Source organism: Bidens hawaiensis, unplaced genomic scaffold (genome assembly GCF_021521415.1).
Source record: "Bidens hawaiensis isolate Kalapana, Puna unplaced genomic scaffold, B.hawaiensis_p1.1 tig00013244_1, whole genome shotgun sequence".
Lineage (NCBI taxonomy): Eukaryota > Viridiplantae > Streptophyta > Magnoliopsida > Asterales > Asteraceae > Bidens > Bidens hawaiensis.
The window spans coordinates 66,611-138,699 of NW_027492118.1; the positions used below are offsets into that span (position 1 = coordinate 66,611).

Sequence of the window (72,089 nt, forward strand, 5' to 3'; positions counted from 1 at the left end):
ACTTTAATGTATGTTCCATCTAATGCTCCTAAGCAACCCTGAGTTAAAAGAAAACATTACTTACTAATTTATGTTAGCAAAAAATATCTTTAATAAAAAATGTGTTTGACTAACCTTAAACCATTTCCATCTTTCATCAGTTTCATTATCTGGCACTGGCACGGGTGACTTGTAGAGTTCTTTGTGTAATCGACATATAGCATTTAAGACTGACTTGAAATACCGACTTACAGTTTCCCCGGACCGATGAAATCTGTTGACTAGTATCATATTCTTTGCATTATGAGCAAGGGTATGTAAAAACATAGCAACTTGCTCATCGACTAGCATGTTTTTACTATTCTTTAGTCCCCCTCTAGTTTCTAGCATATCACAAAGTGTTGTAAATGCATGTATATTCATTCTTATGTTAACAACACTCGTAACATCACTTTCATAAACCATCCTCACCATGTTTTCACGCCTATTATGGTAACTCATTAAATATTTTGTACGTAAAGTCATTGACTCAATCGACCGACGCAAATGATAAGTACACAACATCCACCAATGAATCGTAACATAAATGACATAAAATGCACCTATGGCAACTATTCTTTGTCTGGAAGGTGATCTTGCCATCTACACATAAAAATATAAGAAAAACAAATAACTCCAAAATATAATCCAAATATTAGCAACAAAGTGATCATGAAAGCAAGAAAAATGATTACAGGCTACTTTATTCACTGACTTGCTGAATGTTTTTTTGTTTTCAAAAGGTCACCCCTTTTAATAGAGGAGTATTAAATACTTGCATATTTTGTAGGGACAATATATGTGAATGCTCATGTGACATTATTATGTTAGATTTCATGCTATAATAATAATAATAATAATAATAATAATAATAATAATAATAATAATAATAATAATAATAATGCACAAGTCACTAAACTTATTTTTTCAGGAATGGACTACAACACAGAAGAAACTCATGGCAAGATGGTACTTATGGTACAACTTGTCCAATCCCACATGGCAAGAATTTCACATACATGCTTCAAGCCAAGGATCAGATTGGTAGCTTCTTTTACTTCCCTTCACTTGGCATGCAGAAGGCGGCTGGAGGCTACGGTGGCATTAAAATCTACAGCCGCCCACGCATTCCAGTCCCGTTTCCTTTCCCTGCTGGAGATCACACGGTTCTTGCCGGGGATTGGTACAAAAAAGGCCACCAGGTTGGTTAGCTAGTTTAATTAGCTTTGCATAATATTTGAAATTGAATTAGTTTGACTGATTAATTAATGTGTTTGGTGTTTGTAGAGATTAAGACACATATTGGACATGGGCAAGAGCATTTCTAATCCTGATGGACTTATCATCAACGGGCGTGGCTGGAACGGTTACACCTTTGATGTCGAACAAGGGAAAACATACCGGTTCAGAATATCAAACGTCGGGTTGCAGACATCTATCAACTTTAGGATTCAATGACATAAAATGAAACTTGTGGAAGTGGAAGGATCACACACGGTCCAGAACACCTACGATTCGCTTGATCTCCACGTTGGACAGTCGGCTTCCGTGTTGGTCACTGCCAACCAGCAAGTCAAAGATTACTACGTTGTCGTGTCTTCACGCTTCACCCGTCATGTGCTCACAACCACCGCTGTTCTCCACTACAAGAACTCTAGAATTGGGGTCTCGGGCCCTCCCCCTGGTGGCCCCACCACACAGATTGCCTGGTCCCTGATGCAGGCTCGAACATTGAGATGGAACCTTACTGCAAGCGGGCCTAGACCGAACCCGCAAGGCTCGTATCATTACACTAAAACAGAGATGATGTGTTTTTATAGGTGTACCCGAAGGCATGGACAGCAATCTATATCGCGCTGGACAACGTGGGGATGTGGAACATACGGTCAGAGAATTGAATTGTTGGAATCAGTTTGCTTTGTGTCTGTTAAATCTAAACTTCATTTAGCTAAGAATATTGAAGCAGTTGCTAATTTAATCAACAACATAAACCTAATTCATGTTCTACCACTTAATAATTATTGATTTGTACAAAGCTAATAGAATAAGATGTATAATGAAAACAAAGTGTTGGATTAAAGGAGAACTCACAGGTTAGGTTTGGTGATGATTAAATGATTGATAGAAGCTGATTCCAGGTACGGCGGCGATGCTGATGGATGTCAGGTGACTGCCGTTGTGTTCCTGAGTTCTATACACGGAGAGAAAAGAAAGAGTTTGAAAGGAAAAGGAGGAAAATGGGAGAAATGAAACCCTAGAAATCCAATTCTCCGCGTTTTTTAGAGAAACAAAATCAGAGAAATGGAAATGGTTTATTTCCATTTCTCACCTCTTTCTTTCATAAACAAACAAAAGAATTCTTTCCAATTCCATTTCTCACCCCTCAATTCCCTCTACCAAACACCCCCTTAAACCTTTCGCCAATGAGTCATGCATTGCATTGTCTTATTTATATAATAACAATTGTGGGAGGTTTGTACTTTGGTGGTTTGTACAACTTGAAGCAAGATATGTACATCATATCCTTGGTTTGTTATTGGACCAACCATCCCACTTTCTTTTTCTGTTTTTTGTAATTTTGACATCTGTACGTAAATGCTACCTGTCAGTTTTCTATGTTAATGATGCAACTCTTCAGGCTTTGTAACCACTCCCTCTCCGATGAAAGAAAACCTATTTGCTCCGCCGTCTCAGAAGCAACATTGACTTCTCTCTCTTTGTTTCTTCCACCGATAGATCATTGTCATATCCTATTGTTGTCGGGTTCGATTTCGGAAAACGACTCCACCTTCATGGAGTGGTGGTGTATGATTATCACTTATCTGAGCCTATTTGTTAGTAACCTTTGATTGTTGTTGGGTTTCCTTTGGTTTGATTTACTCACCACAGTTAGAACAGGTCAGTTATAATTTGTATTTGTCAGATCATTTTATAGTTCCATAATGTTAAATTTGAAAAATCTATTTCAGTAATTGAATGTTCCACGCACTTGCTTCACGTGGAGACTGCATATCTATAGTTAAAAGTTCATCAAATTTATTGGATGCATTAGAATCGGGCACATGTGATCAAGTATATGATGTGACTGTTTGGGGAGCATCTTTTTTCAACACCTAAAATGCCCCCAGGATCAAAACATGGCAAGTCCTATCCACATAGGGATGAGCTTGGGATGTTACTGGTCCTGAAACTCTCGATCCCGAAATTTGAAAATACTTAGTACCGGTTCATGCAAAATTCGGGAAAGACCGATACCGTAAAAAAACAAAAAACTTGGTATAGATTCGATACCAAATCGGTACCCATACCCGTACCGAACACGCTAATCCCTATATCCACATTTGTAATGTAGTAATTATAGTTTTTAAAATCATATTGCTAATTTGATCATCACTGTTTAAGATGCTTCAGTTTATCAACAATCTTTAATTGCTTTTGATATTTATAATCTCTGTAAAATGTGACAGATGTGGTATTATGTAAGTTTGGGCATTTTTTACTTAAAAGGTATTATTTTGTTCCATGACATTCTTTTGATATTGATATGGTTTAATGCTTATGGTGGTAATGGGTAGTTGTTATGTTTAAATCAGGTTATCGATTCAAGTAGGGTGCGATCATATTAATGCAATCCTTCAAATGTACTATTTTTATTCCACAATTTGTCTTCCTTCCAGATGGTTATAGTCTTTCGTATGTTTTAATAATAAATTAATAATAATAAAACCATTCTTAAACTATGACTCTTTCAAATATATTTTGCTCCTTTAGAAGAAGCAAATATCATACCATGCTATAATTTTTTTGTCTACCTTACATTTGCAATAGATGCAGTTGGGTCTAGATTATGAGTTACGATTTATGATGTTTCTAATTGTCACACCCCGACTAGGTAGTTGCGAAAGCGTAAAACGGGAATGTAACAGATAATACTGGTATCAATAACATTGTTTATAAAGAAATTCACAAATTAATTTACATCATATTACATGGGTTAGTACTATGTTTACAAACTAGATGATAATCACATAACCGGTTTACGAGCTTCTTATTCAATATTATATATCTGCGTCTATTCACAGCTATTCAACTTCATTCCTAACACCAAGAACGTAAGCAAATCATTCCACCTTTGCTTTACCTGAAAAGCATGTTAAAACGGGTCAACTACGTCTAGTTGGTGAGTTTCAAGTTTCACGAGTATCAACGAAATCAGTATACGAGTTCGTAAAGTTTACAGTGTGTATGATGTATTATACTAAGCCACAAGTGAAACCGAAACGAGCTAAAACACATGGCCACCCCTGCCCATGCACTCCCGTTGGCATTTAACAGCCACTTTGCCCCAAGTATGTACTATGTCTAACACCACATAGCAGTATGTAATAAGTTTAAATGACAATGTGCAACTGGGTTAACATGTTCCGGCATACCCCACCGGCTCTGTCAGTTGGGTTTTTCAAACCGATAGTACTATCCACACGTCACCGGCACGAAGTTAATCACTTGTGTTTGTGGGGATTTGTCAAGTGTTAGTACTTAGATAATTCACACCATCACACGTTTTCAAGTATATAAGTATATGTAAACATGCTTTCAACCCCAAAAGTTCATCAAACAGTTTAGAAAGTGGGGTCGTGAAACTCACATTATTGTAGTTCGAGCAGGTAATATACGTCAATAAGTATTATGCCTCGATTATAGCTTGTATCCTATAATCGGTATCGTACTATTAATACTAGTACAGTGTTTAAACCAAATCGGGTTGTATAACTAGTTTGGTTATAGCTGTTATGCCCAAAACATGACCATAGTATTAGATTGTGACGTTGTATACTGTGAAATACTTAAAATCAGATTTGGCTCAGTTTCACCGTTTTCCGAGCCTAGTCAAGTTGATCGTTTACGCGTTTCGGGAATAGGTAAGATCATAAAAACTTAAGTAAACATATTGATTGATAAAATGATTTAATTTATAAAAGAATTTTAAGGTTTCGGTATCTGGATTGATCGCATGGTTCGTTTCCGTTTTCACACGGGTTTGATTATACAAGACGCGTACAATCCACCCGAATTGTCCGGAATTCTCGTAAAAAGTTCGTTTTTATCAATTTCATCCAAAAATACAATATTTGACCACTTTTGATATTTTGACGTACCAGTCAGTCCGTTAAACATCAAACTGCCGGTTTCATTAAAACAATAATAATTTAAATCTTTGATTAATCATAACTAAATATGTACTTATATATAAATTATGTAAATTTTAGTAAAAATACATTAAAATATGGAGAATTTTATAAAAATATTTTCAGAAATTTTATGATTAATTATTTATTTATAAAAATTCATTTAATAGGTTATAATCGTGTAAAAAATGGCACGTTTATATCAAACGACCTCTGAAAAATCCGATAATTTTTACGAATGGCCTAAATGTTATTACATAGCCCCTGAAAAATCTCCAGAACCTAAATCTTTTGACAAAATGCCTTTTTGTGCGTTTTTCGGCTGTTAAAATTTGGTTAAATCATAATTGCACAAACCATACTTAGGCATTTCCAATGATCCCCAAACTTTACCAGTGATCTTAAATTACATATTAATCTCCAAAACCAAATTTCATAATTTTTCAATATGTTTAACTATTTTTCCCAAATAAACGCTCATAAACGGAAATAAATTCACCAAATATTCTCCGTTCATCGAAAAATTACAAAATTTGAACAGGGACTCATTTTATGATCCCTAATGTCCCTGAAAATTTTCACAAGCTAAAAACAAGCACGTCACAACCTAATACTAAACAGCCCTTAAACGAGTGTTACGGGTTTACCTTGTCGGTTTTCGATGAGTTTTGCTAGCTTAAACGACTTTCCGGGTCTCGGGTTGTAAACTCAGTGTATCTACATATCATATAACATCAAACCAAGCATAAATCATCCATGTAACAGCCTTGATAATTAGGGTTTCGATTGTGGGTTCAAACCGAACTTTCAAACCGTAAAAACGTTGTATTCATGTTCTAATCCGCGTTTTTGATCAAAAAAGTATATGTTCCTGGTTTGTAAACATGTTTAACATCAAAACATGATTTTACTTGATTTTTATGCTTTTTGGATGGTTAAACATGTTTAAAACTAATCAAGGATTGATTTTTCATGGTTAAACTATGTTAATCGTGGTTAAAATCAATGTAAAAATCAATATTTACCTTAGGGTTTGGGCTGGAGGATGAAGAAGAACAGCAAGGGTAAGTATTTTCTGGAAAAGTTGGTCCAAAATATCTCTAAATTTTTTTATTATATAGAAATACTAGAAGGGGGTGGGCTGCCCCCTTTGCGGCCGCCAATGTATAAGGCCCATTGTGCCTCCATTTTGGCCCAATGGTGCCTCGGTATTCGTGCCATACGTAAAATTCGGTCCAAATTTTAATTCGGGTTTGGTTTTTCGCAAGAAAACTAGTTCGAGTGCGAAAACCAGCGCGAAAACGAGTGTTTTTCAGCTTCTTTTTGTAAAATAAGAAAAGCGTACTGACTCGTTGTAAAATTCCAAAATATTTTCACGGATTGCTTAGAACATGTCATATAAGTGTTTTATAAATCTTTTTCGTCTTAACGGATGCTACAATGCTCGTTTTGATATTAACGATTGCGTTTAAGCTTATAGCGTATCGATAAACGAAACCCTTTTTCGTTTAAAGAGTTTTAAACGTACTGGGGCCTAAATATCAATATGTTAGCCTCTATAATATATCTATAACTCGTATATGACCCCTCAGTATGTATACGGGTCATAATTAGTATCGGTCGGTTACTCGTTTAAGCACTACGAATTAACCGATTTATCGTTTACTTGGTACATAGTGAATATAATATACCTCGTTTTGTCACGAATGTCACACTAATGAAGTTTGGAGATGATTTTACAGATAAAAAAGTTGTTGTAAAATCGAGTTTGAGCTTTTTATCTATTTTTTCATGGCTGATAGATGGTTGTGTATTCTAAAAAGTTGAAGCGTGGATTAACTTTTGATTCTATCAATTTCAAATAGTTCAACTTAATAACCTAAAAATTTAAACACGGACTGGAGACAATGATAAGACAAGGGAAACAAACGACCGAACACTTCCAACTGAAAACCAAACTGTTTATTTTGATGTTTAGATGAAGGGTATGTTTGGCAAAACTAGCTGGTAGTTGTAGCTGAAAGCTGCTAGCTGGTGGCTGGAAGCTGTTAGCTGGTGACTGAAAACTGTAGCTTTTTAGATATATTTAGATGTTTGGCAGAGTAGCTGAAGCTTTTAATAAAATGTATAAAATTACTAAAATGGGCATGACTATAAATAAAAATAGTAAATGCATTTATTTTGGAAGGTTATTTAAGTAATTAACATACTAAAAGCTTGTAGCTATTTCTAAACGCTACTAGTAGAAGCTTTAAGCTTCAAGCTTTTTCTCATGACCTAAAAGCTTCAAGCTCCTTGAACCAAACAAGGCTTTTAATCGAGTAGGAGCTTTTTCTTAAAAGCTTGAAGCTTGTAGCTCCTAAAAGCTCCTAAAAGCTTCATGCCAAACATACCCGAAAAGGTTCATTCATGGCTCTTTGTAAATCACTGAGTAGGACTAAAAAATCCAATCATGCTACCCGTCTCAGGACTAAACAATATGCAAGTTATTGTTTTAGTCCTATCCTTTGTAAAAAATCCAATGACCTCCATAAAATTACTAAAACATTGACCTCTATAAATAAAATTATGCTTCGTGAGCTGTTAGTGTCCCTATCTTTTGGTTCAGAGGAATATTTTCGACACACTTTACACTAATGTAACAGCTAACAAACGATACAGGCACACATCGTAACATCCACCCCGCTGCAACGCAGCGGGTGTGAATTCTAGTTTTCTATAAAATCCCTACACGCCAAATGCTAACATTTTTATTTTAACAACTTGGTCTAGTGAATGTTCAATTTAGTGATTCTCTCTTTATATTTTATATTAGGAAATATTTTTTAGTATAGTAATCAAGTTTTAAAAATGTTTTAATTAGGTTACTTATGAAAATAACCCGGGTTTTAAAACCCGACAAATTTTGACATAACTAATAAAACTTTTCTACAATTAATAATTAATAATCATCAATATTTATCATTTAATAAAAATCAAAAATCTATATTTACAGTTTAAATTTAATGTTTTGTCATATATATTGAGTAAGATTGAGTTTTATTTAACATAAAATAGTGATGTGATAGCGACCAAACCTAAATTTATACTTAATACTTTCAAAATTATCATTAATTATTAATTCTTATAATTATTATAAGTATATTAAATGAATAGTTTGTGAGATTATAGAAAGAGAATCACATTTTTAAGAAAGAAAATTATGCTCAAAATAATGTTTGAATCTTAAATGACCGCAATACATCAAAATATTTGTATTATTAACAACGAGAACAAATCTAAATGTCAAACAAATAGCAACCTACTTGCCTATTGATCACATCATTAATTCAAAGTGACACATTAGAATAACTATAAAGTGTATCAGTTACTTCATGTTCATGGGTTGACGGATTAAATCCGACATAATTATGGAAATTTTATCAGAAAGCACAAACCTGAATGAGTTACACAAATTAACATGAGCATGACCCATTTTACACAAATTTATTTCTCTGATTTATTTTTGCATATTAATAGACATTATAATTTTACAACAAAAAAAAACAAAATAAATGACTATAACAATCATGTTTAAATGACAAAACCTTATGCACAATTTTGTTGTATGTTTTAAGCTTCATTGCATATTAAGGGTGGAGGGAGTGGTCACCTAAATGTAGTGAAATTACCATTGACACTGATCAATCCTGCATTGCCACATTATTTTAGCCTCAACTACTCTGAACTACCCTAAGACCAAGTTTATCAGCAACCTCCCAGGAGATCATTATACTGTTTGGTGGGCCATATCAATTAAAAGAAAAGAAAAAATAAGTTTTATTCCTCAACCTATGTTGTTTTAGCAATCTTGGGTTCAGTGGCGAATCCAGAAAATTTTCTCACAGAGGTCGAGAATTTTTATAGTCGGTACTAATACAACTGTCGGGTCGAATCGGGTCGATTTGGGTCATATATATAAAAAAAGGATTACCAAACAAAATATTAGATAACAAATATATTAAAGTTGTTCTCTACGAGTTTTCATTTTTTGAAATCTAACCATTATACCATCTACTTTAACAATGATAAGCAAGTATTTCTCAATATAACAAATATAGTCGGTACTAATACAACTGTCGGGGACGGGGGACACCCCTCACTAACATATGAGTCCGCCCCTGCTTGGGTTGCAACCTATTGTGTGCCACATATCACTAACTAATTAGCCCATATATTATATTTTGTTTTCATTTAACAATTAATTTCACATATAAACTAGTTTTTCTTAAATAACTATTAATATTTAACTTTTATAAAAGATAAAGAAAACGCAATCTTGTTTATTATTTTTTTTTGTGAATGCTCCGATATAAGTTTTATTAAAAACAGAGTTTCGATAAAAAAACGTATTTTTTAAGTATGATTGCGTTACAATATTATTAGTTCGTAAACTTATTCTCTTAAAAGTTATTTTTTTAATATATTTTGAAAACTATAAACCATAATTATGTAGTTAAAAAGTAAGTTTGAGTTGGGTTGTGAATGAAAATGAAAATTTGGATTAGTTTTAATAAATATTTTTATTAGTTTTAATAAATTTATAGAATAAATTAAAATCTAAATAACATATATGTATTAAAATAATTGGTTTGGGTTGGGTTGTATAAGAGTAAGAGAGAGAAAATAATTTTTTATTAAAAAGTTGGGTTGAGTGGGTTGTGAATAAAGTTAGTGTAATGCACACATACTACACTAAAGAATTTTATTTTTAAATTTAAAATAACTCAAAAATTATAATTTAAAATTCAAAAATAGATAAAAATGGATACATTATAGCTTTCAAAATACATAATAATTTAACAACATTTTATTAAATAAAACATAGATAAAAATACGATTCCGAATTCCATCCGTTTTTTACTTTTGTTATGAGTTCAAATGTGTTGCTATCGGGAGCGTTAATTTGTCCGACCATATGTCGCTATTTCGAACACGCTTGGTGTTGTGTACGATCGTTTGATCCACCCCCTCCCCCCGAAACAAAATAGTTTCAAACTCGTGGCCAAAAACTCAACGTTTGTTGCTCCACGGGGTCGATGTCTTCGAAAACGCAGACCCAAGTCTTAGCTAACGCTACTTCTTCTTCTTCACAGCTCCGTATTTGTGACGCGATTCGTTGGGGATTTGGTTGCTCCATGTAGAGGTGCACAAATGGGGTTTTTCTAATACCCGGGTTGATGTGTTGTAAAACACACTTGCTTTCCGCATCATTTTATCATGTTTTAATTGCTTTTTAGTTTAATTATTAAGTTTTATGGTTTGTTTATGCTTGATTTTACAAAATTGAATATTTACTTGTAGGTTATGAAAGTTGGTGGAAAAAGAATGAAATTTGAAGACTATAGGGGTTTATTTGATCAAGTTTGGATACTACAAGTCAAGGCCCGACCCAAGCCCACAAGTTAGAAGTCTATCTTGCATATCATATCAAGAAAAATAAAAAAAATAAGAACCCTAACAGCCCTAAAATCCCGAATTCAGCAGCCCCAATTCTGCCCATATTTACGATCGGCAACAAGGGAGAAGAAAGAAGAAAAGCTTGTGGCGGCTAGGGTTTGGTGGTTGTGACGGCTGGAGAGGAAGAAGAACACCAAGGAGAGTCTTGTGCAGCTGCTAGGCATCATCTAAACTCATAATCTCAGCCATAAATCATAAGTATTCATTCATAAACTTTATCTCTTGTTCAAGAACCCTAACTAGTTAAACTTGATCTTTTTGTTGGATTGTTTTGCAAGTAATTTGAAGTTTGACTTGTGTTTGATTGTTTTTGATCATTGAATGAGGTTTATCATGTTTATATTGATGTTTATGATGTTTACTTTGAATGTATGCTGCTATTCAAACTTAATGTTAGGCTAAACTAGTTAGTTCTACCTAGGTTAGATGATTATTGTTAGGTTTTAGTAAGTAGTTTGGATTGTTGATGATCATGGCTTAAATTGTTAATGTAAAGTTCGGTTTAACATTGAATTAGGTTGTGTTTAGTGACTGTGAATTTGTTAATTACACTTATAAACCTCTTGCTTTAATTAATTGAATGAGTTTTGATTGATTGTTGCTTGTTAGGACTCTTTACTTAGTGTTTAGGGTTTGTTTGCGGGGTGATCAACCGTAGGGTTTAAGTGAGTGTATTAATTGAATATAATCAGCGAGTAGACACCTTCCTTGAAACCGAGAGGTGATAGGAAGTAGGGCCGTCTCATAGCTTTTACTTGTTAGGATTAGGATCGCGCGAGAGCGGGTTCGATCCTTGTCGGGTTTGGGTTTGTGAGCGATTAGTTGACCTAGTTTAAGTTGAAATAGATTGTTCCTCTATCCTTGGTTGCGTAGTACTCGTCTCCATTAGGGTAGTGTGTCGATGAGACCGAGAGGAGAGTCGGCATTAGAGCACGTTAACAATTCGTCACCCGGTTTGTTCTTAAAATCAACTAAGTGTAGGTTAGGGTTTGTTAGTGAGACCGAGAGGTAATCTAGCTTCCTGAGTGAACCTTAGTTGTGTCATTCCTTAGGAGCCGGTGCCGTGAGATTCTACAATCCAATAGCTTACTATACCTTCAATAGGATTCTTACCTAGGTAGACGTTTTTCCCGTTGATAAGTCGTATTTACACAGTTTCGTTTAGTCTTCTTAAATTAAGTCTATTAAGTTAATTAAATTAAGTTAGGTTAAATATTTGATAATATAAAAATCATTTAAAATATATTATTCTTAGGTGAGTCTTATTTAGGGTTAAGTATTAGATACGTTTTCACGTGTCCTTGTGTTCGACACTCGGACTTCCTTAGTACTATACTATTAGTGATCAGTACACTTGCCGGTTTTGTGTGGCTTCTTTAGAAATTTCGTTTAATAAATTTAAAGATTAGTTGTGAGAGCATCATTAAACACACATCACGGGTTCGGGTATGAACCGGTTTCGGGTATGATCGGGTATTGAGAGAAATCGAGTAGGGTTCGGGTAGGGTATTGAGGAGAAAAACTCAACCCTATATACCCGGGTAGGGTATGATCGGGTTCGGGTATTGGAACCGGGTATTAATACCCGGTTTTGAATTTGTAATTTTTTATGCATTTTTTAATTTGTTTAAAATTTAAATTTGCTTTGTAATTTATAAAAATAATTAAGCTATATTACAAAAACCATATTTCCACTTAATTACAATTTATTTAATTAGTAATATGCATTTTATAAAAACTTAAACATAAAAGTTGTGAAGTAAACATAAAAATATACTATAAAAACTCATGTGTTATTTCGGGTATTAGAAAATTGGTATCGGGTATAACCGGGTATCGGGTATAGGATATGACCGGGTCCGGGTATTTACGGGTATAAATCGGGTACGGTTTTGGTTACGGGTATTGACCTCAAAATGCATACCCTATCCATACCCTGCGGGTAGGGTCGGTTCCGGTTTCGGGTATAGAATACCCGGGTATAAAAATACCGGTTCCGGGTACGGGTTTTTTATGCACCTCTAGCTCCATGTAAAAATTGTTTGAATTTGATGAGAATGAGAAAATTGTTGTATAATATTGTTTGATGTGTTTAGTTATTTATAAAGGAGAACAAAGAAAAAAATCTAGCTCAACGACTAGATTTTAATGGTCAAAACAAATTAAGGCTCGGGGACTACTCCCCTAGCAAAGTCACCGTTCGGGGAAAAAGGAGGGGTGGCGACGGTGACCGGTGAACCACTCCCTCCACCCTGACATTTACGCTGTGTTCCCGAGTTGAGTTAAGGATGTTTCCTTTCCTTTCTTTTCATTTTCACTTCCTTTTCATCTTTACTTTCTTTTCCATTCCATCTAATTCTTTCCAATTTGTAAAGAAAAGAAACTCACTCATTTTACTCTTTATTTCCCTTATCTTTCTTTTATTTCCTTTAATGAAACTCAGGAACACACATTTTATCGTTTCTTTCCCTTTCCTTCGTTTAATGAAACTCGAGAACATAACACTTCACTTCTGTCTCTCAATTTCCTTTTTGTTTATTCTTTTAATAATTTTTAATAAAACTCAGGAACACAACTTTAAACACATCCTGTTGAACACATTATAAAACACAAAAATCTAGGTCACTCCACCTCCAACCCCCACTCGCCATCCCACCCACGCGCCTCAAACAACCTCCAAAACCCCATCGCGTACACCATACTTACACCTTACGTCGCGTGACAACCACTCTACCCTTGTACTCTATACAGACGCAAACACAAAACACAAACTCCGATTACTTCACGTTTCCGATTACTTCTACGACTTCAACGGCGTCGTTTTGGTTATGTTATTATTATTATTGTTATAAATTATAAATACCTAATACATATTAATAATAATAATAATAATAAGTTAGATCGACAGTTATCAGTTTGTTACAATTCTGTTTGATTGATTGTTATTATTCTGGTGACGTGAGTAACAAGTTATCAACGAGATGAAGGTGAACGTGAAGACGTTGAAGGGTACGCACTTCGAAATCGAAGTGAAGCTTGAGGATACGGTGCGTTTTGTTGTTGATTTAGTTCAATTTTGATCTGAATTTGACGTTACGAAGCTTTGATTTGATTTCGCTAGGGTTTTGAGTTTGATTAGTTGAATTTTGATTGTACTGAATTTGAATCTGTTTGTGATTAGTTAGGATTTAGGGTTTTGTGATGGATTTGACGTTGCGTAGCTTAATTTAGGGTTATGTGATGAATTTGATCTTAATTTGACGTTACGAAGCTTAATTTTGTGTTTTTGTATAGTTAGGGTTTGAAATCGAAGTGAAAGTTGAAAATACGGTGCGTTTTGTGCTCGATTAGTTGAATTTTGATTGTGTATGATTTGATTTTGTGTGTGATTAGGTAGAATTTTGTTAGAAGTTAGGGTTTTGTGCTGAGTTGGATCTGAATTTGATGTTACGATGCTTTATTTTGTGTTTTCGCTAGTATTAGAGCTGTTAGGGTTTGAAATCGAAGTGAAACTCGAGGATACAATGCGTTTTAGTTGAATTTTGGTTGTATTGAGTCTGATTTTGTGTGATTAGTTTGAGTTTAGGGTTTTGTGCTGAGTTTGATCTGAATTTGACATTACGAATCTTAAATCTGTGTTTTCGCTAGTATTAGAGTTGTTAGGGTTTGAAATCGAAGTGAAGCTCGAAGATACGGTGCGTTTTGTTATCGATTATGTGTGTGATTAGTTAGAATTTTGTTCGAATTAGGGTTTTCTGCTGAATTTGACGTTACGAAGCTTAATTGTGATTTTGTTAGGGTTTGAGTTTGATTATTCAGTTTTGATTGTGTTGAATCTGATTCTGTGTGTGATTAGTTTGAAATTTGGTTAACATTTAGGGTTTTGTGCTGTGTTTGATCTGAATTTGATGTTACAATGCTTAATTTTGTGTTTTCGCTTCGAGATTGTAGTATTGGCGTTGTTAGGGTTTTGTGTTGTGTTTGATCTGAATTTGACGTTACGAAGTTGAGTTATGCTTTTGGTAGGGTTTGAGATTGAAATTTGAGATCGTATGGTGTTGTTATTGCTGTTATTAGTCTCAGTGGCTGTTTGTTGAATTGGAACGTGAAAGCTGTGATTACTTGCGTAATTGTATGTTAGTTAGCTGTTTGGAATTGAATGAACACGACATGGGGAATTAGGTTAAATAGTGCGATTAAAGTGTTAGTTATGTTTTTGTGTGTTGAATCTGATTCTGTGTGTAATTGGTTAGAATTTAGGGTTTTGTGTTGTGTTTGATTCGAATTACCAAGCTTAATTTTGTGTTTAGGGTTTTGTGTGTTGAATCGTTATTTAGGAAGTTTGTTTTTGCATTTTTCGTTGCTGTATTAGCGTTGTTAGGGTTTAAGTTTGTAATTCGAGATCATATCATGGTGTTATCAGTCTCAATTGGAAGGTGAAAGCTGTGATTGCTTGCACAATTTAATCTGATTGTGTATGTGATTGGTTAGAATTTAGGATTTTGTGCTGTGTTGATCTGAGTTCATTCCTACGAAGTTTGATTTTGTGTTTTTTCGCTTCGAGATCATAGTATTAGCGTCATTAGGGTTTGAGTTTGAAATTTAAGATCGTACATTCGTACTGTGTTGTTATTGCTGTTTTTGGTGCAACTGCTGTTTGTTCGTAGAGGTTGGATGTGAAACTGTTGATTGCTTGCACAATTATATGTTTGTTGTTCGGACTTGAATGAACATGATTTGTGGAATTAATTAAACTGAAACTCTAATTCTTCAGAGAAATAGCACTTTAGATTAGGAAAATCGCTATTACTGTGAATTCATGTTTAATGTGATTGAATCTTTATGTTTGATATGAATTCATATTTGATGTGATTTAATGTGATTGAATCTTTATATTTGATGTGATTTAAGCTTTGTGTTTGATACGAATTCTTGTATAATGTGATTTGATGTGATTGAATCTTTCATGTTTGATGTGAATTCATGTTTTGTGGTGATTAAATGTGTTCATGCAGGTTGCAGATGTGAAGAAAACTATAGAAACATTGCAGGGATCTGACGTGTATCCAGCTGCACAACAGATGCTCATTCATCAGGGCAAAGTGCTCAAAGATGGAACCACCATGGAAGAAAACAAAGTTTCTGAAAACAGCTTTATAGTCATCATTTTATCAAAGGTAAAACCTGACTTTCGCATATTATAATTGCATCATCAATACTTAATCATATATATTAATCATTCACAGAGCAAGACCTCCCCTGCTGGATCTTCATCAGCTGCAACTGTCCCAAAGGTGACTGAGACAAGGGCAGCTGATCCCGTTCCAGTGGCGGCACCACCACCTCCACCGCCAGCTGCAACTGTGACACCCCCTGCTGCAAACGCATCATCTGAGAATGCGTATGGTGATGTGGCATCAAATCTTGTTTCGGGCAACAATTTAGAGGGTGCGATTCAGCAGATTCTCGATATGGGTGGAGGTACATGGGATCGTGATACGGTTGTTCGTGCTCTTCGTGCTGCTTTCAACAATCCCGAGCGTGCTGTCGAATATCTATATTCGGTAAATCTTATATCTTTAACATTATTATATAACATTCTAAATTTGAAATTTTGAATATGGAAATATAACATGTGATTCAATATTATACTATATGCTTATTTTAGGGCATACCAGAGTCGTCTGATCTGCCGCCAGCAGCTGGAGCGCCGGCTGTGCCACCAGTTCAGCCCGCACAACCAGCAGCGGCGCCGGCACTGGCTGCAGCACCGCCAGCTGGACCGAATGCAAATCCTTTGAATCTTTTTCCTCAGGTATGTCATATGTGAGTTGGTTGTTCATTAATTGTGGAGTTCATATCTTTTAAGTTTTTGGTATATATTAAATGATCAAATCAAATTGTTAATTTTGGGGTAGGGTCTTCCTGATGTGGGCGGGAATGCACCTGCGGGTGCTGCTGGTAATCTGGATTTCTTGCGTAACAGCCAACAGTTTCAAGCTTTTAGGGCAATGGTACAAGCTAATCCACAAATCTTGCAGGTATTGTATGACTCTCTCTCTATCTATCTATCTATCTACATATATATGCACACACACATGCGTGTTTATACTTTATACACTGATAACTGATTATGTGAACAGCCGATGCTCCAAGAATTAGGTAAGCAGAACCCGCAGCTTGTGAGACTCATCCAAGAGCATCAGGCCGATTTCCTTCGTTTAATTAACGAACCCGTTGAAGGAGGAGAGTATGTTCTTTACCTATCGCTGTGTTCTGGTTGATTTATATATTAACGGGTCGATTCGGGATATGTTATATGTATAACGTAGGGGTGTGCATGTATTGGTTTGGGGGCTCAAAACAGAACCAACAACTGAAAATTCGGCTTTTGAGTTTTTATAAAAAATATATTGCCCGGAATAATAGATTTAGGCCTGAATCTTTTTGTGAAATAGTAATTAATTGTTTATGATGGGCTAAAATGTTTGGGTTACGCTAGTTATCAAATTTTGAATTCTTTTGTGAATTAATTTTTTTTGAGCTAAAATATTTGGGTTACGCCAGTTATTAAATTTCTATAAACTACTTAAATTTCAAAATAGAAAATGAAAATCCATAAATTTGGTTCGGTGATAATTCCATGCAAAACCGAAAACCGAATTGAAAGTTATTTCGGTAAACATAAAACCAAACTGTCCGTTTTTGTTTGGTTTCGTTATTTTGGTTTGGTTCGGTATCATGCACAAAGATGCCTTATTTGACCCTTACATAAATAAAATGTTACCCGACCTGTGACATTATCAGGAATCCACTTGGACAGCTGGCGGCAGGGATGCCACAGGCAGTGACAGTCACGCCAGAGGAACGTGAAGCAATTGAACGCGTAAGTTTAATTATTAACCTATGCATACATTTTTATGGTATAATATACAATCACATATCTAATTATTATAGTTTCTTTTTGTTTATAAAACCTTCAGCTTGAAGCAATGGGATTTGACAGAGCTTTAGTACTGGAGGTGTTTTTCGCGTGCAACAAAAATGAGGAACTGGCTGCAAATTACCTACTCGATCACAGTCACGAGTTCGATGAATGAAGGTGAAGGCGGTGAAATTGCATTTTAAACTCTCTTGGTTATTCACTTTGTTTTGTGCGTTTTAGTGTATGCACTTGCTCTGTTATCTTTTCTATTTCCGGGTGCGTATACTTTAGGATATATTGGAGATTAAAGTTGAAATGCAACTTAAGTTTCCGCCTTGTTACTTTTCAGTTGTTTTTATGTTGGATTTTACTTTGCAGTCAAATAACTAGTGTTAGATGACTCTGCATTTTAATCTTCGTTTATTTGTTAGTTGAGGTCAGGGGTCGTTAAGTTTTTTTTTAACTACGCACATACATGGCATTTAAACGTTTAAATGAGCATATACCATTTACACGTTTAAACATTTTTTTAACGAAAAGTGCGTAATGAGGATTTATACGAAGTGTATGGAAAGTGGTATATTCTTTTCTGTAAAAGTCAAGTTACGACGTATGTTGCCATGAAAGTATGCATGAAGGCTTGTTCATGTAGGCCATCATGAAGGAAAGTGTTGTTTGTGTTTAAGCTGTGTATGTCGGTTGTAGTCACTACGTCCTCTTTGGATATAACGCTTGAATACTAATCGAGTTGTAGTCTGTTAATATATGCTTTATATTTGTGTTTGACCCGAGGAAAATCAGCCTAGATTAATAAGTCTTCAATATATTTTATAAGGAGTTAATAAACTTATGAGTCCGTCAGTCCGATGATAAATTTTCAAGTTCTGCTAGACTTTAAGGTTTGGATTTCTTCATTCTTTTGCAGCTACACATTTATTATTTTGGATTCTTAGATGGCATGAAGATAGGCGTTTGCTAAATGTCATAGTCATGTTTGTTGACGAAATGTGTGAGACTAGTTGTTTGAATTTGTTAGTATAGATTTGACCATCACAAGGCTAGAAAGCTCTAGCGTTGTCAAAGTTTTCGTCTTAAATTGCAAAAAGGGTTTTGTCTTGTTTTAGAAAAGAATTTGCATCTTTTTCCCTTATATTTAAACCTAGTTTGAGGCCCGTGTATTACACGAGTAATTGATGAAAATTTTGTACTTTAACCATTAAGTGAAAGATAGTTAATAAAATGATCATATATTTATACAGTTACAATTTACATTAAAATTACAGAAATTACATAACTTAGATTACACAAATCTACCTATACTATTAAAACAATATCTTTTTGGATGCATGTCATCATTCTATTGATCCATTATCATAGATCGTTCATGTACCTTATCTACCATTTGAAGATCATGTATGCACAAAGTATTGTTATATAACTAAACCTGAAAGTCATAGTAAACAAATCATTATATTTTGATGCATTGGTATGAAGTTTTAAATGCTTGTAAGAAATAAGTTTTTTTATTGGTTAGAAACCATAAGTTCATGTACCTTATCTACCATGGAAATTGTGTAGTTGCAAAAATGATGAACATCTATATATTGATGTACCTTGTGCTACTAAATCTCCTAAGCAATATAAAAAATAAAATGGATATCATCATGTTTACGTAGATGCATAATGCAAAGTGGAAATTAAAAATTTACCAAAAGAAGTTAGTTATTATAGAAACAAAAATATGAAAGCTCAACACATTAAGAACTAATAAACTGGTAAAAATGAGTGGCTCGTGCCGGGTTGGTCTGTGAGTGAACGATGAATATAGTTTCATAAATAAATTATCATCAAACGCGAATTTTTCGATCCAAACATGAGTTGACAGTTGACCCAATCGAGAAGTTCAAAGCAATAGCACGTTTGATAATAGAAATCATAAATCTGAGGTCTAACTACTTGAGTATCATAATAATAAAAGTTAAGGATATTTAACCCAAACATTCCTTTAAATAATAAAAATAACAAAAATGCCCTTCTGCTTAACTGAAAAATCTAACAGAGTTATTCAAGTGGTTATTGATCAGGCTGGGTACTAAAGTAAGGCTGGGTACTAAAGTAGTTAAACCATAGGAAAAAAAAGTAAATCTAGCTCTTAAAAAATAAGAAAATGTTGTGGTTAGGCTACTCAACAGTATGAATATCGGGAATGGATACTCCACGAAGCTGATCAGCATCAGATAGTGAATTGCCATTGCTGTGAATCCACAGATGGATAGTCCACTCACCAACATCCTACGTCCTGATTATAGTTATAATTTAAATAACTTTATTATTAACAAACATGATATCATGATGACAAAAAGCATCAGAACGGACACTATATACATGTTAATTAGAAAGATATGTGAAGATAATATATTAATTAAAAACATATTCAATAACAATCAACATCAACCAAACATTTAGATAATACCACCAAATCAAATTCAAAGGTCCTTTTTCTCTTCTTTTAATCCCACCCCATGATTCACGGTAGGCACCAGCAGTTATAAAGTCGGGTTGTGTAAACTTACCTAACAGTAAGAGACAATGGAACGATCTGAAGCAACAGTGGAGATGAACGATAGCAGCGATGGAGATGAACAGTCCCGTAAGTTTAATCAGATAAGGGAGAAGACAGCGAAGTAATGGCGGATTGTCAACTAAGGGGTCACGATGCCTGATTGAGGGTCTGCAGCGTAAGGTTTTTTAATTTGGAAGGGGAAACAAATTGACTGAAAAATATACGGATCCGGATAATATTAGTTGGGCGGGTTGATCTGAATTAATACCATTTTAGTGAATATGAGTTAAATTAGTAAATATGGGTTAAAAAGTGAGGAGTGATGAGAGGGTGACAAGTGGCAAAAAATATAATAGCCTTTTATTAGAGTAGTAAGATTGTACAATCTTATTTCCGCATCGTCTCATATGACATAGCTGGTTGAACAACAACCCTATAAAATTTACCTAAAGAAGTTTTAGACGTAGAAAGATTTGTTCGCTTCTTGATTTAGACATACAACACTTTACTTGGTTCAACTCGATTTTTGGACGAAACTCAAGAAAAAGATTTATGTGGTGAGCCAGATAGTAATAACTGTGTTTTTATGTTTGCTACTGTACTTTAGCAAACATAATAGTTGACTCATATGTATTTGGATGATTTCTTAACTGAATGTATGCAAATATTACATCAGGATTAGAATATTATCGGTTTTTTGGATGAAAGCGATTGTGATAATGAAGAATCACATTTTCATTTGCCTTAAAACAAATAGTAGAAGATAATGTTTAAATATAAACCCATTATTCAAATAATAACTTTATAATTTCAAATAAAAACGTGTTAGGATTTTGCATACTAAAATTATACTTTGAGCGGCTTTCAACATGACTGTCTCGTTTCATGAATTTGTAGCTAAATTCTTGACTCGGGCCTTTTTGACGTGTACCTTAACCAAGATCCGTAACACATCCCATATATCATATTTAGTTATGGGTTTCAGCATGACTATCTTGTTTACCATAACCGGTTTTCATGTTAAAGGATCAGATCAAGACTCAATAGGATTCAAACATAAGTCATTCAGGGGGTGTTTGTTTACCACTTAATGGTATCATTCACATGTTAACATCTGTATCACTCAGACATAAGAGCGTTTGGCTCCTTCAAAAAATGCATATGAATGCAACTTTGAAGCTCTGATTTGGTCCGTAGATGTCACTGTTCACTTTGCCATTTCAAATTGCGGATGTTTCAATAAAATTGTAGGTGTATGCTATTTCGGGTTGCGGGATCCGCCATTTGAAACAGGATAATCTGAAACCATTCTAGGATCCGCCACAGATCACCTTTTTGTCTCTCCTAGAAACTTGAGGTGCACAAATTGGGTTTTTTTTCAAATAATCGGTTCCGGGTATGAAACCGGGTTCGGGTATGATCGGGTATTGATAATACATGGGTTGGGGTCGAGTCTGGGTATTGTCTCTAAAAACCATACCCTATGTATCGGCTTCGGGTCGGGTATAGAACCGGGTATTTGAATACCCTATTTTCGGGTATTGAAAAAACCCTATTTTGGGGTTTTTTCGGGCTTATTTCTCGGTATTTTTTTTGTATAGATTGGATTTTTCAAAAAAGGGCACTTTTTAGGGATATTTTTCGCGTATTTTTCGGTATTTGAAATACCTGGTTTCGGGTACTGGAAAAACCCGGTTTCGGGTATGGATCCGATTCGGGTTTTCAGGTATACCGGGTGCAAATCAGGTCTGGTTTGGGTTTTAGTACCGAAATGCATACCCTATCTGTACCCTACGGGTAGGGCCAGATACGGGTTCGGGTATTAAAAACCCGAGTATAAAAAAACCTGTTGCGTTTTTTTTTTTTCGGGTTCAGATTTTTTCACCTCTACTAAAAACCATCAAATTATCCCGTTTTGAAAAAAAAACTAAACTTGATTTGGACGATTCAGTGATCTCAAGGGACTATTCTATCACTTCCTAAAAATTTAGGTGAAAAAACATTCATCTCAACAAAGTATAAAATCTAAAGTATAAACTTAGCTTCCATATTATTATTATTCAACCAAGGCGCGAAACATAACCACCGTTAAACAAATTCAATGGCTCTCGTTTCATTCTTCACCAATCCAAATAAGTAATAATAATAATAGTTTCTTAATCAATCATTTCAAATTCCTCTGATTCATCTCTAATAATAATAATAATAATAATAGATGATCGGAGCGTGTAATAATTTGATCTGTGTTTCGTTGTTGTTTCGGTTTTTGAAGTGATAGGATCCGGAAGATGAAAAGTGACGATGATCGGAAGGATTCTAGAAAGGCGAGTACGCCTCTTTCGTCCATCGCGCAGGCGTTCGAGGAGCTGGCGGATTTAGTTAAGAAAGAAGGTGGTGGTGATTTGAGGCTGAAGCCGTTTCTCGACGCGTGTTCGTTGCTCCCGGTCTTGTTTGGTTGCCTTGGGATTGCTTTTAAGTTTGCTGAAATGGAATACACTGCCAAGGTTATTTCATCTTATTGTTATTATTATTGATTGATTGATTGATCGGTGAAGATTTGCTAATTGTGATGCTAATTGGTTTGAAAATTTAACTTTAAACGAACATGAACAGTTAATCGAACAAATATTTGTGTTCACGATCATGTTCATTTATTTTATTATTATTATTATTATTATTGATTGATTGATTGGTGAAGATTTGCTAATTATGAAGGTGATTGGTTTGAAAGTTTAACTTAAAACGAACATAAACAGTTAATCGAACAAATATTTGTGTTCACGATCACGTTCATTTATTATTATTATTATTATTATTATTGTTATTGTTATTGTTATTGTTATTGTTATTTACCCCTAATTTCATGATGTTTTTGAGTGATTGATTGATTGGTAAACATTTTCTAATTATGATGCTAATTGGTTTTATTTAGACATATGATTTGTTGAATTTTGCTCAGATAACGTTTGTGTTCGTTCATTTAACTTTAAACGAACATAAACAGTTAATCGAACAAATATTTGTGTTCACGTTCATTTATTATTATTATTATTATTATTATTGTTGTTGTTATTATTATTATTATTATTTATCCCTAATTTCATGATGTTTTTGAGTGATTGATTGGTGAAAATTTGCTAATTATGATGCTAATTGGTTTGATTTAGACATATGATCTGTTGAATTTTGCTCAGATAACGTTTGTGTTCGTTCATTTAACTTTAAACGAACATAAACAGTTAATCGAACAAATATTTGTGTTCACGTTCATTTATTATTATTATTATTATTATTATTATTATTGTTATTTTTATTATTATTATTATTATTATTATTATTATTTACCCCTAATTTCACGATGTTTTTGAGTAATTGATTGATTGATTTGTGAAAATTTGCTAATTATGATGCTAATTGGTTTGATTTAGACATATGATCTGTTGAATTGCTCATAAAATGTTTATGTCCGTTCATTTAACTTTAAATGAACATAAACAGTTAATCGAACAAATATTTGTGTTCATGTACATTTATTGTTATTATTATTATTTTTTTTTGTTTTTTATTATTTATCCCTAATTTCATGATGTTTTTGAGTAATTGGTTGGTTGGTGAAAATTTGCTAATTTGTTTGATTTAGTCATATGATGATATGTAGAATTGCTCAAATAAATAGGCCTGCAAACGAACTGAAAGCGAACCGAAAGACGTGTTTTTTTCATTTAACTTTAAATGAACATGAACAGTTAACCAAACAAATATTTGTGTTCGTCTTCGTTTATGTATGGTTGACTTGATATTTTTGCTTTTATATTCGCTGAAATGGAATACACTGCTAAGGTTTGATGCTGTAGTTGTTATTATTACTATTATTTATCCATGATTTCATGATGTTTTTGAGTAATTGATTGATTGGTGAAAATTGCTAATTATGATCTTTAGAATTACCTAGGATGTGCATGGATCAGGTTGGTTCGGTTATGGGCTAAAAACGAACCAAAAACCGAAATGTCAGTTTTTAAGTTTTTGAAAACCGATGGTTTCAGATTTTGTGGTTTTTGGTTTGAGTTCGGTTTTGTCATGTGGGCCGAAAAAAAATTGGCCAAAAATAATGAATTCGGACCTAAATTTGTTTGTTAGTTAATAAATTATTGATTAAGATATATATTTGGGCTAAATTATTTGGTTAAACTACTATTATGAATTACTTAAATTTTTTTTAAAAAAATAAAACAAAAATCTTTAAGTTCGTTGTGCTCGGTTTTTTAACCGAAACAGTCGGTTTTTGTTTCAGTTTGGTTTTTTCGGTTTCATGCATACCCATAGCTTTACATAAATAGGATAATATTAACTGCAAGTTAAGTTTCAGATCAGTAAAAGTGCATCTTAAGGTTAAGATTCTCGAGTCAGATAAGGCATCTGATACGCCAAAATTTCTTGATATTAACTATAAGAACAGTCAGTTCTGAAAGATGCTAAAAAGAAATCGACATCGGGACCATTAAAAAATATGTTATGGGTCCTTAAGCATATAGTGCCACTTTCATAGTTTAAACAAAGATGCCATAATCATATTTCTCTAATATAAATCATCAAGTTGTTGAGTGAGATGCTGCTTTTGCATAAATAGGATAATATTAACCGAATGAAAGCTAGTTGCAGACCAGTAAAAGGTACATCTTAAAGTTAAGATTCTTAAGTTAGATAAGGCATCTGATACATCAATGATTACTGATATTTACTTTACGTTAAAAAATTTGTGAGAACTGCGTAAACACTTGTATGTAATGCGTGGTAGATATAGTGGGAGAGAGAATGAGAATTGGTTAGGCCTGTAAACGAACTGAATGTTTGGTGAACTGTTTGTGAACTGTTCGGCGGGAAGTTCGTTTATTTAATAAACGAACGAACATGAGCAAAAAATTTGTGTTCGTTTATTAAACGAACGAACATGAACACATGTTTCATTCGTTCATTTATGTTCGTTTACATGATAATAGAAAATAATTAAATATTATCTTGAAGAGTCATCTACTTAATGGTTTTATATTTGTTCATTTGTGTTCATTAAAGTTTGTTCATTTATGTTTGTTTGTGTTCATTTACATTTGTTTATATATGTTCTTTTTTATCTTTGTTCGTTTATGTTCGTGAACTGTTCGTTTAGAATTTAAACAAACGAACATAAACGAGCACGAACATGTTCATTTTTTAAATAAACCAACACGCACACAAAGTATGTGTTTGATTAAGTGTTCGTGTTCGTTTAAAGTCAAATGAACGAACACAAAGATGCCCAAGTTCGTGTTCGTTTGGTTCGTTTATGGTTTACAAGCCTAGAGGTGGTTATGCGGTTACATAAATGCTATAAGTATTACAGTTAGAGCAATAACTGCAAATGATTATGCATTTCTTACTGTTTTGTACTTAAAGTTGGCTTTTTATTAACGGTTTTCTATATATGTGCTTCATGTATCTTTTGTTCAGTTTTTTAGGCTAACAAAGTCCTTACAAGACCTGTATATGAGTCATCAAGATAATTAAGTATTTGAGTGATGTTGCTTTATATAAATAGGATAATATTAAACTCAAAGCTAGGTTTCAGAAGAATAATTTCTTGAGTGGGATTAAGCATCTATTAAATTAATAATCCATCTTTAAATAGTTTGACACAGAATAATTTCTTGATATCAAATTTAAGAACAGTCCACTCTGAAAGATTCTAAAAGAAATCATAACCGGGACCGTTGGAACGGTCCTTAAGCATATAATGCAACTTTCACACTTTAAAGAAAGATCCCTTGAACATATTTCTATAATAACTTCTCAAATTCATTACTTTGGGCAGATTGGATTTTAATAATCCAAAATATGACTCATTGACCGTTAAAAGTAGCATGAACACGCGTTTATGTGATTAAAGAACCGAACGTTCAGTGAACCATCCGGCAGGAAGTTTGTTTATGTTCATTTGTTTCTTAAACGAACGAACATGGAAAAAAAACTTTTGTTCATTTATTTAAATGAACAGACATGAACACACATCTCGTTCGATCATGTACGTTCATGAACGTTCGATTTATGTTCATTCTTTAAACTCGTTTGGTTGTTTGTTTATGTTTGTTTAAGTTTCTTCGTTTATATATTCATTTAATTTTTTTAAGCCCATTACTATTTAGTCTACTTTTATGAACTTAAAATATCACCTATTACAATTTAGTCTTGTTTCATGGTTTTTTTACACCCACTAGACTGATGCTCACTGTTACTATTAATCGGTGTTCGGCCAGTTATAGTCGTTCATTTACGTTCATGAACTGTTTATTTATACTATTAACGACTCGAACATAAACAAACACAAACACGTTCATATACTTAACAAACACAAACAAGCAAACCCTGTTCATTTAACTGTTCATGTTCGATCGTTTATTCATTTAAAGTTAAACAAACCTAACATAATGATTGATCATTTTCAGGTTGGTGATCTTCAAGAAGCATCAAAGAAGTTCAACACTTTGAGCAGTGTAGTTGACTTTGACTTAAAAAACAAGACAGTCAAATCACAAGGGAGCCATACTCGCAACCTCCGTCGAGTTAGGCAAGGTCTAGATCTCATTCGAGAATTGTTTCAGAATTTTTTATCAGCCGAGTACGTCTCTTTCCCATTTTTTCATGATTATGCAGCGTATAAATTCCGTTTAAATGCTATATATTAATATTTTTTTTGTGTATTTTCAGGAAATGGTCACTTAAAAAAGCAGCTACAACAGCATATCAACAAACTTGTGCTCCATATCACACATGGGCAGTTAGAACCGCGGTTTCTGCTGGAATGTGTACTCTTCCATCTAGGGATCAACTTCTACTGAACCTTAATGAAACCGGTAATTTTCCTTTCTTTTTAGTTAATGCTTAAGTTAATTCTTAATAAGCGTTATACGACTAGTGGGTAGTGGTTGTCATGTATTTGATTTAGGCCTGTAAACGAACCGAACAAACTGGACATGTTCGTGTTCATTTGTTTAACCTTTACTGATCAAACATTCGGACATGAACAGTTAAATGAACAAGGGCTTTCTTGTTCGTGTTCGTTCTTTAAGAAAACAAACGTGTTTGGTTATGTTAGTTCGTTAATGGTATAAATGAACGGTTCACGAACATATATGAAACATTCAGGCACGACCAGTTAAACGAAAGATAATGAACGTGTTTGTTTACTTTAGTTCATTAATAGTGTTAGTGAATGGTTCACGAACGCAAATGAACATAAACGTTGCACATTGACAAACGAACATAAATGTGTGAAAATCAATTGAAGTAAACGTGAGCATCGATCCTTCAGGTGTAAAAATTAATAAAATTAGACTAAATTACAGTTGTCGATGTTTTAATTTTATACAACCAAATTTTCCATGGGCCTGAAATTTTTTAATGAATATATAAACGAACGAATTTAAACAAATGGAAGCTAACGGACATAAATGAGCTAAAACGAGCAAACATAAACAAATTTAAAAGAACGTACGTAAACTTAAATGAATGAACATACAAGTGTTGATGTTCATGCGTTTAACTAAATAAACAAAAAGTTTGTTCATGTTCGTTTTTTATTAAATAAACGAACTTCCTGCCAAACGATGACGTACGGTTGATTTACAGGCCTAATTTCATTGGCTTGATGTATATTATATTTTGTAACAGATAAAACAGCAGATAAAGAAATGAGGAGGTACATAAAAGCTTCAGGTGATGTTATAAAAATCATTGATAATCTTTACATTTCTAGAGGGATTACATTGGATTGGTGATTTTTGTATGATCGGATCGGGTCAGGCCGGATTAGATTATGCACACAATCTAGAGTTGATTTCATGTAAACTTATAATAATCTCTAACTTTGGGTTTGTGACAAGCCCCTTTGTTTTCTAACTTAATGTTTTTGATGTGATATGTTGTGTAAAGATATTTTTCATCATTCTTTGTATAGCTAAAGTTCCTACTTGTGGATTTTATTTCAGGTTATATAGTTTGCGAGATATTTAAAACGAGTGTATTCGTATATGTTGTGAAAACAGTACACGAAAAATCGAAAATAGACCGAAGATTTTGTTTTATAGGTTTGGCACCATTATAATGTTTATATGGAATGGCGTAACATATCACGACAGAGATAGTAATTTTGTGGTTAAAACGGTTGACAGTTATATGATGGTTGGTTTGTGTTATACCAACCGGGTAGAGCATTAGCAATTTAACTTCGGACTATGATAACATAATATTTTCCCTCGGTGGTCTGCGTTACTCGTTGTAAGAGTTTGAAAAATTTTGTGTATTCTAAATACCTGAATATCTTTCTGAATCGTGTAAGGTTCGATTTCATATTAAAGTATTGTGTCAAATTAAAATCAATAAGCAGATAAGACAAAAAGTAATTTCCAAAAAACGAAAAGTTATTTTCCAGCGGAATTTGAAGTATGATTTTGATGTGTTGAAATTAGACCAAGTGATTTCCTTATGTTGATTGGGATGATACATTGCACTATTTCACAAACAGTTATGGCGTTTGTGGTGTAACTATAACAGTTATATCAGTATCAGAACCTCCATTCGATACTGAAATTCTAACATCCTACCGAAATACGCTACTTAGCTCCTTTGTACCGATAGATGATATAGATGCCATTGAACTAATTTGTTCCTTAGTACTGAAATCACAATAATATTATCACCCTTTGGAACCCCCTAACTACCCTAGAGGTGTTTTAGTACCGAAATCATAATAATATTGAACGAGTGTGTAGTCTACACCTCTTAACTCGTATCAAACTGATGCCTCTTGACTCGTATCAAACTGATGCATGATCATCCGACTTGTTAAGTTGAACCACCCGAACACGTCGACTCGCATTAAGGAGGATTAGAGTATGGACTATGGAATTTCCCGACTGCTAACTATTACAAGATTAGATGATTAACTTTTACTTTATTATTATTATTATTATTATTATTATTATTATATAACTTTTACTTTGTTTTTATCCTTTTATGTACTGATTATTTGGTTGATCATTATTTGTTTGATTATGTGAATTTTTGTAAGGTTAGATGACTAAATTGAATACGATCATAGTTTAGAAAATATAAATTTGATATGTTGACTTGGGTTTAAAAATTAAAATCAACATGAACGGAAATTTTAATTTGGTTTCAGTTTTTATACAATGACCCAACCCAACCCAATTCGAAGTCATAATTGTATAGGCATATAACAAATTTCAGACATCTAAGAGAATAAATTCCATGTCTGTCACTACCTATATCCGTTAATATATTTTGTCTGAGTTATAAAACTAGCATATATTTTTTAGAATAATTTTTTTATCACCAAATATGTGAAAAATAAAAATATATATAAATAATCAATCCTAACCGTCAGGTATATGTTATAATGAAATAGATTAAATCATATAATGTCACTTTACGATTTAGCGGTTAAACTACTTGAACTAGAGATGAGATGGAAATCATGGTATTGTACCGATACTAAAAATACTGGTATCGAATTTGAACAAACCGGGTATTGTCGAAGCACGAGATGAATCTGACCTGATCCATGACGATGTTTCCACGGATTTCGAGATGAACGAACCACGTCTTGATCTTCTTCTCCGGCTGGTTGGGATCTGCAATGACTTTTTGGGGGTGTGGAGGTGACCGCTAAGAAATCTCCAGTATCTCTTGTTCACAGATACAAAAATATGGTGGTGGCTCTTAATGAGAATGACCAACCCCTAATAAGGAGGTGGAGACCTCCTTATATAGGGAGCCTCATGGCCACCATCATGGTACCCTAATGGGCCTAGCCCAGTTAGGGTTACCTCCACAAAACCCCCTCAGCCCAATAACATTGTATTAGTCCATATAATAAAATAAGCCAAACATAATAAATTTAGGGTCGTAAAACCGGGTTTAGTACCATACCCCTACAAGCCCCCCAAGTCCAGCGTTGCTCCTGGGCGCGCAAGCGTTTAGGTGGAGCGCTGGACTTTATGAGGTGTGTTAGGGCGTGATGCGGTTTTTTCCCTTTTCTTCGGCCTTATCTTTATTGTCTTTGAGTTTTGGGATGTTTTCTTCATGATGGTGATGTGTTGTGGTTTTTATAATAATAAAAGCCTGCGCGCGAGGCGACTTACGAGCTATGAGAATAATAAAGCTTGCGCGCGAGGCGACTTATGAGCTATGAGAATAATAAAAGCTTGCGCGCGAGGCGACTTACGAGCTATAAGAATAATAAAGCTTGCGCGCGTGAGGCGACTTACGAGCTGTAAAAATAATGAAGCCTGCGCGCGAGGCGACTTATGGATCTATGAGAATAATGAAGCCTGCGCGCGTGGCGTCTTACGAGCTATAAGAATAATAAAAGCTTGCGCGCGAGGCGTCTTACGAGCTACAAGAATAATAAAAGCTTGCGCGCGAGGCGTCTTACGAGCTACAAGAATAATAAAAGCTTGCGCGCGAGGCGTCTTACGAGCTATATGAATAATAAAGCTTGCGCGCGTGAGGCGACTTACGAGCTGTAAAAATAATGAAGCCTGCGCGCGAGGCGACTTACCGATCTATGAGAATAATGAAGCCTGCGCGCTTGGCGTCTTACGAGCTATAAGAATAATAAAAGCTTGCGCGCGAGGCGTCTTACGAGCTATAAGAATAATAAAAGCTTGCGCGCGAGGCGACTTACGAGCTATAAAATGATGATAATGACTGGCCCACAAGGGCCTCCTCCGCGCAGGATGAATATCCCGGCCTGTTTTCAAAATAATAATGGAGGCACAAATGGCCAGATAATAATAATGATGTCATTGGTGTTTGTGCGGCTCGTAGCCGAACCTGCAAAAACATGTCAACTAAAAGTGGATGTATTGCATGGTTCCCATCCTCGGGCAAATTATGAGGTGTGCCCAACCTTTAAGCTTGGCGCGTGGCCTATGGGTTTATGAGGATTCCCAACCTTTAAGTTTGGCGCGTAGCCATATGGGATATTATGAGGATTCCCAACCTTTAAGTATGGCGCGTAGCCATATGGGATATTATGAGGATTCCCAACCTTTAAGTATGGCGCGTAGCCATATGGGATATTATGAGGATTCCCAACCTTTAAGTATGACGCTTAGCCATATGGGATATTATGAGGATTCCCAACCTTTAAGTATGGCGCGTAGCCATGCGAGTACAATCATGGTTGTTCTTATCCTAATTTGGATTAGACTGTTCATTTGTTATGTCGCTTACGCGCGGCCTGCGCAATGTCTCCTTTTTTCTCACGCGCAGATGTGGTGCGTGAGCATGCATGATGCGTGAGCATCTAATATGCATGAGCATACGTGAAGCCCAATAACATATGTGATGCGTGAGCATATGAGATGCGTGAGCATGTGATATGCGTGAGCATACGTGATGCGTGAGCATACGTGATGCGTGAGCATACGTGATACGCGTGAGCATGCGTGATGCGTGAGCATGTGATATGCGCCACGAGCATAGGTTTTGGCTATCTTCATGAGCATGTGATATGCGTGAGCTGTGGCGTAGAGTAATCGGCCGGGAGCGCGCATGCGACCCGCTGTGGCGTAGAGTGATCGCCGGGAGCGCGCATGCGACCCGCTGTGGCGTAGAGTGATCGCCGGGGGCGCGCATGCGACCCGCTGTGGCGTAGAGTGATCGCCGGGGGCGCGCATGCGACCCGCTGTGGCGTAGAGTGTATTTCCAGATCTGGAAGTATTTTTTAGATCTACAGATTTTTGGATTTCCATAGAACATATCTGAAAGAAGAAACCGTAGACCCGAGATATTGATGAACAGATCGGAGGGCCGAGACGAGAAGCGAAGCGTGGTTCATTGCCGTCCCACGGATGGCGCCAATGTCGAAGCACGAGATGAATCTGACCTGATCCATGACGATGTTTCCACGGATTTCGAGATGAACGAACCACGTCTTGATCTTCTTCTCCGGCTGCTTGGGATCTGCAATGACTTTTTGGGGGTGTGGAGGTGACCGCTAAGAAATCTCCAGGATCTCTTGTTCACAGACACAAAAATATGGTGATGGCTCTTATTGAGAATGACCAACCCCTAATAAGGAGGTGGAGACCTCCTTATATAGGGAGCCTCATGGCCACCATCATGGTACCCTAATGGGCCTAGCCCAGTTAGGGTTACCTCCACAAAACCCCCTCAGCCCAATAACATTGTATTAGTCCATATAATAAAATAAGCCAAACATAATAAATTTAGTGTCGTAAAACCGGGTTTAGTACCCTACCCCTACAGGTATCAAATGTATTGGTTCGGTATTAATACATGCTTTGGTACTCTTGGTTTTTTTGTTTATTTTTTCTAATCTCCACTCATCATATCAAACTCAATAAATAAGTGTTCAAAAAACAAAAAATCGTATCAAAGTTATTCGCAATCAAGAAACCATAATACCAATATCAAAACATACAAAATATCCCAAAACTGTATCAGTTTACGTGGAATAACAATAAAGAAATGTATGGGAACATTTTTTTTCAAAATATATATATATTATTTTGAAAAAAATACTTATTTTTAACGTTTAAATCCAATTACTCAACTAATTTAAAACACAACTTTTTTTTAACATTAAGTCTAAAATTTTATCATGATTCTCGTAGACGACTATAAGTTACTTCGATTTAAAAAAAAAAACAAAATTTCATATATTAAATAAAAAGATTCAACAGTTACAATAGAGAAGTAGATAAACGGATAACAAACTGTACCGCTACACCTTTTAAATGGCAAACCCGATCGTACCTCGATTTAATGGTTTATAAACTCTTTTTGGGGGTTATAAAACATTTCATAATTGAACATGGAAGATTTACCATTATTTTCTTGGAAACTTCCAACTTCCAAGAGCAACGTGTGGTCACGTCATGCAGTCCACAGTAGGCACATTGTGGGCGCATGCAGAGTATTATTTGACGGAGGCAAACGTCTTTTGACCGGATACGGCGGTGGGCCCAGCTAGCTGTTTCTGTCTTGCTTCTTATCCATCGTTTCTTTTGACTCAAAACGTTAGTTATCTCACGCCGTTTGTTTTTAGTGATTTTTTAAATTTTAAAAAAATATCCCTTTTGTCCGTTGAGGAGACTTTAGTAATTTGCTGTGTGATTTTAAAACAATAATTTATTTAATCAATAATTGTAACAAGTAAACAATAAACAAATGATCAAATGATCGTGAACAAACTTGACATGAATTCATATTAATTTGCTTACCTAATAAGCATATATTTTCATTTATTAAAGATTTGATTCATTTAAACCCATTAACAATTGTAAGCAACAAAACGATAAGTTACATGGATAATCTTGTTAATATCGTCATATTTAAAATAATAGTAATAACAATAATAATAATAATAATAATAATAATAATAATAATAAAAGATAATTTTACCCACCGATTTGACATGAAGGTAAATGTAGAGCCATTCAATCAATCACGCTCACGTCATATTAGTGTCTATGGATGACCATAGACGAAATCATATATTTAATAATACAAGGGTGTTGATCGTTGGAATTAAAAGAAGATATACGACGACTTTCAGTATTATGGGTAAAAAACATGGGAAGATTGATTGGGCGATTGGGAGAAGTGGGTCTCCTTTTTCACTTTGAAATTCTATCATGTAATTTGGTGCATAAGATGTAATCGGTTGTAAGTGTGTGTTGTATTGTGACTAGTCACTCCCTCGTCCTTAAAAAATTATATAATAATAATTTTAAACACAAACAAATAACGCCTCACAAAAAGAATGCTAGCGTTATACCGACGTCAGACTGGTCATTCGGACACCATGTGAACCTATACAGCTCGTATAGACATGGCTGTCTCTAAAGACAAGAAAATGAAGTTAGGGCTTTAGACCCTTATTTTCTAAGACCTTCAATTTTGAAAACAAAATTATTATAATTATACATCTGTAATTTAGGATTTGTATTAATGTATGTGATTTGAGCGGTATTTAAATTGAACTAGGTCTGAGAAAGTGTGATGAATTGCATTACTTGGAATGAAATCAAGATAATTTTTTTACAAGACATTGTTTTTAAACATCGTTTTAAGCAACCAAAATAGTTGAGCCGGTCATATGCATAGGATTATAGGGGGGCTACACGAATTGTATAGGTTTAAATTATATCAGTTTATATCAGCAAGTGTAGGTTTTATTTCATAGTCTCGTATAACTCCTCCATGAGTCGTATAAAGCTACACGACTCATATATGACTCATACAGGCATATTTAAAAAAAAATCAAATTTTGATTTTGAAAATAATCCATACCCCGCGTCTACATCGAGACAAATACGGGTCAACCCGCCCATAACCACCCAATTCAAAACTCAAAACCCTAATCCGAATTTCTCTATCACCATATTATAAATACCCATTTCACCCATCCAATTCAGATCTCTTCTCAACATCAAAACCCCCCAATTCCAATCCAATTCTTCAATTCCTCCAAAACCCACATATTATATGCAATTTCCCATCTGGGTTTGCTCAAAATCGTTCAAAATCGTGTTCTTAATTTCAATCAAATTCTTCAATTCCTCCAAAAACCACAAATTATATGCAAATGCCTATCTGGGTTTTGCTCAAATTCGTTCAAATCGTTCAATTCCACCAAAACCCACAAATTATTTGCAAATTCCAATCTGGGTTTTGCTCAAAACCGTTCAAATCGTTTAAAATCGTTCATAACTGTTCTTAATTTAATTAATTAATTTTAACAATGAATGGATCTACGACGGCGTATGTGAACTGGCGAGAAGTGGGTTCTACGAGCCGTAGAGGAAGAAACGAGGTCCGGTTTTATTTAAAACGGGTTGATGGTAGTTTTGATTTGGCGGTTATTGGTAAAGAGAAGAAGAAATTAGGGTTTGGTGTTAATACGACGTCGTATCGGTATCGGTATCGATATGCGAATAATCCGGCGAATATTCCGGTGGATCTTCCGGTGAAACTCAGATCTAGAAGAGAGGTTGTTGATTGCTTAAACTCCATTGTTTCAGGTTCGATTTTTATTAAAATTTTAATTTTTTTTTATTTTTTATTAAATTATATTTTTTTTTTGTTTTTTTTGTATGTGTGAGATATGGGTTTTTGTTTGTTGTTTGCTTTAGGGTATTTGATAATTGAATAATTGTGTAATGTAGATATATATATTCATGTTAATTGCCATTCGGGTGTGCACGGTTCGGTTCGGGTTGATTTTGGGCGAAAACCGAACCAAAAGCTGGAATCTTGGTTTTTGAAATTTTGAAAACCGTTCGGGTTTGGTTCGGGTTGAGTGGGTTTTCGGCTAAAACTGAATAAAATAACCGAAACTTCAGTTTTTAAAATTTTTGAAATCAGTTCTGTTTCGGGTTCTCGGTTTCAGTTCGGCTTTAATTAATTATTAACTAATTGAGTTTTATACATTTGAGCTAAAATATTTGACATACATATTTCTTATAAATTATTTAAAACTAAAAAATTGAATACCTGTAATTTGGTTTTTATGACGTGCAAAACCGAAACCAAACGTCGGTTTTTGTTTCGGTTTCGGATTGGTTTTTGACTTTTATCGGTTTTAAGTCCACCTCTAACGATACATAATTTTGCCTAATTGTCTAATGATCTGGGCTGCAGGAAGAATTAAATCAGATTCCAAGAGCTGGTTCAGAGCCTCGGAATTTCCGAGCCCTGTTTACTAGGTTAATATCAATCAACTATGTTCTCTTCCGGTCAACTTAATTTGATTTGTGTTGACTCAACTCTATCATCCATCATTATTGACAATATTATTAGCCTCATTTAGACTTTTAGATCCAATAAGTATTAATAAATTTGACTCCTATATTGTTTGTTCTGCCTGACTTTAAATACATTGCTTGTATCTAAATTATTCTTTGTACATATTCTTGAACAAAGTATTGATTCCTTACTTTCTTCTTGGTTTTAGGTGGCCCGTTTCGTCCTCCGCTGCAGCCCGTTTTGTCTTTGAGGTTGAACACAGAAAAAATAAAGGTATATTTTTCGGTTTGAATTTAATATTTTGGTTACTTATTATCTAAATTATTTTTAATTTTTTATAAAGTTTTATTTTTTCAGGATATTTATTTGCATAAAACGGATCGGCATACTGCAGAGTCTGTGTGGGTCGGTTCCCCTTGGGTTTGCAAGAAAAAGTTGAAGCATTTTGGAGCTTATACTCGTCACGGTGTTAAAATCTCGGTGAGCTCTCTTAAATTATTATTTTATAAAAAAAACTTTTTTTTGGGTTAGCATGTCATGGTTTTTTGATTCTTGTACTAAATTAATTTTTTTGTTTTGATTTTTATTATGTGATCAGGTTCAAGATTTTGTTTACGTATTAGCAGAAGGAAGCAGACGCCTTGTTGCTTACATAAACGACTTATACGAAGATTCACAAAGATACAAAACCGCAGTGGTACAGTGGTTTCACAAAATCGATGAACTTGGACTTGATTTACCTTGTACATACAATGACAAAGAAATTTTCTTTTCACTTTCTCTTCAAGATCTTAGCATTGAGTGCATAGACGGACTAGCCACCGTACTCAGTCCACAACACTATGAGCGTTTTCTCAAATCTAATGCTGCTCGCACGATTGTTGACCGGCCTTTTGTGTGCCAAAATCAATTTGAGAATGAAGTGGTCAGCTCCTTTGACCTTACTCGAGTCAAAGGTTACTGGAACCAAAACATAGTTAAATTATTGTCTGCTGATGAGGTCAGCGTCAGACCGAAGAAGAGACTTAGGAAGATGGTGGATGTTGAATATTCTGTAGGTTCGGAAATTGAGGTGTTGTCACAAGATAGTGGGATTAGAGGTGTTTGGTTTAGAGCGGTGGTTATTAAGAAGCATAAAGATAAGCTTAAAGTTAGGTATCAAGATATTAAAGATGCCGCTGATGAATCCATTAATCTTGAGGTGAGTGTTAGTTAATGATTTATAAGAATTTTTATATATTTTTTTCTATTTAAAAATCTAGTTTTTTTTATTTACTAAAGTTTTGGACTTTTTTTTTTGGTAGGAATGGATAATGTCATCAAGAGTTGCTGTTGCTGATGAATTGGGAATCCGCCATGCTGGCAGGATGACCGTCAGACCAACCTGTTTGACCCACAAGGTTGACTTGTGTTTGGTTGATGTCGGTTGCATTGTGGATGCGTGGTTGCATGATGGCTGGTGGGAAGGAATCGTGGTTCATAAAGAATCTGATGATAAAATCCATGTTTATTTTCCAGGTTTGTTAATAGATTGATTGCCGTATTATGAGATTAGGCCCGTAAGTGAACCGTTTGTTTCAACTTTATCGGACAAACGATCGAACACGAACAGTTAAAGAACATGGTTTTATTGTTTGTGTTAAAAAACATTAACTCGTTCTTGTTTGTTTGAATGTATACACACAAACTTATTGCCGAACGGTTCATTGATTGTCCAATTTGATTCAGGTCTAATCAATCTATAATCTATAATCATTATTGATCGGTTTTGCTGGTATTAATATTTTTTATTTATGTTTTTCAGGTGAAAAAAACCGATCTGTTTTCGAATCTAAGGATTTGAGATATTCTCAAGAATGGTTAGAAAACATTTGGAAGAAGATGGAATCCCGACCCGATATTATTAAATTAATATCCAATGCAAATAAAACCAACTCAGAAACTACCAAATCCAATGATAATGTATCCGATTTAAGTTCAGAAGAAAACCGAGACTTCGAAGCGGATTTACTTGCTAGTTTAAACTGGAATTGGTCAACAACCAAGAAACGACACAAGGGGCATATTTGTAAAAACAACAGTTTAGGAACAGTTGAAACGAGAAAACGTGACGGGTTCACAAAGTCAGTTTCTGGTAAAACGGGCTGCAAGTTTACCAGCAGTCAAAAGGCTTCACCGTTAACAAGCTTAGTTATGTCCAGGTGAAAGTTTTTACATTTTTCATTTGGAGTTGTGCACAAATGTTAGTTAGGTGGTTAGCCGGATTTGTGACATAGATTTTTAGTGTTTGATGAGGTAGGATGTGACAAGTTTGAAGGCTTAGATTAACCTAGTATTGACTTAGATACTAGATTTCATAGCATGTTTTTTGTTCTGTACAATATTGTTTTATTTATGTACTAATTTAATAATGCCATTTTATGCATATTGAGGTCTTTTGATAGGTTTCAGTTTTGGTTGCTTCTGTGTTTTGACATTATTATTTAAGCTGTTTTGATTTTCTGAAGCCGAAAATCAAACCAGTTATAAATATTAAACCGGTTAACAGTTTAGCTTCGCTGCATAGATGTTATGAACTGTTTTTTTTGGTGTCGCTCGAAACTTGCTTGGTAAAAACTCTCTAGTTGTGGCAAGCACAACTCGTACTTGGTTTTTTTTGCATCGATACCTTTTCTTTTGTTCTATCAAATTAACCGAGCCTAACGAAGTTGAGTCTAAGTTTTCAACTTGGTTTAAATTTCGAGCTCGAGCTTGGCTTGTGAATGATCCTATCTGCGTACTTCCATATAAGTAGTAAATGTGTTTTGCAAAAACAAAAAAAAAGAGGTAAAGTAAATGTTCTGTTTGATTTATACGGTCAGTTTCAAGTTTTAAACCGTTAAACTCGGTTTTCAAACCGTGAATCATGAACCGAAATGAACATTTAGCAGTTTAAATTGTTCGTTAAGTTTAATGGTTTATGCATATAAACACTGAAATTGATATGTTGTAAATACTTTATCAGAATAAATAACAGCAGTACGAATTGTGTTTTATTTTTTTAAGTCAAAATCGGCCCAAGTTGACTAATGTGATTCTGGCTGAGGTTGACCAACTTTGACTGATTTTTGGTAATTAGGAAGAGTTAAGGAAACTCGTCTTGGTGACATACTTTGTAGCGAGTACTCGGGGTACTTTTACAACATTGGTATAAAGAAAAGAAATTAAACCGTGCATAGATTTTGATATGTAAACCAATCCAATAATAATAATCTTAATAAGAAAATAAAGTTTTGACGTCTAGGTTAAAAGCAACACTCAACTAAACCCAACCACTAATCATATACAACAGTAGTAGCTTATGAAAAGTTTATAGACTGAAACTGTACATCATCAATAATTCAAGGGTCTTATTCGGCTATGTACAATTTTGTGTTTCATTGAATAATTAGAATTTTGACAATTCCTTTTGTTGTTCCTTGTACGCCTGTAGTGTGACACCACCGGCTTAATTGACTAAACTTTGGTCTTACATGTTCCACTAGACAAAAAATATTTATTTGAGTACATCAAGTAAAGCTCTAGTTATTTGTTTGACTGCTTGGCAACTTGCTTAAACGTGTTGCTGTTTCATTGATCATGAGTTGTGTCTGTTCATTTGATTAGTTAATAGCAGGGTGAAACTAGTGATATATGATTGTGATCAGCAGGACGATAAGGGTGTCGCACAAAGTTTACAAAACGAGCCCCCCATTTTTTGACTTCACGAATCCATGGTTAAATTGTACATATATAAAGATTTTAGCTTAAGGGATGTGACGGTATTTATCCATGTAGTGATCATAGACTGTTAGTGACGAGTGGTGATTAGAAGATTTAACTTTCTTGTTGGTGATGATGACAATCTTGACCATCTCTTCTTTTGTAGTTTCTAAGTGTCTTAACACATGTTGATACAAAAAAAAACACATATGTAAACAATGGACATGTCATTATGAGGTCATGAGACATATTTGTAGGCGTATGTGTGCAAAAAATGTATCCCCCCACCCCCACCCACACACTTATATGAGAAGGGAGTAGCTTGTGTGAGTGTGACCGAGCTTTTAAACAAAACTAGGCCGGCCCTAGGGTAGGGCAAGCCGGACAACTGGCCGGAGCACGTGATCTTTGGGGGCCAAAATTTATCTAGTTAATTGAGTAGTTGCAGTGATAAAAACCTGAAGTATGAAGATGTAAACAGAAAGAAGATGAAGATTTTATGTAAAGAAGATGATGATATAAAGAGTATATTTGTAATTATGATTCAGTAGGTGCGTAGTGGTCAAAGTCAATGCAGGCTATAGAGTATTTTTTGAAATGCCTAGTATAATACTAAATGCTAAATATAAATATAATTAATAGTTCAAACTTCAAAGACAATCTACAACCTTTTTTTTTTTATTTTTTTTATCAAGCTTTTGATTTTATTTTTATTTTTCACATCAGAAAAAAAAAAACAAAATTATTATAAGCTAACAGACATATAGTATATACAAACTATAACCCTCCGGCTATAAGTTTATGGTTTCGCCACTGCTTAATATATTGGGCCCGAAACCAGTTTAAATTCTCGGGGCCCCGCAAGGTTCGTCCACGGAGGGTGAGTCAGGGCCTAAGATCAGGCCGAAAGGCGTAGTCGATGGACAACAGGTGAATATTCCTGTACTACCCTTTGTTGGTCCCGAGGGACGGAGGAGGCTAGGTTAGCCGAAAGATGGTTATCGGTTCAAGGACGTAAGGTGACCCTGCTTTTTCAGGGTAAGAAGGGGTAGAGAAAATGCCTCGAGCCAATGTTCGAGTACCAGGCGCTACGGCGCTGAAGTAACCCATGCCATACTCCCAGGAAAAGCTCGAACGGCCTTCAACAAAAGGGTACCTGTACCCGAAACCGACACAGGTGGGTAGGTAGAGAATACCTAGGGGCGCAAGACAACTCTCTCTAAGGAACTCGGCAAAATAGCCCCGTAACTTCGGGAGAAGGGGTGCCTCCTCACAAAGGGGGTCGCCGGCCTTGAAACAAAATATCGATTTTTTTAATAAAAAATTGTAACATAAAAAGGTAATACATTGTTGTGAGCTCACTCACGGAATACAATGTTTATTCATCTCTTCTAAAACTGTAAAACGGATATAAACAAATTTCATTTTTATTTATAAAACCTATACACCGACACACATGCAATCAATGTGTAGATTATCATAGGTATAAACTACAATACTACACATATATAGATAAACAATATCAAACTTAATTAAACACACAAACAGATTAATTGTATAATTTTTTATGTACTTAAGATACACACATTTGTATGAAAAAAAACGATTTTAATTTGGTGTAATGTTCTTTTTTTGAATCTTATCCATAATATTTAATTTAATCACGTAAAACCCGAGGGTATGTTAGTTGAACATTCTTCGGTTAAACTTAAATAAATAAACCCGAATAAAATGCTCGTCCTATTGTTTAACCTTTAAGTTTGGGTGTAGATTGTTCAACATGGTGTATAATATACCAAATTATGATCTAGCCTTTGACAAGAATGAACTCTATCATTAGTTACACCTATAAAACGAATATAAATACTGTAAATAATAACAAAAAAATTGTAGTAGGTGGTAGTGTGGTACTTGGGAATCTGTCAAATGTTCTTGAAGAACATTTGTGAACAAAATTTTTTAACCTCTCTCACACATACATATACACACAAGTCAACTCTTACTTTATAACATGGCATTTTTTTAAACATCGACTTTCTTGTGCTTTAGGTCACTTCACTCTCTAATTTGAAGAGCCCCGTCGCCCCACTATGGTTAGACTTTATTGTTTTAATCGGACTCATATTGGCTTCAAAGTTTGACTTGGGCGTTCCCCTGGGAAACCAAACCGTCGGCTGCCACTTGACAGTTGGTGTGCCACCACAAGAGCATAACTCTCTGGCGTAACACAAGGTGAGACTAAAACCGGGGTGGGCTCGTGATTCGAACTGACAACCTTGTATGGCCTAGCTCAAATATTTCATTGTCAATATCCACCGAAAGTGCCACAACCCACAAGTGAGGATCGAATTTAAGTCTCAATTGGAGAACCCAAACCTTTTACCACTATGTCACGACGTGGCATCTACCAATCCCATTTTTTTCTTTATTTTTATATATAACATATAACATATATAATTATTTTTCGGCCGAATGTTGTACTTGATAAACGAAGTGAAAAAAATATTTGCATAATTAGAAGCTTTTGCACCATTTGCTTATGATCTCGATAAAACTACTCAGAATCAATTGGCAAGAGGTCAACAATTACGTGAATTGCTTAAACAATCCCAATCCGCCCCTCTCGCGGTTTCCCTTATTTTTTTTTCAGGATTCTGTTAAAGAAAGAACAAACAATAAACTAAAAAATAACTAAAATAGTGAAGTTGATAGAATAACTTTCCAATTAGCTTTTTGTGACCATGTAATAGAGTCGGTATCTATATATTCATCTAAGGATATATCTTTCATTACAATAAATTTTCAAGTTCCAATATACACTTTAGTTATATTTCTTTAAATAATTGAACGATTCATTACATTTTCATGATCATGATTATTCAACAACTTCCTGTTTTTAATTATATACATACAAATATACATACATTTATAATATATTCATCCTCTCATATTTTGATCATATGTATATCTTTGTTTTTGTTATGTCTAATTAAGGCACTAATTTGATGATGTCATCTTTGCAAAAACAGGTTCCAGAAGTTGTTCTTTTAGCTGATACAAATGGAATCAGTGATCTACATATTGTAACTTTTAAGCGGGACAATGAGTGTGTGAATTGTGATATTATGGCTTCATGATTCTATGAATAAGTTGCATAAATTAATTGATTTTCAACTTTCTAGTTGGTAATGATGCTATCATGATTTTATTTTATTTATTTTTATTTTTTTAAGTTTCTAGTAGGCGATGGAGCATCAATACATGATATAAAATAGACACATATCTCAAATAAATCATATACAATGCATATGTCACTACATGAATCAAAACTTTACTAGGGTAAATAAATCCAGAAAGAAAACCGATTTATGTTTGTTAGTTATAAGAATCACACACTTGTTTATCTTCATTTAGTGACTAGACGGGTGCTCGCGCGATGCAGCGGGAAAAACATAATTTGGTAATCACGTAACATATTTATGCCCGTTTATTGTTCTATTTGAAACAGTGAAATCGTTTGTTGGTATATGCAGACTAATCATTCTTATTTTAAACTCAATTTATTATCAAAATCGGAACCAAATCGTTGGTAATGATTCAGTTTGGTTGGTTTCAGTTTTCAACGATAAAATACCATTACTAACGATGTGGCTCACATTTTAATTCAAAACCATCAAAAGTGGACCACAAGCACCTATACATAACATGTTATTTTTATAACTTAAACAAACTATGGCAATATCATATTCAAATTAAAGAGAATAAAATGCTTGTTTTTATAGTGTAATTTTTTTAGAAAAATATTAACGTACGAAAAAGTTATGATCGTTTAAATATCGTGAGGGAAGTTGGGTTAAAAGTGAAATTAAAAAGAGTAGATATATAAAAGATAGAGGTTGACCACTTTGTCCCTCTTCAAACTTGTACAATATGCTTAAAGTATTGTAAAACCCTTAAAATTATCGTCTTAATTTGCCCTTCACTCGTATATTTTATATATAATAAAGATAAACGGACATAATAGTAAAGATAAACGGTCATAACAAATTAAAAAAATGATGAAAGATAGAAAATGAGTATTAAAAAGATGACGTAAAATAAAGTAGGGGCGATGTAAATAGTGATAAAAGAGAAAGAAAAATAAATTTAACATACTCAAATAAAACTTAGTCCATGCTGATTCGATTTATTTACCCTTTATAAATAATGACTATTGAGGTGTATTTTATTGAACTTGTACACTTATAAACCAAATATATGATCTAGCCTTTGACAAAATGAATTTTTATCATTAGTTACATCTAGAAAACGAATATAAATAACATAAATACAAACAAAAAAATTGTAGTTGGTGGTGCTTTAGAGGCTGCCAATGTTCTTGAAGTGTATTTGTCAACCCTTGAAGGATTTTTTTAACTTCATCTCTCTCTCACACATATACACACATCTTCTTTTGAACACACATATACACATCATCACTCACACATGCTATATGTGGACCAACCAAGTATATAAGGTAAACCAACTCACATTATTTTATTTTATATGTAATTAATTATATTTTACGAAAGAGTTTTGAGTGTCCATTTTCTCTTATCTTTAAATTCAAAATTACAAAAAAGTTATAGCTTTTTTCATTTTTTTTAATTAAAATTTTTGTATACTATACATCTATCATAATATTTCTCTCTAATACTCATAACTATTTAAAAAAAATATTTAAAATAATTTAGGTTTATACATAAACTTTTCAAATATATAAAAAAAATCACAGCATTTTCACTTTCCTTCAATCACAACGTTCACCCTAAACTAGTTCTTATATTATAAGACCCCTACTCACATAATATGGTAGATGAATTAATCAGATGTTTTAGTTATATCATTTTTTCAAAAGGTTATTGAACGCTTCATTAACTTTCTTTTTCATGATTAACACGTAAACCTTATTAGGCTGAGGGGTGCGGAGCGCGAGAAAGGGCGCAAGAGGCGAGCCGCTCGCGCCCCGGGGCGCGAGGACCACACCACCGAGGCGCGAGAGGGGCGCGAAAGGGGCGCGAGCGCGGAAAAAGAGGCAGGCGCGGGTGGGCTAGCGGCTGGGGGAGCGTGAAGGAGGTCTGGGAATGCGTGAAAAGAGCCGTTGGGCTCGTTTTTTATTAAAAAAAAAAATTTTTTTACTCTATATAATAACATACCAATATCAAACCAAAATCAAACACGATTTTTTCTCTCTATTCAACCTATATCAAACCCAAACCAACACCAATATCACATACCACACCCAAAACCCAAAATCACCCCATCTTCCAAACCTTTTAATAAAAACATGGCTGGAAATTGGTACCCAAACCTAGATTCAGATTACAGTTACGACGATTTATGGACGGCACCGGACCAAGCGATGTTTTATTCGGGGTCGCAACAATCATCCGGCTTTCAACCATCCAACATACAACCGTCTCCTAACTTTGTAGTTCCGGAGACACAAGAACCAGAACCAGAAGGTGAAGCTGCGGGACAAAGAAGACGCGTCCACCGGAAAAAACAAGTTGCAACGGACGGGTCGGGTTCGGCTTCGACCGGAAGGACGAAACGGAAAATCACTCCGTGGTCATCGGATGAGAAGGAAGCCCTGTGTCGGGCTTGGATAGTCACTTCTGAGGATCGGCGTTGCGGTAATTGTTTTGAAGTTTTTAAAAATGATTTTTAATAAAAAAGTTAAATAAAAAAGTTAAATGACTTACAAATTTATTTATGCATTTTGCAGCGGACTACCAAAAGAGCAAGGTCTTTTGGACAAAGGTTAGGGAGACGTTCTATTCGCTCGTTGGGAGTACAGAGCGGAACGCCGATATGATTTCGGGTCGGTGGACCGAAATCAGAAAATTTGTCGGCTTGTTTACTAATCTGTTCAACAGGAACGCCGGTCGTATGAGACCAAGTGGCAGTGACGATTTGGCGGTTTATAATTTCACTGTCGAAGAGTGGAGGCAGGAGTGCCTGCGGAGGTATGGGACGGTGAAGACGTGGGACGATGTAAAGGTGTGGGAGAGGTTGAGAAGGTGTTCTAAGTGGGTTGAGCTGGTGGCGCCGGACGTTGATGCGGAAGTAGGGCCGAAACGGACTAAAACTAGTTCGTCTGGAGCGTACAGCACTTCCGCCGGGTCGGATTGCCGGGTTGGATTCGACCTAAACGTTGCGGGGGAGGAAACGTCTTCACCGCCGAGGAGGCGGCCATTGGGAAGGGACGCCAGGGGCAAAAAACCGGCTGAGGGGGAAGCCGTAAACATCAACGATCTTGTTGAATCCCTCAATAAATTCAACAAAACCATGGAGGTGGTCTCTAATGACAAAAAGGAAAAAAAAAGAATGAGAGATTTGGACTTCCTTACAAGAGACTTCAGTAACCTAAATCCGGTCGACCAAATGCTGATGGAAAAACAAAAGGAACGTATCCGGAAGAGGTTGATCGAAGAAGACCAAGCCGAAGAATAAGAATAATGTTTTTTTTAGTACTTTAATTTTTTTTTAGATATTAATGTGTTTTTTTAATTAATGTGTGTTTTTTTAAATAATTTCTTGTTTTTTTAAATAATTTCTTGTTTTTTTAATAATACGTTTTTTTAATACATTTATAAAAAAATAAAAAAATAAACCGCTCGCGCCCCCTCTCGCGCCCCTCCACACCATGGCCCGGGGCGCGAGCACCACTACCAACACCCATCTTATCAAGTTTCTCTCTTTGCCACACGTCACAATATTATTGGCTGGCGCCCCCACTCACGCCCCCTCTCGCGCCCCCCACACCCCTCAGCCTTATAACTTAGTTTTATGGGTTACTACTATAGTTATCATTATATATATATATATATATATGATGCGACATAACCCGACTTGACTAAAAACATTCAGATATCAAGTTAAGAAATCTCCAATAAAAAAGAAACAATCCAACAACAACAACAACAACAACAACAACAATAATAATACTAATAATAAATAAATAAATAAAAGTGCACCACACATCCTCTCACATACATATACATACAATACATCCTCTATCTCTCACACACATGACATAAAGTCATGTTTCCCTTTTCATCTTGACCAAACTTGTCATACATCTTCCCCACCTTTTAATCTCTCTCTCTCTCTCTCTTCCAAAGAGAGACATAATAATAATAATATCAACAATTAATAACAAATATGGCTGTAAATGATCATAATGAAGAAGATGAAGAACTCAAATTAGCCATTGTTCCAACCACACTTGCCAACATAGAATCCTTAACTTTCCCACTTGTAATCTTCTCATTAAACATGTTCATATCTTTGTCTCTTTTGTATGTTTGATTATGTTCATATCTTTGTCTCTTTTGTATGTTTGATTAAGGTACTAATTTTTGATGATGTCACCTTTGCAAAAACAGGTTCAAGAAGTTGTTCTTTTAGCTGATTTTCGATGCAAAAATTGTCAAGATAGAGTTGCTGACATAGTCTCTAGATTAAATGGTAAGTTTTGTTTTTTTGTTTTTTTTTTCAAAAGATTTCTTGATTTTCCGGGCAACGTAAGTTGATCAAAGTTTCGGGTTTAGTCAAATCGTAAAACCACGAAAACTGGCCGTTCGTGTTGTATTTTTCATCAGTAGTTAGCGGTTCGGCTCAAAATTTTCATTAAATCTATGAAAACTTACATGGCTACTCACGTCGCCGAAAAATAAATGAAATTAACCTTGATCAAAACTTACAAGCCAAATCTTGGTCATGAATATATACTAATCATATACTAATAAAACACATTTATTTAAATTATCTTTTAATTTTAGAAAATTTAAAATTTAATTTTGTAACTTTTAATTTTAATTAAATATTAAAATGCAATTTAAATTACATGTAATACCCAATTATATATTTTTTTACATGTTTTTGATTTTTTTGAATCATTAGTATATAAAATTATACATTTTTCACATATAAGGTCCACATACATAAAGATTTAAGAATTTTTTGTATTTGACATTTTTCATTGTGTGATGTTATCATATAACTTTATAAACTTAATTAATAAATGTTGAACTAATAGTTTAGTTTACACGGATGGTTGCCAGTTAAACCATATTAAGGGGGTGTTTGAGATTGCTTATTTTTACCAACTTATTAATTATTAACTTTTTGAAAAATAATAAGGGGTTTGGGATTGTTTATATTGTGAGATGAAAAGTTTCATAAGTTACACTTTTATAACTTATTAACTTAATGAAAATTATAAAAAAGTAAAATAAAGAATCCAAAACACCCCCAAACCCGAACTGTAAACCGTACTGCGTATATTTCAAACCGGCCAAAGCAAATTTTAATAGTGGGCCCAGTAACTTGGAGTTAAATTGAGGTCAGAAATTTTAATAGTAGGCCCATAAATAACCTCGGTTCTCAAAGTCTTAAAAGCATTAAATATTTTCTTCAAATGTGTTAAAACTTCATCAAATAATTCCTTTTTTCAACAACAATATCATCGTTAGGGGTGTTCAAAAGAATCTGAATCCGAATTCATATCCGGATTATATTCAGTGACTCGAATCCTCAACAATTCAACATCTTGATCACTCTACATATAGTGATACCACTAAACCAAAAGCCCTTATTAAAAGCATTATATAGATTTTATTTTCTACATCATCTAATACGATATACCCCATCGTGTGACGTATATATTAATGCACTAGTTCTTAACTCATACATCATTTAACGGATTTACATTCCCAAACCACAGGGGAAGTGGAGTCTATGGAGTTTAGCTTGATGGAAAAACAGGTAACCCTTACAATGACCCGTAAAGATCAAAAGGTGGCCGAAATATCTACAAAAGAACTTCAACATGCAACATTATACAAAAACCGAGCTAACAAGTTTTCTTTGGTTAAAAGGATTTTTCGCTCTTCTTCTGGTTGATTTCTTCATTGGATGGATTATGGTATATACATAATTAGAAGTTGTTATATAACATGAATGATGAAATGTAAATGTTTAATTCATTAGATAGGTTATACATGTACCCCTAATTACATTCTTAACAATTATTATTCGTGTAAATATATGCTAACATGTATGGATAATCTTACTAATAATCACATAGTCATGTATGTATTTTTTACTCATTAAGTATATGCTAAGGTTTGTAAAATATGAAAATGTCTTTAGTTACCAACATTATTTAACTTATTTATAATTGTAACAATAATTCATATTTGATTTTTAAACAAACATTTATGGGGTAACTTTCTAATTTTCTAACTAAATTTGTATATCTTTTATTGAGTAGTGATCATAAGTTATTATTTACAATTTCAAATTTTGTTTTGGATACAAAATAATACATTTTTAATCTTCAAATTGAGTTTAGAGCCTAACTTTAGATGTATAAGAACACCACATTCGTATTTTCTTTTTCTTATAAGTCGACGTTACTCTTCTTGAAATGATTTTAAATACTTGAGAAATAATAATTATTTATAAACTAGTTGTTAGTTAAAGTATTATACTAAACTAAAAATTTATTGAAAAGTAAAGGAGGGAGCCGAAAACATAAAAGCACACCATTTATCTAAAAGTATGCTAAAATGGCACTAGGCAAGTAAGTTCAAATTAATATAATAAAAGTTGGAAAAATCGTTGGATCATGATTAGTTATTGTCACTAATGAAAATATTTAACAAAACAATATCAAAAAGTCACAACATGGTTGATGGTTCTTTAAACATACAAAACTTTAAAATATAGTTATGGATTAAAATAGATACTTATTATCATATTTGCTTATTGCTAAGAGCCTAAGAGCATAAGACACCGACGTTATTTTAAGATTTTATTTAGTGAAAACATGTTGATAAGATGTAAAGTCTATATAAGTATAGGATCGATATCAGTTTATAATCTTGACCATGGGACCATAATAATCTAGATTTGATTTATTCATGGTGTATAGAGGTCATAAAAACAATCCACGGATGCTAAATCGAGCTGAAATTTTAAGATCGAGATAAACCACACTGTCGGGAAAAGAAGACATAATCGTGATAAAGAACACAAGGGCTTCGACATGGATTAACCGTAGCTCTCCTTTGTTGTATGCCTATATTTTGAAACTATTCTCCATCCAGCCCTACACGTGTGCATATATTATGTTTTTATAGGGCTTTTGGTATACGTCGTACAAGAAAAAAAAATTGCTTAGCTAGAACTAAACTAACAAAATATGGGACATATTTTGATCCACCTTGATCATTTTATTTCTTTATTTTATGTAATGATACCATCTCCTACTAGTCCAATACAAAGCCTAGTGCCACATTGGTTCATGTAGTTTTGATCCTCTTGGCCCATTTCTTTCTCTCTTTCTTTTTTTAATGAATATGTAAATTTTTTTTTTTAAAAATGATGTTTATTTTTTTAAGGTCGGGAATTAAGGAATAAGTTGTGGGGTGGGTGTGTTCATTTTAACTTAAAAAAAATCAAAAATCAAAATTCCGAATTCGGTTCTAGTTTTCGTCTGATTCGACCTAAACATTTGAATTTGAATATATTATTTTTAATTTTTAGTTACAATTACACGAGTGGTTCATGTGACATGCTACAAGTTTGGTCCCAACTTGTAGAAATTACATCTATACTTCACAATAGTTTGAAATCATACACACAAGTGGTACAATGTTAACCCCATGACTTTTAACTTAGGGACTTAAATTTAAACTGGGTTCCTAACACTTGTTTATCTAAAAAAGTATTTAATATTTTTCACTTTTCTTTTAAATTTATACCATTAGATCTTTCGTTTTTTGCGCTTTATGTAGACACGTGTCTTGCTTTTTTATTAAAGAAAATTACTTTCATTTTTCTTAAAAAGGCATATGTGCGTCTAATTAGAATGTTGTGTTCAATTCCTAGATTTAGTTCAATATCGTAATAAGTTTTAATGCACGTTTATACTTATACACTTTTTTGTATAAAGCATTACAACGTGCGTCAACGTTAGAGGTTTATTTATTATCGTCTAAAGCAAAAGGCACACCTCTGTTATACGGTTCTTAGAATTTTTAATACAAAATTAGTTCGAAACTAAACGTAAGAAATCGTTTAGAACGAAAGATTAAGTTTTCGATTGTGCTAATCCAACCACAGCTATGGTTTTAATTGTATGTATCTATTCTTTTTTATTAAATTCATCACATAATCACTCTACTTTTATTTACATCGGGTACTTTCACATATTGAGGGTGAGTTTGACTCAAGCTAGTGGAAGAAGAGTACAAGAAACAAATGCCTATGCTCGTACTCAAATTGTCTGTCATTGTGAAAGATACTAAGATAGGATTTAATTTTTTTGAGGCTCATATATGTATATCAATAATATCATAGTCCAAGTCAAATTCATAATTATTTAAGCACGAAAAAACGAACGAAATACTTTATTGCCATCAAACGGATTTAATAGTTATATGTTCGGGTATTTCAACATCGCACCAATAGAAATTTCGGCATCGAACTCGTAGAAACCTTCACACCGAACTCTTAGTAACCTTAACAACGAATCTTAATCCACATTTCAATCATTAATAATAACTTGTTAAGCAATAACACTAATTTTTTGCATTTCTATTTGATTTTTGCTATTTTTGTTATATGACTTGATCCGAACCACTTAACCAAACCGAATAGAAAACACCCGAACGTTAGTGACAGACAATCGATCGTCAATCTCTTCAAATTTTCCAGACTCCAAGGAAAAAAAATCTAACTACATTTGTTGCTTCCCATTATCTCCTATGACTTGGACTTAAATTGTTTTGTACTGATTTGATATATATATTACCTTTCCTTTTCATGTTATTTACATATTTTCAGTTGAGAAAGACAGATTAACCTCATTGGATGTGAGCAAACTATTATTATAATCATGAATAATGTTTGCTATAACCCAATAATATCGAAGAAAATTGTAAAAGATGATTTAGACATATATAAGAGGTCCTTTTCTTATTTTTAAGATAACAAGTTATATTTTATACTTGACATTTAAATATGAAAATTATTAGTACCACCATTTGTATTCTTATAGTTATATTTATCGGTTGAAGAGGTAGGTCCCAGCAGAGCCCAGTTGGACCCCCAAGACTCACCTTGAAGAGGGACGTCTGCGCAAGGACCAACTGGTTCCGCAGGACCAACCATGCTCAGAGATGAAGACCTTACGCGCAGTACGCCAGCTGTTCCCGCAGGAAAAGCCTCCCAATGGTGAAGTACCCCGCCTGTTCCCGCAGTTGCGGATACAAGCCATCAGGGAAGGCTACCCGCACTAATAGCAAGGCTACACGCACAAGGCACTAACTCTCAATAATTCAGTGTCACCTGAAGGAATGAGCAAGGCGGGAATACTCCCGCCCAAATGAGCCAGTCCGTACTCTTCTGGAAGATCTTTTGTACTATACCTGCCAAGGTATGGACAAAATAGACAAGATCTGACCAAAGCAGCCCATGAACCAATCACAGGGTGACAGCTCACCGACAACAGTACGAGGAGCACGCTCTAGTACAAAATGTCACTATCAGCCGCTGCCTACTCACCAACCCTTGTCGTGGCACGTATATAGCCTGCAGTTGGTGGAAAAGGAATAGTACACAGCCGGCCATGTCACTATCAGCCGCTGCCTACCCACCAACTACCAGCATGGCACGTGCGTAGCTCACAGTTGGTAGAAAAGGAATATTATACAGCTGGCTGTACCTGCTTGGAAACCTACATTCGGCTATAAATACTCCAACACCTTGGAACGGTATCATTATCTGGTATCTCATCTTCTCTAGCAATCTCTCTCAATATATACACATATTCAGAGCAATCTAGTCTGATTCTCACGCCGGAGGGTGGTCACAAGGAGGAACCCCCCCTTCTCAGTGACGAGCTCACGGTGTCTGTTTTGCAGGTCATCAGAAGAACAACCATCTTTGCCGGACCTAACCCTCGTGGGAAACATCTACTTAACCCCCAGATTATCAGTAATCTGCCCGGGGTCACTTAGTGTTTCTTCACCGGTAAACTTATAAAACCTTACCAACACTCTACTATCAACAATATTAGCAATAAGTCTAAAACACAGCTTCCGCTAAACTAGTGATTCTTTTGTGAGAGGATTAAAAACAAAACAATTAATGATCTTTATTTTTACTTTTTACTTTAAAAAGATTTAGAGCATTCCTCGTAGGTCCTTTATCTCTATTTTTATAATTATAATACTAAAAATTACAACACTTATCTGTTTTTTTAATAAAATAATAGTTTTTATACATTTATTACTACCATTTCTCTTTTCACCACTCACAACCACTTTCAACAAATATTCAAAAACTATATAGTATAAACAACGTTTCTTCAAATTTACTCATGAACAGTATCATTTTTTATCTCCTTCACTCACAACTATGTTGCAAAAATACCGACTAGGCGCCGATTAATCCATGATTAACTTCACTAATTAATTTTGGGCTAATCCGACCAAAATCAAGATTAATTGGACTTGATCGACTTTATATGATGAGGGTCTATCTAAAATTGGCGATTTTCAAAGAGTTTCTGGCCAAATCAACGGTTTATGGCGATATTCCAGCAAATTAGCGGGATTCCAGCTAATTTCTGGCCAATATATGATTGTGTATGTATAAAACTGAAAATTATATATAAAATTGTGTGCGTGTGTATATAAAACTGAAAATGATATATCAAAGTCCAATCTGATTAATCACTAGCTCCCACCCCTGACCCCACCGTCCGACTAGCGACTAAAGATTTTTACAACACTGCTCGCAACCACTTACAATCACTCTCTAAAAATGGAGTACACACCCGTATCTTTTAGAAGAGCTGTTGTGAATGCTATAATCCAAACCCTTAACCCATAAATATCTTTTTTTCTTCTTATAAATAAAACTATATAACAAATAAACTTTTTTGTAACTTATTTTAAATACAAAGAGTATTAGTATGGTTTACTAGCATAAGAAAAAAGTAGCAAGTTAATCCTAAAATGAGTAAATATGAAAGTAAGGGGACTTAAAAGTGTAAGTATTTGATAAATAAAGATGCAACTTGTGAATCATAAGTTGACCGACAACAACTCTTCCTTTGCAAGGAAATGCCCATAACGCGTCTAGACATGTCTTTATGAAACAACTCAACTTAGGAGCTGCTGGGTAGCTTCTTTATGATTCCGTTAGCAGACTACATATAATCAGTCAGCGTTAAGTGTGTCTAGTTCATTAGAATAACACATCTGAATAAGTCAGCAATCCTCAACCCACCACCACCAATCACAACCACATCGACATACTCATCACTGACTGGCTCACAGTCTCTTACCTATCCAGATCTCTTATTGATTCATCACTTAATGGTGCATAGGTTGCCAAATGGCCCATTAGATATGAAACGTCTTAAATTTATATTTAATTAGATTATTTTAACAATAATACAACATTTTATTTAAATACCAAAAAAACAATTATTACTAATTTTACTCTACACGACAACTTTTTTTAATTATTGTTTATAATTGAATGACTTAAAAGCTTGTATTCACCATTTCACAGCTCATAGGAGAAACATCACAAACAAAATTCTAAACGGATCGAACTGAATCGAACTGGACGAGACCTTGTCAATGTGTGTCCGTTAAGCTTTTATCGAACAAACAGACGGTTCATGAACACTCAACCAAACGTAAATTCGTGTCCAGTTCGTTTATTAAACGGATAAACATAAACGAATTTTTACCAAACGGATATTCGGTTTGTTTACAGCCCTAATTGCAGATGAAATAAATTTGTTTATGAAAGTCTAAATAGTTGCAACATTTAATAAAAACTTGTTTACACCAATAAAACTTAGAGGGCTATATGTGTAACATTTTCTCCATAAAAGCCTAAAATTTGCAACAAACTTCACAAGTCGTCACAAATAGTTCCAAAGAGTTGTCTTTAATCCGTCATATTTGAAGCCTTTTTTCCCATTCATACCATGGGAAGAAAGCTAGATGTTCTCCTTGGCCGGAAATTCAAACCCTCAAAGTTCAAAGCCACCGTAAACCTCGCGGTCTCGCGTGTTGCTGTTCTCAAGAACCAGCGTCACGCGCGACTGGGGGTGGCTCGGTCTGATATTATTCAGCTTCTTCAGCTTAACCATCATGAACACGCGCTTCTTCGGGTACTATTTATTTTATTTTTGTTACACTTTCTATAATTTAGTTGATCGGTTAATTCGGTTATGTTAACTGGATATTTTTAACAGGTTGATCAAGTGATCAAGGAGCAGAACATGTTAGATGTGTTGGTGATGGTGGATGGTTATTGTCATTTACTATTGCAGATGGTTAATCTTATAGAAAAAGAAAAGTATGTACTTTTTAATTTATATAATTATATTACACTACTATTTAATAAATTAAACAAATAAGTATCATCGATGGTTGGTTATAAACGGATAAATTCAATCGGTTATCACTTACGAAATTAAATTTTATGAAATCTGATATAAAAAGATTTTCATAAATTTAAGACGGGTTTCGGATACTCATTTATTTAGTAGTGTTTGTAGCTATTTTTTTTAACATTTTTGTTTTTAATTAAGGTAAAATGAATAAAGTTCCCAATTTTCAGATAGCGAGACTCATTTTACTACCACTGTTAGTTGGTAAATTTTTTAACATATTTTATAAGTTGGCATCGACGGTTAGTTACCGGCAAACGAATTATGTCGATAATATCCTAGTTTTTTCGACGAAATATAAGTTTGAGAAGAATCTAAAATTTAGACTGTATTCTGACGGTAAAATTTATTTGTTTAGTAGTGTTTGTTTCTAAAACTTTTAACATTTTTCGCAAATTGACAAATGAGTATCACTAACGGATGGTTACCCGTTGACTAATTTCGTCACTAATCACTAACGGATTTCTGATGGAATCTGGTAAATTAAAAATTAACAAATTATGTGTTTGGTACTTTTAATTCCTAAACTTTTTTAACATTTTGTGTAAACTTACATCAGGGATTGTCCAGATGAGCTAAAAGAAGCAGTATCAAGCTTGCTATATGCCGCTCCGAGATGCGGGGAGTTCCAGGAGCTTCAAGAGGTTCGGGAAATCCTCATGTCTCGTTATGGTAAGGACTTTGCGCAAGGTGCTATGGAGTTACGAAGTAACTCCGGAGTTAATACTAGAGTAAGAAAACAAAATGTTATTAATCATATCATATTATATCATATCATTTAATATGTTCTTTATATCGAATATTCAAAATTAAACATGTTCTTGATGGTTTTAGATGATACAAAAACTATCCCCGCGACAATCGAGCTTGGAAACCCGAATGAAGATTTTAAACGAGATTGCAGCCGAGAATGGTGTAGTTTTGAAATTGGAAGATTCGTCTCCGGTGGTTGAAGAAAAATCAACGAAAAGCGGGATTGCAAACGATTTGATCGATGAAGTGTTGAGTTTTTCTGAATCTAGAAAGGGGAAAAAGAAATATAGGGATGTAGAGGACGCTGCACAGGCCGCGTTTGAATCTGCGGCCTATGCAGCAGCAGCCGCTAGGGCGGCAGTGGAGCTGTCGAGATCAAGATCTTTTGGGTCTGATAATCCCGACAGCACCAATTCTCGGCCAAGAAAAGTACTTGATTCCAACCTGGAAAAATCGAAACTCGAAATGAAAGATAATGTGGTTTTTGATGAAAGTGACAATGAGATTGAGAATGAAATTAGTTATTACTCATCATCAAAACAAGTGGAGAATGAAATAGGATTTGAGGAAGAGATGAAGATGCAACCGCTAGATTTGACGAGGAGGCCGATGTCGGTGAGGACTAGACGAGTGTATGGACGGTAACGAGTGAGGGTGTTCATGATTTGGTTTTTGGTATGATTTTTTTTCCTTTCTGGTTTGATTGTGTAATAAGATTATAACTTTTGTACTTTTTTTGCTCTATGCTTTGGCTTTTGAGGGAGTGATGTGGTCTTTTAATGTAGATTATTTTTTAAATATACATTTTGTAGTTACTATTTGCCAAAGTTGATGTCATTTGGTCATATATTCGTTTGACAAAGGGTAGTAATTTGATTTTGGTGGTAATGATTAGGGTAGGCACGAGCAAATGGTATCGAACTAGTATCGTATCGGTACCGAATTGGTTATCAATTCGGTACTGATTTTTGAGGTTTCGGAATTGGTATGGTACCAGTACTTTCTTGAATTATTGCCTTCGGTGCAGGTACTTTTAAAAACAAACGTGTATGCTATATATTTAAAGTTTTTAACTATTGGTTATCAATATAATTAGGTTCAGTTAGCTTTTAAGACATCTTCAAACTCGATTATTAGACTAAGTGTAATAGTATAACGCTCAAGGCAATCTCATCAATACAAAGGCGTCAAGGGTGTTAAGCACCATTACACAAAGGGTGCTAAGAGCTTTAAGGGAAAGCCTGTGATTGTGTGAACAGGCGTTGGATAGATGAAAAGCTGCAAAAGTTTTGGGTCGATCTAGAGTAGTCAAGTGAATTGGTTATGTAATGAGACGCCAATCCACTACACTTTTAGTCCTTTTCCAGGCAGGCTCCAGGGTCTCTTAGATCTATGTTTATCCCGTTGTACGCGAAAGAAAAATATTATCAACATACATATGTACTTACGTAGCGACAAATTGTGTCACATTCTGGATTTACTAGTAATTTTTGCATTGAATTAATTACTAATTAAGTTATTTAGTGTTAGTTGTATCTAATTTGACTAACGAGGTTAGCCAAATATTCAATAATGGTAAAAGGAAGTATTACATTTGAAGTTTTTGAAATAATAATAAACAAACATATATCAATTTTGTTGCTTCTAGAAGCTTAGTAAACTTATGCTACGTGTGTTTATTTGTTGTGTATGAAAGCGACTCTTTTGTTCCAACGATGAAACAACAAAAGTTATTACATTTAATCTTTATTATAGGAATATGTTCGTAGATCTTTACCCCGTTTTCATTTGCATTATATGAAACTAGGTTATTGACCCGTGTATGACACGGGTGGAAATATATAAACGTTTAACAATAACATTCGAAGAGACCCCATTTTCATTTGCATTACATGAAATATGATAAAAAAAATTAAAAGTTACTCATGAAATTTTCATTTAGATCCGTCACTGCATGTAGACGTAGTGAAATTAAATGACAATCCCAAAAACAATTGTTATAAAGAGAAATTAGTTAACCAAAGTAATAAAACAAATAAAAAAACAAAAAAGAATGATTGGCTGAAATGGAAATGGACCCCACATTTTATACCCTATTGGGCGTTAATTGTTTCGCCGCTTTCCCGTGCAAGAGGTGGAAAAAAATGGCAGATAGTAGGGCTTGATTTGTGCTATGGTGAAAATGGATGAATGTGGGGTAAGGTGGCACGGAGTGGCGCTCTCCAGCCCACCATAACACCTAGTGTAACAAGAAGCTAAGTAATACATGTTAGTATTTTAGGTAAACGGGTTCAAGTAATAAACATGTTAAATGGGTTGGATTACACACATTAATGACACAATTCAAAAATGTGTCTACATGTCTCTAACCCGCGTAATCCGTTTATGACACGACATTGTCTTTATGTGTCAGTTACGTTAACATGCCGAATAGTTCACGAACGTTCCGTACATTTATTTGTTTACAGACTAAAAAGTAAATTAGATAAATATGCATACAAATATCGTATCGTATGGTCCATTTAAAAATACTTGCATCTTATGACGATTGTTGATTTGTTGGCGCAATTATTTTACTTGCTCCTGTAATGGACTGGGCCGATGTTACTTTGGCCCATGACAAATGATTTCATTTCTTGACAAATCTTTTCATAAAATTGTAACTATCATAACTAGCTATGTGTCCACGCGATACAACGTGGCACGCACGCAACTCTACATTGAAGTAATAGTCCGTGTCAGTACATACGTCACCTGATGACAATGCGCACGCAGCCTAAAATTGGACGCGTTACTCGTGTTAAGCCAGTTGCGTGTAATCGAAAATTGAACTTGCATAATCGAACGGAAATTTACATTACCGACATTAAAACATGTTTAACCAACACCACACGTGTAATTCATGCCGATTAACGATGCAGGGCAATGTTAAAATTTTAAATTTATGTTAAGTTGACAACATATTTTGTTGTTCTACAATCTTCTCATTTTTAACTCTAGTGTATAGATACTAAGATATTTTTAAAATTTCATTACAAACAATGCATGTCATATCCCTGTAAGCTATACATATATAATCAAGGTTAAATTCAAAAGCATCATAACTCTTCACCTTTTTATGATATAAGTTTCAAACTTATCAATTAGATATTTTTTCATTCAAATTAAATAGTTTTAAACAATCTAGTATTTATATTATTCAATCAAGCTTTTAACTAGTGGACCAAACCGCTCGACATTGGCAGGCCCGACTTCGAAAATGGTTAAAACATTTTAAACCGAAGGCGAAAATTTTCTGGGCCTTAATAAGAAGGGTATCTTGTTGTGTTACACAATTTAGTTTTTAAATAAGTCTTAATTTTTTGGGTCTTATAATTTGGTTGTGTAAAAACTATTTTTTATAAAAATAAGGTTAAAGTGTCTCAAGTGAGATTAGAACTCATAACCTTTTGGTTGAAAGCCATAACTCTTTGCCACTAGACCAAACTAGTGATTGTGTAATTATGTTTAAACATTATATATACATACTGTTTTTCATAAAAATATATAATATATAATTTTTTTAAAAAAACATTCCGGGCCTATCGGGGTGTCGGGCCGGGGTCCGTCGACCACCCGGCCCTCCCTTATAGCCGGCCCTGGACAGTGGCGAAGCTTGCGCAATGTCATAGGGGTGACCGAAATCACGGACCAAAAAAGTTTTGGGTCTGTACTTTCGGTTCGGGTTGGATCGGGTCAGGTCAAACAATATAAAGTCTAATTATTTAATTTTTCTTCATGACTATTCTTACAATCATGGTTGTAGAAATTTTAAGCGCTAGCTGGGTGGTGGGAACCGACTATGAATTAATCGAATCATATTTTTTATGTATATTTTTACAAATATATATATATATATATATATATATATATATATATATATATATATATATATATATATATATATATATATATATATATATATATAGGGGTGGGAACTAGAGAGAACTCCACTTAAAGAGAGAACTAGAGAACTAGTAAAGAATTATTTTAACTATTTTAAAAAAAATTATTTTGTGATTTTTTTTCTTTCCTCATTCTAATAAGATGATATTGATATTAAAAAAAAAAAACTTATCGGTGTAGTACTGTAGTGCATATGTGCACTAATGCCTATTGCATATATACAATAGTATTTTATTGCATATAATACAACACAATTACATTATCCAATACACACTATTGAATATATGTAAATACGACACTAATAATTGTATGCAAAACACATTATCGCATATATGTAATACAACACTAATGCACATATGCACTATATCGATTTTTTTTATTTTTGTATATAATATAACACTATTGCAAATAAACAATACAAACAACTATATATATGTTATTCAACACTATTTCAAATATCAAAATGCACACTATTGCACATATGCATTATAAAAAAAGTCATTGTATTGCATATATGCATTACTCGTTAATCTTTTTATTTTTTTTATTTTTTTTGTGGTGAAGAATAACAACATATAAGAAAAATAAAAGAAAAAAAATTTTAAAATATTTTTTTAATTAAATTAAAAATACTTCATTATTAGTTCTCTAGTTCTCCTCATAAAATGGAGTTCTCTCATGATCCTCTCCCTATATATATATATATATATATGGAGTTGAATTTATACATTTTATACATAAAATTAGAAGTTGAAGGAGTTAAAAGTAAAATTTGCCTAAACTTGTTTTAAATAAACTAACAAAGCTAGAGGGGTTAGATGTAAATAAACATGTTTCTTTACCTACTTTCTTCAACCTTCAATATTCAGTGATGTAAACGGCTAACAACGTAAACTCCGTTCATCACAAAGAGCCCTACGACACAAATTCTAGCCCCAAATCAAGTTCACTTTTGGTCCGAAATGAGGTAAGAACTCATTCCACTTGACTGATTTGGTATAATTTTGACCAATTGTAATCCAAATCTAGACCTATTTTTGACCGATTATTTTCCGATTGTGGAAAAAATCAAACGTTGGAATTTTATTAAAAAAATAAAGAGCAGGGGTGACCAATAGCTTTACACGGAGGTGACCGGACTCAATACCAATAAAATTTTTGGACGAAATCATGAAAATTTGCCTTGCTAAGCGAAAAAACGGGGGTGACCGGGGCCACCCCGGGTCCCTCTTGAGTTGCGTCCCTGCCGCTCGATGTGGTGGAGCATGTGACATGAATTTGGTTGGTATCAATATTGGTTTGTTACGGTATCGTAGATACTGACACTTTTTATTGCAATTGAAAGATAAAACTTAATTAATAAAGTTATAGCATGCCACAAAGATATTGATCGACAAGTATTCTTCTCCTCCTCATCCTTCTCTTCTCATTATCCTCCTCCACCACCTCCTCTGGTGGATGCGCATACACTAACGCCAATATATGTACCTTGTGTATCCAAACTAACATGTATAGATGAAAAACCGGGATTTTTCAGGTTCTGTAATCGGGTAGGAACCGTTTCAGGTTTGATAAACAAAAATCAAGAACTGGATCAGGTAGAAATCCGTTCTGGGTAAGGTCGAGGTTTGACTAGTTGACAGGTTTTAGCATAGTCGGGTTCGGGTTTTAACTGGCACAATTATTTTATGTCTCAGCATCTGCTAACCCATTGACTGGGGCTCATGTATTTACTATTTTGCTCAAAGCCCACCTCAATTGCTCCAGCTCTAGGTATATTTATATTTAATTAAGTCTCTAATGTTGCTTAAGAAATTCGTGATTATTATTATGGTTTATATAATATGTTTATTAACAATCAAATTACTCTTAACTAATTATGGTTTGACTTCTTAGAGCATTCCTAACCTATTTTCTAAAGTTGATAAACTCATATAATTTAGGATAAATTTTGAGAAAACCATCAAAATCACCTCTCCAATCCATTTCCTATTATATGGATGAGTTATATGACAACTAACGTAAAAACCTAAATACAGGGTCTCACTTTTGATCCATACCATATAATATATCAACTATTTTCCAATCACCATATACTATATAACAAGACAAAAGAGAAAGAAATAATAAAAAATAATTTATTGATATGAATAGAGAACAGAATGTGAAAGATTTTATAAAAAAGATATATAAATTTATAAAATGCTGTTTATAGTTAAATTATAAAGAAAAATATATGAAATGGGTTAAGAATACTCTTGTAAATTATGAATAAGAAGTTTGTTATTGCCACTTGGGCTTTGGCTCAATGATAAGACGTGAATCCTTTTGGATACCCAGGTTCTTCGAACCCGGTTGCTGACAAATGGGTATAAAAGTGTATAGCAGGAAAAAAGATTTGGTTATAAAAAACAAACTAATTAAGTTATTCAACAATTTTTAATATTGTACTTAGAGGTGTATCAATTCCATGAGTTGTCATAATATATATTAAAAGAATAGTCTGCAACAGTCCTTAGGCTGACAATAGTTGGAAGATGGGGATTTGAGTATATTCGGAGAGTAGTCAGAAATGATAAATATAAACAAAATTAATTTTTGAATAATATATATATATAGGGATGAGATCTAGAGAGAACTTCTTTTAAAAAGAGAACTAAAGAACTAGTAAATAATTATTTTTAAGTATTTTTTACAAAATACTTAGTGATTGTTTTTCTTTCCTCTTTCTACTAAGATGATATTGATACTTAAAAAAAACCTTGTTGGTGTAGTGCATATGTGCACTAATGTCTATTGCATATATACAATAGTGTTTTAGTGCATATAATACAACACAATTGCATTATACAATACACACTATTGAATATATTCTAATACAACACTAATAATTGTATGTAATACACACTATCGCATATATGTAATACAACACTAATGCACATATGCACTATATCGATTTTTTTTTATTTTTGTATATAATATAACAATATTGCATATATACAATACAAATAATTGCATATATGCTAATCAACATTATTGCACATATAAAAATACACACTAGTGCACATATGTATTAAAAAAAAGTCGACATATTGCATATATGTCTAAGAGATATAGACCTGGAAAAATCAAATAAAGGGGAGTTCCCCCGGACCACGGATCCGTCCAAAAATGAAGGTCATATTGTCTATCGGTGGCCGTGTCACGTTAATTAAATCAGTGCTTGAAAGTCTTCCGGTTTACTATTTCTCCCTCTTCAAAGTGCCTATTAAAGTGGTGAATACGCTTGAAAGTATTATGAGAATATTTTTGTAGGGAGGTTCGAATAACAAAAATAAAGTCCATTGGGTTGCTTGGGATCGAGTGTCTTCTCCTATAGATAGGGGAGGTCTCGGGATCTCGAGATTATCCGACACTAATTATTCTCTTTTAGCTAAATGGGTTTGGAGATTTAAAACTGAGAAGGAAAGCCTATGGAAGAGAGTTATTGAGGCTATCCATTGGAACAAATCTAAAGGGGGGCACAGGGGTGTGGCTGAACCTTATAAAAGAAGTCAACAAAAAGAATTTTGATTCTCTCAAATTCATGGACTTTTTGAAAGCTAATCTGGGCAACGGAAATGACCTTCGTTTTTGGACGGATCCGTGGTCCGGGGGAACTCCCCTTTATTTGATTTTTCCAGGTCTATATCTCTTAGAAATAAACAAATTATGTAAAGTTAGTGATAGATTTTTTTGGAGCGGCAGTCATTTAGTCTGGAAATGGGAATGGAAAAGAAACCCATCTTCACAAAGCGAATTCGCTGAATGGGAAGATTGTATTAAACTCATCGCAGCTGCCAAATGGAACACGGGCCCTGACTCTTGGACTTGGTTGGGGGACTCGTCGGGTACCTTCTCGGTCAGGTCAGTTAAACAAGTTATCATCTCTTGCAGGGACTACAGCCATATTTATGTCTTGAATTGGAGTAAATGGGTCCCTTCGAAGTGTAACATTCACGCTTGGAGAACAGAAATGAATAAAATTCCGACCAAGACTGCCCTCAAAAGAAGAAACATCTCTGTTCCGGACTCCTTGTGTGTTTTCTGCAATGCTGCAGAAGAGTCTACTGAGCACATCTACACCGGTTGCTCGGTGACCACGCAGGTTTGGGATGCTTTAATCTCTTGGTGCCAGATCCCGTCTTTCTTTGCCTTTTCGGTTAAGGATCTTCTGAAAGTTTAGAACCATGTGGGGTTGAAAAACAAGGAAAAGGAGGCTTTCAAAGGCATCGTTATCATTGCTTGCTGGCGAATATGGAGGGCCCGGAATGCTTTGATTTTTGAAGGAAAAAAGACGAATATCGGAGATATCATCTGCGACATCAAGTCGTTAAGTTTTCTTTGGTTCAAACTTAGATCTAAATACAAATCTATTTGCTGGTTTGATTGGTGTAAGTTTTTCTTGATGTGATTGTTTTTTTTCTTTGCTTTGCTTCGGTTCTCCTCCGGGTTGTGGAGGGTGCTTTTGGCTCTGACCTTTGTTTATAGAAATTTACAGTTCGAAAAAAAATATTGCATATATGCATTACAACGAGTTTTTTAATATTTTTATTTTTTTATTTGTTTGTGATGAAGAATAAGAATATATGAGAAGAATGAAAGAAAAAAAAATTTAAAATTATTTTTTTAATTAAATTAAAAATACTTTATTATTAGTTATCTAGTTCTCTCTCTAACGATGAGTTCTCTCTTGATTTTTTGCATATATATATATATATAGGGGTGGGATCTAGAGAGAACTTCTTTTAAAAAAAGAACTATTAAGATTTATTTTTAACTATTTTTAAAATAATATTTTGTGATTTTTTTTCTTTCATCCTAATAAAATGATATTGTTACTAAAAAAAACCTCAAAACTTGTCGGTGTAGTGCACAGTGTTTTAAAAACCGGTTCATACCGGCCGGTTGAACCGGTTAAACCGGATTTCACACAGCAGGCTGGTATCCGGTATTTTTGGCCGGTTTGCTAGAACATCGTACCGGCGGTTTTTGTTTAAAATATCGGTTTTTACCAGCAAACTGGTTTTAACTCCGAGAAATTTTTAATATTTGCGGCCCATATTTTTTCAAATTTACTTTAATCCAACAATTAACATTCAAACGTGTAATCTTTAGGACTATTTTTTTTTAAATTGAGTGCTTTGCATTTTTTTATTATGGATTAATTTTTGGATTATTTTTTGTTATGAAATCATTTACTTTTAGGTTATTTTTGGATTAAAGTTACATATTTAGGAAATTATAAGGTAAATTATTCAACCAGTTGAACCTTCCGGTATAACCCGGTTCAATCGGTTGTACCGTTTTTTAGCTCAATCCGACACAAGTAAAATACCGGATTTTAAAACATTGGTATTGCATATGTGCACTAATGCCTATTGCATATATACAATAATGTTTTATTATATATAATACAATAAAATTGCATTATACAATACACACTATTGAATATATACAAATACAACAGTAATAATTATATTCAATACACACTATCACATATATGTAATACAAAAATGGTGACTTATCAAACTGACGCTTACTAAGTACTGACATGTACGCTGCTAGGCGTCACTTTTAAACAACTCGATGAAATTAAAATTAAAAGAAGTAATGATTCCACTACATATTTGTTAATAACTTATAGTAAGTGTGGGTCCAAGTAAAACGTTTCATAGCATAAAAAATCTTAATTTCCCACCATTATTTAAAATATTTACAATGTACGTAGACTTTATATGACTTCTTTTGGGTCTTGCTCGATCAATTCCCGCGTGAATTCAAGTGAGAATGATAACAATATTTATGTTTATTAATTTAATTACAAGTAGTAAATACATCAAACACTAAATTCCAAATCACTTAATCACCAAAAGGTGAATCTACATTTAATATACCTTGATTTTAATACAATTAATTAAATTCCAGATTAACCTTCTTTTTGTTCACACCAACTATATAAACCTCATGAAAACATGTTGTCAAGTCATCTCATACTCTAGGTAAAAAGTATGGAAGCAAACATGACAACAAATCGTACCCAAGACATCGACGTAACAAATGAGTTTGATTCTTTTTATTCCGAGCTTGAAAGGCGAATATTGGCATTAGTATCCGATGATGTGAATGAAGACTGCGTTGGGAGTATAACCGCTAAACCATCAACTCAAATCAACAGAAAAAGGTACATCTTGGAGCAGCGAACCGAAAGCTATTTTTGTTGGGAATATGATTTTGAGAGACCTACAAGTTCATTACCAAACTTGTGGAGGAATACGTGCAGTGGAACGGGTGTTTTCTTTCCTCGTACAAATGTTACCGGAGGATATAAACCAAGTATGCCATTTTCTTATTGTTATTATTTTCTTAAAATTTTATGGGGATTTAATTTTCTTATAAATTGTTATATTTTTTTTGTAAATAGTATTTTGACATGTTTTTTTGTGATGGTGTTTTTTGCAGCTATAAGAAGCAAAAGCGAAAAGAGAGTGACTAAAGTTTTGGTGGATTAGTTAACAAGATATTTATAATGCAAGTTATGAGTTAAATTTGTTCGGTGCATTTTTTTTTGGTGTAACCTAAGCTAATAAGTAAAGCAGCTTCTTTTATAAAATTTATTTGGTATTAGAGCATTGTATTGTTATCTATGATTTTGGACAATTGAGTTGCAATTTACGTTCTGATAGTGAAGTTTGACTAAAACATTAAACTAATATTTTTTTTAATTATTTTTTCATATTTGTTTAAAATCAGAAATTTACGCGCTCAATCCGCTATTAAAAAAAAATCACCATGTTATCTGTCGTTGGAAAAAGTTAAAATGTTCTGATAGATTTACACAACTGGTTTCAATTTATAAACCATTGGTTGAACTATCCGTGTAACCTGAAGAAACACGAGTTTAACTAGGGCTATACAAATGCTCCCACAGGTGGTCGTTACAGAGATTCTGAGTCCGGGTGATCGACTAAGAAAAAGAGATCGGGGCGGTGTGGATGCACCATCATGCTCACATGCCATGAATGATGCCTCCACAACACACAACTTTAGAGATAGAGATAAGTATAAAGTTTATTATTATTATTATTATTGTTATTGTTATTGTTATAATAACAAGTATGGTTTTGATAGGAATGATATAAATTAATCTAAACCATTTATTTTGGACATGAATGGTTGTGATTAGTTTATTGGTGAAATCATATGTTAAATAATGGGAAAAACATAAGGCTATGTGTAGTGGATGGGCTACAAATGGGGCGAATTGTGACATGTGGCGTCAATTCAGCAAGGGGTGAGAATTTGTTTTTGTGGTATAATGGTGTAGGGGCTACAAATTGGGCCCACATTATATTTTTTTATTATTTTCTTTTTATAACTAAACTAAACAAATAAAAACCAATTTATTTAAATAATTAAATAAAAATGCATTAACATTAAAAAGAAATACAAAAAAATTAAAAAACATAACTAACAATGCATTAAAATTAAAAAAAAAAATACATAACTAAAAACATTAAAAACATAACTAAATAAAATACTAATATCCATAATATTCGCGCATTTTTTCAATTCGTTGTCGTTGCAATAATGCGGCCTCTTCGTGTAACCCGACTGCTTTGAGGGATTCGTATTCTTCACTCATTTCCCACAATTCCAACAATTGGGCAATCTTTTCGTGTTGTTTGTTAGTTTCTCACATGGCATCGTTGAGTTCCTCAACACACTTTTTTTTTTGTTTTTTGATGATTTCTCTCATGGTAGCGGCGAGTTCCACGAGTGTCGGTTGGTTCGTGTTGTTTGTAGGATTCATTTTGCTAAATTTTTTGAAGAATTTGGGTATGAATTGCGTATGAAATGGATATGAAATAGAGAAGAAGGTGTATGTTTATATATATATATATTATATTATATTGTTTAAATTAATTATTATTACTTTTTTTAACATTTGACCGTTGTCAAACGGTCATATTATTATAATATTATTATTTTCTTCTCCAATAGGCGACAAGTAAACCCCGCCCCTTTTCGCCCAATTATCGCCCGGGGGGGGGGGGGGGTTGTTCTAGCCCTTCCTCGCCCCATTTCGTCCCCAACCTTCGCCCACTACGTGTGGCTTAATAGTGATAACACAATTGTTGACTTTCTTTTCACATGTAAGACACATGTCAATTCTCATATCATTTTAAAACGTCAATAGTTTTCTTATACGATATTTAAAAAAAAATAAAATCACCATAATAACGAGTGTTTTTTTTATCTTTTATATGAGTACCATATTGATATATAAAAATAAAAAAAAATAGTGGATTTTTTTACAAATTGTGTTTTATCAAATTTTGTTATATAATTTTGTTTTTCATCATGTTTTCGATTGTTTGTTGTCGACTGTAACGAATACAGATAAAAGCCACACAGCTGGAACCTACAGAGAGGGGCCATCTATTGAACCAATACATGTTTATGAGAGAGAGAGAGAGAGAGAGAGAGAGAGAGAGAGAGAGAGCTTCTCCAAAATGAAAAGATAAACTAGAGTATCGCTTTATTCCTGAGTTTCACTTAAGAAAAGAGAGAAAACGAAATGGATGGAAAGGTAGAGGTTGGCGTGTTCCTAAGTTTTTTTTGGAAAGAAAGGAAAGTTAAAAACTTTGTGTTCCCAAATTTCATTTAAGGGGAGAAAGGAAATGAAAGGAAAGAAAAGGGTGGGGGGATGTGAGGGTTTAAAGGATAAAAGTTTTCCTTCTAATATGGAAAGAATTGAATTGAAATCAGAGGAGATAGAATGTGTGAAAGGAAATGAAATGAAAAGAAAAGAAAGTTTTCCTTTCCTATCTTTTCTTTTGTTAAGTTAACTCGGGAACACAGGGTACATGTGCAAAGGATGACTGATCAGGCTGAGTATACGTGCAAGGCAAAGAATGCAATTATAAATGTACAAACTATAATGCATTATATGCAACTCCTTAGGCAGAATTTGAAAAAACAGTGAAATTGTGTGTTGATTAGAAGTTGGAAAATAATGTATGTGTGTGTGTATATATATATATAGAAAATGGTTAAAATAAAAATACATAGTTTTATAGGAAGAGTAGGAAGAACATAAAATTTAGAGTTAGGAAACTATGTAGCCTAAATCCTTGATCTCATGAAACTATTTGATATTTTGAAAACCACCAAATTAAACCACTAGATCCTAGATCTAAGGGCCTAGATTTTTTTTACTCTTTCTAGAAAACTATTTCTTTTTATTATAACCCACCCATATATATATATATATATACATATATAGAGAGAGAGAGAGAGAAAAGATGCAATACGCTAATGCCTTATCGTACAAACCGTACGCGACATCTGAAGGCGTCGATCTATACCTTCGATTCAGTTGTGTTCAGTTGAGAAGATTCCGTATATTTTCAGCGAGAAGGGTACAATTGTCTTTTGATACGTAATCTAATTTTCGTAATTTGCATATAAACCGTTACGATCCTGAAATTAGCTTAATGAAAATCAATGTCTTTTTTACAAACCAATTTTTGTACCGAAATCAAAACGAACCAGTTTTCAACCGATTTTTGATCTAGGGTTTTGAAATGGAAGATGATCGTGAATGTAAGTTTTTGCTCTGTTTGAACTAATCGACATTAGTTGTATAGTATTTTTTAATCGGACATGCTTCTGCATGTTAGTATTCTATGACAGTCACATGATAATTGATTAGTTTAGTTTGTGAGCGTGTTACGAGCGTGTTATTACAAAATTTATGAGCGTGTACACATGGTTATTGCAAAAAGTTACTAAATTCGTTTGGTAGTGCACCAAAGGTTATTGTTACTGATCAAGACCCGGCTATGAAGCAAGCTATTGCATTTGTGTTTCCAAATACAAGGAATAGGTTATGTATGTGACACATCATGGAGAAAGTTGTTGACAAGGTAAACTTATCTGTTTTTGATTTAACTGTTTCATTAGTTTAAATAATAAGTGTTTTACGAGTGTTTTATCATGATAGTTATATTTGGAGTTTAATGTGCGAGCATCTTATGAGCGTAACATGATAGTATATTTTGGTCATGAGCGGTTTACAATCGTTTAACATTTGTTAACAGATGGGAGCCGATTTATGTAATAACGAAGATTTTAAGGGTAGGATGGTCTTGGAGACTTCCATACAATATTTTATGACTCTATAAAAGAATCGGATAAATAATTATACCTTGACACCACCCCGGGGCCCGATCAAAATTTTGCCAGTATTGCCAAAGGGGTATGTCCACCGAGCCGGAGAAAGAAACTGAGTATGGGTCGAACCACTGAATCGGATCATAAATTCGGTCTAAGAGACTTACATACAATATTTTATACACATACGAAAGAATCAGATCAATAATTATGCCCTGACACCACCCCGGGGCCCGTTCGAAATTTTGCCAGTATTTCCAAATGGGTATGTTCACCGAGCCGGAGAAAAAACTGAGTATGGGTCGAACCACTGAATCGGATCAGAAATTCGGTCTTGGAGACTTCTATACAATATTTTATAAACATACGAAAAAATCAGATCAATAACTATGCCCTGACGCCACCCCGAGGCCCGTTCGAAATTTTGCCAGTATTGCCAAAGGGGTATGTTCACCGAGATGGAGAAAAAACTAAGTATGGGTCGAACCACTGAATCGAATTAGAAATTCGGTCTTGGAGAATTCCATACAATATTTAATAACCACACGAAAGAATCGGATCAACAATTATGTCCTGACGCCACTCCAGGGCCCGTTCGAAATTTTGCCAGTATTGCGAAAGGGGTATGTTCACAGAGCCGTTGAAAAAACTGAGTATGGGTCGAACCACTGAATCGGATCATAAATTCGATCTTGGAGACTTCCATAAAATATTTTATAAACACACGAAAGAATCGGATTAATAACTATGCCCTGACGCCACCCCAAGGCCCGTTCGAAATTTTTCCAGTATTGCCAAAGGGGCATGTTCAACGAGTCAGAGAAAAAATTGAGTATGGGTCGAACCATTGAACCGGATCAGAAATTTGATCTTGGAGACTTCCATACAAAAATTTACGACCCTACGAAAAAATCAGATCGATAATTATGCCCTGACGCCACCCCGAGGCCCGTTCTAAATTTTTCTAGTATTGCCAAATGGGTAAGTTCACCGAGATGGAGAAAAAACTGAGTATGGGTCGAACCACTGAGTCAGATCATATATTCGGTCTTGGAGACTTCCATACAATATTTTAAAAACATATGAAAGAATCGGATCAATAATTATGCCCTGACGCCACCCCGGGCCCGTTCGAAATTTTGCCAGTATTGCCAAAGGGGTATGTTCACCGAGCCGGAGAAAAAACTGAGTATGGGTCGAACCACTAAATCAGATCAGAAATTCGGTCTTGAAGACTTCCATACAATATTTTATAAACATACGAAAGAATCAGATCAATAATTTTGCCCTGACGCCACCCCGAGCCCCGTTTGAAAATTTTCCAATATTGCCAAAGGGGTATGTTCACCGAGCCGGAGAAAAAACTGAGTATGGGTAGAACCACTGAATCGGATCATAAATTCGGTCTTAGAGACTTACAAACAATATTTTAATACCCTAAGAAAGAATCAGATCAATAATTATGCCCTGACGCCACCCCGGGGCCCTTTCGAAATTTTACCAGTATTGCCAAAGGGGTGTATTCACCGAGTCGGAGAAAAAATTGAGTATGGGTCAAACCACTTAATCGGATCATAAATTCGGTCTTGAAGACTTCCATACAATGTTTTAAAAACACACGAAAGAATTGGATCAATAATTATGCCCTGGCGTCCCCCCGGGGTCCGTTCGAAATTTGCTAGTATTGCCAAAGGGGTATGTTCATCGAGCCGAAGAAAAAACTGAGTATAGGTCGAACCACTTAATCAGATAAGAAATTCGGTCTTGGAAACTTCTATACAATATTTTTTAAACATACAAAAGAATCGGATCAATAATTATGCCCTAACGCCACCCCGGGGCCCGTTCGAAATTTTGCCAGTATTGCAAAGG

At 34.3% G+C, this 72,089-nt stretch overlaps 4 protein-coding genes across 4 annotated transcripts; all 4 read left to right on the top strand.

Moving 5' to 3' along the window:
• Positions 1 to 13,547: 13,547 nt before the first annotated feature.
• On the top strand, positions 13,548 to 17,972 carry LOC143543650 (ubiquitin receptor RAD23c-like). The gene is made up of 8 exons (XM_077035920.1): positions 13,548 to 13,753; positions 15,722 to 15,883; positions 15,953 to 16,270; positions 16,375 to 16,521; positions 16,625 to 16,747; positions 16,850 to 16,956; positions 17,514 to 17,592; positions 17,690 to 17,972. The coding sequence occupies exons 1-8, from the start codon at positions 13,688 to 13,690 to the stop codon at positions 17,804 to 17,806; spliced, it is 1,119 nt and encodes a 372-aa protein (XP_076892035.1). The 5' UTR covers positions 13,548 to 13,687; the 3' UTR covers positions 17,807 to 17,972.
• A 4,281-nt stretch (positions 17,973 to 22,253) lies between these two features.
• Positions 22,254 to 28,183, top strand: LOC143543651 (ACD11 homolog protein-like). The gene is made up of 5 exons (XM_077035921.1): positions 22,254 to 22,330; positions 22,467 to 22,698; positions 26,674 to 26,846; positions 26,936 to 27,081; positions 27,899 to 28,183. Exons 1-5 carry the CDS (start codon positions 22,296 to 22,298, stop codon positions 28,003 to 28,005), a joined length of 693 nt encoding a protein of 230 aa, XP_076892036.1. The 5' UTR covers positions 22,254 to 22,295; the 3' UTR covers positions 28,006 to 28,183.
• A 6,635-nt stretch (positions 28,184 to 34,818) lies between these two features.
• LOC143543652 (uncharacterized) lies at positions 34,819 to 38,395 on the top strand. The gene is made up of 6 exons (XM_077035922.1): positions 34,819 to 35,304; positions 36,237 to 36,301; positions 36,386 to 36,508; positions 36,627 to 37,229; positions 37,333 to 37,546; positions 37,833 to 38,395. The coding sequence occupies exons 1-6, from the start codon at positions 35,025 to 35,027 to the stop codon at positions 38,231 to 38,233; spliced, it is 1,686 nt and encodes a 561-aa protein (XP_076892037.1). The 5' UTR covers positions 34,819 to 35,024; the 3' UTR covers positions 38,234 to 38,395.
• Positions 38,396 to 54,606: 16,211 nt separating this feature from the next.
• On the top strand, positions 54,607 to 57,068 carry LOC143543649 (uncharacterized). Its single transcript, XM_077035919.1, has 4 exons — positions 54,607 to 55,019; positions 55,104 to 55,207; positions 55,861 to 56,032; positions 56,136 to 57,068. The coding sequence occupies exons 1-4, from the start codon at positions 54,834 to 54,836 to the stop codon at positions 56,697 to 56,699; spliced, it is 1,026 nt and encodes a 341-aa protein (XP_076892034.1). The 5' UTR covers positions 54,607 to 54,833; the 3' UTR covers positions 56,700 to 57,068.
• Positions 57,069 to 72,089: the final 15,021 nt, after the last annotated feature.

What these genes read in the sequence shown, in the direction of transcription:
- LOC143543651 (XM_077035921.1), top strand. Translation starts at nt 22,296, where the DNA reads ATGGCTCTCGTTTCATTCTTCACCAATCCAAATAA. An exon ending in TTCTTCACCAATCCAAATAA is followed by an intron (nt 22,331 to 22,466) that starts GTAATAATAATA and finishes CGGTTTTTGAAG; the next exon opens with TGATAGGATCCGGAAGATGA. An exon ending in AAATGGAATACACTGCCAAG is followed by an intron (nt 22,699 to 26,673) that starts GTTATTTCATCT and finishes GATCATTTTCAG; the next exon opens with GTTGGTGATCTTCAAGAAGC.
- LOC143543649 (XM_077035919.1), top strand. Translation starts at nt 54,834, where the DNA reads ATGGGAAGAAAGCTAGATGTTCTCCTTGGCCGGAAATTCAAACCCTCA. An exon ending in AATCTTATAGAAAAAGAAAA is followed by an intron (nt 55,208 to 55,860) that starts GTATGTACTTTT and finishes AACTTACATCAG; the next exon opens with GGATTGTCCAGATGAGCTAA. An exon ending in ACTCCGGAGTTAATACTAGA is followed by an intron (nt 56,033 to 56,135) that starts GTAAGAAAACAA and finishes TGATGGTTTTAG; the next exon opens with ATGATACAAAAACTATCCCC.
- LOC143543652 (XM_077035922.1), top strand. Translation starts at nt 35,025, where the DNA reads ATGAATGGATCTACGACGGCGTATGTGAACTGGCGAGAAGTGGGTTCT. An exon ending in TGAACACAGAAAAAATAAAG is followed by an intron (nt 36,302 to 36,385) that starts GTATATTTTTCG and finishes TTATTTTTTCAG; the next exon opens with GATATTTATTTGCATAAAAC. An exon ending in GTCACGGTGTTAAAATCTCG is followed by an intron (nt 36,509 to 36,626) that starts GTGAGCTCTCTT and finishes TTATGTGATCAG; the next exon opens with GTTCAAGATTTTGTTTACGT.
- LOC143543650 (XM_077035920.1), top strand. Translation starts at nt 13,688, where the DNA reads ATGAAGGTGAACGTGAAGACGTTGAAGGGTACGCACTTCGAAATCGAA. An exon ending in GAACCCGTTGAAGGAGGAGA is followed by an intron (nt 16,957 to 17,513) that starts GTATGTTCTTTA and finishes TGACATTATCAG; the next exon opens with GAATCCACTTGGACAGCTGG. An exon ending in AACGTGAAGCAATTGAACGC is followed by an intron (nt 17,593 to 17,689) that starts GTAAGTTTAATT and finishes TAAAACCTTCAG; the next exon opens with CTTGAAGCAATGGGATTTGA.